Here is a 72089-nt window from a genome sequence, read left to right on the forward strand (position 1 = left end):
AACATCAATATGAAAATAAGAACTTGTTTTTGGGGTATGTGTAGGCAATTGCCCACACTTAACGCACACCTGCATCCAATGCTTGTTGTACGGCCAAATTCTATCATGACAAATAATGGCACAAATAATCTCTTAGTTAGATCTTTAAGGAGGATATTATGGTAATGTCATGTCTTGTCCAGTGATCTAAGGATATTAGTAGCTGATTAAACTAAAAAGCGTGATGCTCCTAGTATTTGTGTTGCTAGAGAGGCAAGGATGGTCAACTCACTATCAATCCTTAGTTTGGAGAACCAGTGCAGTTAAGAAGTTTGGTTACTGGCTTTGAGGTTAATTTTAAAAGCAAAATCAATAGAGAAGAAACCTAAAAGGAAGTAGTGCCAATTGGTGTACCTTGAAGAGGCTGAAAGCTACTTCCTCCTTTTTTCCTCCTACCTCGGGGTCCAAGGTTGCTTTAGGACTTTTTCAGGGGCAGCCCAAACAGTCCATCGTACTTATTCGGGTAGGGCTAAACTAAATCAGAATATAAAAAATACATTACCCAACCAAAGTTTTTCAAATTTTGTAATGTAATGTTTTTTTTTCTAGTAGTTGGGGCGGGCCATGGCCTAGGCGCCCCCCCCCCCCCCACCTCTCCGCCCTTGGGTGCGGAGCATAATATTTGTCAATTAAGTGTCGCACTCCCACCATTTGCAGCTTAAGGGAGTAGCACTTACAAAATAAAACTGACGACCGGCCCTTCACCACTCCCAACCTGACCAACTACACTACGCTCCTCAAGAGCCACCAATGTGTAATAAAGAAATTAATTATGTAAGACCATGTGGCCAACAGCCCACATCATGAGCCCAGCCATGGGTAGGACAATGTGGAGAAGCACTGTTTCAGTGCGCCTGCTGGTTCCCAATTTCCATTTCCCACTTGCGAAAAGGCTACATGGATGACTAAATGAAAAATTTAGAGTTTCTGTAGCTAACAGGTGCAATAAGGATATGTGATCTAAGTTACACGTCCTTTTAGAAAAAATGAGAAAAAAATGTGATAAATTAAATTTTAGTTTAAAACTTTAAAAAACGTGTTTCTTTTTTTAAATTCATGTTTTTTTGTTTTTTTTTCAATTTTTTTAATGCCAAATTTTTTTTTATTGCAAATTTATTATCTTTTGATGTTTGTGTTATTAGTTTCTCACTTATTTTATTTTTTTTTTATTTTTTTTAATTTTAAAATTTTACTTTTTTTTTTAAGCTCACAACCTCACCGTTTAAAACTCCGGAATGTTATTTGTGACTATAGATTTGACCATCACATTCTCATCAATTATTTGTGACTATGGATCTTACTATCACATTTTCATCAATCGTGCAAAACCTAGAAGAGTTTGGGATTCGCTATCGGAAGCAGTTTGGTCATTATCAGTGGAGGAGGCAGCATGTAGGTTGGTGTGTGAGCAATTACCACCTTATTTATAAGAATGCTCTTTACAAATTTAAGATAGTGCCTCTTAATAAAAAAATTCTTGGCATCTCCACTGGTGGCCTCCCTTGGTTGAGAGTGGCATGCTTAGGAGTTTCAGGTCTGCAGTGCAAGCAATTAAAAGCCAGTGCGGCTCCACCATATGTGTTAGCGACTGTGTGCTTTCACATTGGTTTTGGAAACAATGGTCCACCAAGAACATATTGGTTTTGGAAACAATGGTCCATCAAGAACATAGTGGTGCAAGAGAAACTAGGGGACCCAGCCATGGATATGATAATTCGAAAAGGCGTGCTTGGAAGCTGCTTGACGAGTCCTGGGCTGTGACAGAGAAGAGAAAGGAACTTCTGACATCAGAAGATCTTTCAGACTGATATTAATGAAGCTCCAAGCCTCCAACTGATTGCAAATTAACAGCCCATCGTGTGGCAAGAAGAGTTGGGCTGCTAGCATGCAGAAGGATGGTGAAGGGTACGCAACATGACTTCATTCCAGCAGAATTGTGGGCATCTTGTTTGCTGAAACACTGTGCGGAGGCAAGCAAGGGACTGACATACGTGTTTACTTTTTCGTTCTGTTTTTCTCTGTTGGTGCTGTTACTACCTGAGCTCCGCCCACTGCTAGTTCTATCGCATTACGTTCACGGGGTCACTAGGCCCAGCAGACACTGTTTTATGCAGCCTCTTCTGTAGGTGAAGCGACGCATCCTGTTTCTTCCTCTTTCGTGTCCTTTTTTTTTTTTGGCTAATGGAGGGGAGTCTATCTCTCGGTATTCGAAAGAGGAAAACCTTAGCTATGGGGCCTTGTAAATCTCAATTTGAACATCGAAAATTCATGATTTTGTTCCTCCATTATGTTGTGGAAATTCCAAGTCCGTATATGCATTTGCGTTGCATTCCATTTGCATATATTTAGATGGTTTCCTTCCACACATATCTATATATATATATATATACATATATATTACCATGAAAAATGTATCTAAAAAAGAGTACCACAATCCATTTTTAGATTGATTCGGTACGGGTTAAAAAATGAATTTTCTTAGGCTCTTAAGGTCATAAAACTCAACCTACAGTACGTTCAATTTTAGAATTTTTCGAGATCACGTTTGCATTTTTTTTTAAACCCTATCAATTTGGTCAGATTTTTGAAAAGTTAGCCAAAGCCGATTGATAGGCGAGTATGACTTGGGTGTTAATGCCCGTTCATTTTTTAGGGGAAAGGAGCACAACCACTTGATGACATACAACACAGCTTGTCACTTGGTGCCAGGTGGTTGGGGCCTTTTTCATAACAAACAATTTGCTTCAGTGGACGGACGCTAGAGAAAATCAAAACATAAAAGCCAAAATCCAAATAATCTAAAAAACTTACAGAACAGTTTTTGAGTTATTATTTGGTTACAGAAACATGTTAATTTCTTTGTCGACCATCCACACCATCAAATTGGATAAAAACAGAACTCAAATTGTGAAATTTGGACTGCATTACATCTAAAAGAACTGGAGCACAGGGAAAAGCCACATGTAGGCAGCTGCCCACACAGCCCTACAAATTTTATGTATTTTCACATTGGTAAACTTCAACAATTTGTTTATTTATATACTCTGCCCCTTCTTTATTTGCTTAATACCCTTGAATCATTTTATGTGCAAGGGCTTTTTTTTTTTTTTGAAATGAGTGCCACTTGAGCAAAAATCTCGCACAACCCCGACAGAGCCAAATGAGGTAATTTTAAATACATATTCTATGTAAAAATCTTTATGCTCCCTTAAAAGTATATTCATAAAAGGACAAGTGGATGGATGTCAATATATTTGATTTGGATTAATTTCCAATTGAACCATTTCAAAAAAATCAGTCTTGGAAAAAAAATTGATATCCAATTAAGAAACCAAATCAGATTCTGCTTTAAAAAATGACATCTGATTGGATTTGGTTTCAGATATATATTCATATTCAGACGGATTTGGATCGGAATTATTTTTAAACAAATATCCTATATCTAATGCTCTTACATTTTGAAAATCAGCCAAAATTCAGTTAAAAATAGGATTTGGATTCAGTTATGAATATAAAAATCGGGTTTTGGATTGTAAAATCGGATTGTGGATTCGGATTTACATATGACTTTTCTTTGTTCATCATGGAATCTGAATATGTGTTCATTCAAAAAAGCGGACACAGTTCAAGGTATATTCAATTCAAATCCCATCCATTAACATCTCTAGATAAGTGTATATATATATATATATATATATATATATATATATATATATATATATATATATATATATATATATATTGTCAAATAGGCAGCTTGTGAGAGCCGTCTGTCCCGTTTGGATGTTCGTTCACGTTATTGACAAATCCAGATTGTAGAAGTGGACGAACCAAAAACCAGTTGCATCACCTACTACAAAGCCTATGAGTTTCTTGCTATGCCGATGAATTCCCATGTGACCTTCTCAACATTGATGAACAAGATTTTCTACATGTACGTAGACAAGTTCGTAGTAGTCTATCTCAATGACATTGTGGTATTCAACAACAGACGGTGTCTCAAGTGTTGAAGGAAAATGATCTCTATGTGAAGATAGAGAAAAGTGTTTCTTCGGCCAGAGAGATATCAGCTTTTTTAGCCATATTGTTGGACATGGTTAGTTGTGGATGGATAAGGAAAATGTGAAGGCTATCCAGGAGTGGAACCCACCAACTAAAGTTCACTATAAAATAAGGGCCCAAGAGTGTGGTACATCCATAGTGATGGTGAGTGTATGGAGGTGGGTCCTGACGACGATCACAATAATCCCAAATGATCTCATCTCCATCCAATTGCTCGATCAAATGGCTGTATTGTTCTAAGATTGTCAATGCTTCTGAATAGACTAGCTTGGGGTCCCGCGTGCTTGAGAAATCACAATTGTAAAACATATGTGCATCATTCTATGAAGTCGGTATCTCCAATGGTGAAGCGGGTGAGTCCTCGGTAAAGAAAAGCCATGACTGTCATTGCTATTGACATGTGTGGAGTCTCACTATGCCTCCATATCTTGAAAAGTTGGGCAATACGAACATCTAGGAGGTCACTTCCATCAGTGAAAAGGGTCACTACCATTGTGAAGAGCATCATATAATGTGTCATTCTTCCTATTGCTTTTTGAGGTAAAGTGGAAGGCTCAACATAGGCTCCAAATTCTTCATACAAATTTTTCAAGTTGATGTTTTGACTCTCATGGTTTTCTGCTAGAGGCCAAGTTTTTTGTCCAGTAAAATAAGCTATAAGGTCATTTGCATTAACCTTGGTCGGTTCATGAAGAATTGTTTCTCCAATGAATCATTTGGGTCACAAGTTGGGTTGGGGAGGTCTAGTATTGTAGTAAATTCATCTAATAACACTATCATTTATTCCCATGAAAACAAAAAAGAGGAGGTCCTTGGGTTCCATCGCTCGACAATTGCATGTACCAAATTTCCATCCAGTATTTGCATTCGGCCAACTACCACTGTCTCTAGCCCACATTCTTCAAAGTAGGAAGGAAATATCTGAGAGAAGGTAGGATGGTAAGACCGATATCATTCGGGAGCCAAAGGTTCTTCAAAGTAAGAAGGAAATATCTGAGAGAAGGTAGGATGCTAAGACCGATACCATTCGGGAGCCAAAAGTTTAGACTCAAGAGAGATGTAAGTATACCGTTCGGGTCCTTCCCCGAAAAGGATGTGATCATAAGGGAAGGTGACACTATGTTGGAAAAAATACATTTTGACTAATGACTCTGAAGGGTAGAGATTAGATTAGTGAAAAAGATTGACTAGGTTGACAAAGACAATATAAAGTAGAGGTATATAATGAGGTTGTAAAACATCACATAAGGTTTTATGCACATCCATATGTCGTTTGAAATAATTTTGAAGAAAAATGGATATAAGGACCTAATCGAGATAATTTTGTGTCACAATCCAATGTCAAGTTATGCTTAAGGAAAGGGCACCAGAAAATAGTGTTGGATTGAGGATTGCTCTTCATTGACCTCAATCGGACACGAAATCACCCTTCGCTTCCTCTAAATGATGTGTTTCAACCGACAGCTCAAGGTATAAAACCTACAACCATTTGATTGACATTCAAGCATGCAATTGGAGTCTCTCCATCTGCTGTTTGAGGAGCCTGCATACAAAAATACGATCAGCCATACAATCGCACTTCGTCTGCCTCAATCGGACATGCAATCATACATAACATTTTCTTTTGGCATGCAAACGTATGGTTTTGATGTGCAAGGTTGTGCGCGATCGCTTGTCAGTCTACATGAAGCCAAACAATCACGTACAACTTCACATAGCAAAACCTTACACTTGCATGTCTCAGAAAAATGTTTGGTGCAATTGTATGTCCAATGGAGTCTGATGAAGTGCAATCATATGACCGATCATGTTTTTGTGTGCACACTCCTCAAGCCAGCAGATCAAAAGGCTCTAGTTGCACTCTCGAATGTTGATCAAATGGTCGCAGGTCTTATATCTTGAGATGTTGGTCGAAACATGCCGTTTAAAGGAGGTGAAGGGTGATTTCATGTCTGAGATTTATAACCAATTCAGCTGAATGAGTGAATCAAAAAAGGATTCACAAATTGGCAGCTCCATCAAATTTGGTTCTCAATGGCGTTGAACTTTTGGCTGTTTTACACTTGTACATGTTATTACTGCAAGCAAAGCCATGACACCTCTGGGCCACTAGTGGCCCAAGTGGAGGTGCTTGTGTAATAAATTGAAAAAAGAAAACTAAAAAGGTAAATGGGGAAATCAATTAATTTCGGGTTAGCAGTGTATGTCCCACCATCAAGGCCCGAGTTGATTTTCTGTTACGATAGATTGAAGAAACAATAGCTGGTCCAATAGCTGCTTCGGCGGCTGCAATAGCGATAACAAAGATCGAGAAAACGTCTCCCTTTAATTGGCGACTATCAAATAAATCAGAAAATGTTATGAGATTCATATTAACAGCATTCAGTACAAGTTCAAGACACATAAGTGCTCTAACCATGTTTCGACTTGTGATCAATCCATAGATACCAATAGAAAATAAATAGGCACTCAAAACAAGTACATGCTCGAGCATCATTGACCAACTCCTTCAGCTTTGTCCACGAAGAAGGAAGCTATAAGTAATGCAACTATGAATCTCATGGAGAGTTTGATCCTAGCTCAGGATGAACGCTGGCGGCATGCTTAACACATGCAAGTCGGACGGGAACTGGTGTTTCCAGTGGCAGACGGGTGAGTAACGCGTAAGAACCTGCCCTTGGGAGGGGGACAACAGCTGGAAACAGCTGCTAATACCCCGTAGGCTGAGGAGCAAAAGGAGGAATCTGCCCGAGGAGGGGCTCGCGTCTGATTAGCTAGTTGGTGAGGCAATTGCTTACCAAGGCGATGATCAGTAGCTGGTCCGAGAGGATGATCAGCCACCTCTTTCACCATTCTTTTAGGTTTTAGGGTTGTCTTAGATGCTTAGGGATGACCCTGTTATTTTTCTACTTGTAAATCAATGCTCCCTTTTTACAGCATGGAAAATTGAGGGCATGAGAGTCCGAACAAAAAGTGACCACCGCTGCCCCAATCATTGTGCTAACCACCTCAAGGAAATAGGGAAATTAATTAACTGAGATTGATAAAAATGTAGATATATAGTTCAAGTAAATAATAATGGGGTTCAGATTCAATATTGGCTTTGCATTGAACAGAATTTCAAATATAGTTAGAATCTAAAGGATATCATAGCTTAATCAACAGGACCCATATTTGGACTGAAATGTTTGTGCAAGTATATGTCCTAATCTGACCGATCAAGTCCAACTTGGTAAGTTCCAGACCCGGTCTGAGTCCGACCTGTTTGTTTGCAACTTCTCATCTCCGCTCAAATAAATTTGTTGATTTATCCGATCAAAACCAACTGCACTTGGAGAAATGAGTGCTTCAGCCTTATGGACGTGCCTGGTTGCCATTCTTCCCGGCAGAAATGGAGGAGTTCCCCACAGAGAAACCCTTCTCCCCACCACCATCATGAACCCATCTCCATCAGCTGAGGTGGAAGTAAGGCTCAACCATTGTTGCGCTCCAGCGATTGCACATGGGTTCAAGAGAAGGGAAGCAATTGGAGTGGGAACGATGGTGATGATGGGTATTGGTGTTTTTGATGCATTCGGTGGAAGCCAACCAGCCGTGGCTGACGAAGAGCCGCCATGCATTCTATATACGGCGCCTTCTGGTCTCTCCTACTGCGACAAGGTGTTGGGGTATGGTTCACCTGCCAGCAAAGGTCAGCTCATTAAGGTGATCATTTCCTTTTCTCTTTCATCGTCATTGTCTAGCTAGCCGTCTTTGATGGTTTCTCTTAATTTTTGTAATTTCCGCTTGTGTTGTGTTGTTTCATTAAAAAATGGCAACTTTTATCGCCATTTTCTGGATTAATATTGCTGAGCTCCAAAGTTTGTGGTTTTCTTTTCCCTCTCTTCTTTTATGAGGAGAAAAAAAAAGCGCTTAATTTTTAAACCGTATAGGAATCTGACAGTCTGAAAGGTGTATATTTACCATTTTTCATACTAAAATGTATGTGTAAGTATCTTTTTGGAAATGGCATGTTTTCCCATAAATAACAAAGCGTTATTTTCTGCAATTTTCTTCAATTCTAGCTCACCCACTCGATAAGCTTGCATTCCTGTTCTTAACTGTTCGATTTAATTGTAAGTTTATTAAGGTGATGAATAGGTGATATAAATGTCTTTGGTTCTTGTAAATTTAGCAAAAAATATCCTGCTAGACTGCTAGTAAACCCATTTTGCTTATAACGCTTAGGCTCACTATGTTGGGAAGCTGGAGAGTGGCAAGGTGTTCGACAGTAGCTACAGCCGTGGAAGACCTCTTGTATTTCGTGTGGGTGTTGGTGAGGTGAGTAATTATTCCAGTGACCACTTTGGGTAGCTAAACAATATGCTGCTGTACGCAATTAGAATTTCCCATATTTGTTTTTAGATATATAATGACAATCTTTTGTTTCTAGTTTCAGCACGTGATTATTCAAAAAGAAGTAGTCTCTGTGACACTGTAAAGAAGCAATAAGAGAATAAGATTGAAGTGAAATATCTTGATGCTTCCTATGTAGTTATTTGGTTTTTGAGGCAATATATGTACATGGTTTTACATGACATAGGTACAACAGATAACAAAAGGAAAGAAGTTATACATATGCCTTAGGAAATGTTTATATAGATCCATGAATATAGCAATTTCCTGTTACTGAGGATTGGGATAATCATGACTTCTGTTTTGCTCCATGATAGCCACCTGACAGATACAAAAAGGAAAATACCATAAGAAAGCGAAAGTGATGCAGAGAAGTTGACACTGAGAGCATGGTTTCATATTATGAAACTCAACATGCTGAGATGTCTAAATCGCAATTCCGAAAGTGAGATGCTGAACACTACCTTGATGGAAGCTTCAAGATTACCATAGGGAGCAAGACATTCTGAAGATATCTTAAAGAGAAAGTGTTCATAAAAAGAAAAGTAGGAGAAACAAAGAAAGAAATAATTGCTCATAGGGTCCTTTTAGAATGACATCTTCAGTATAGGAGAGTGATATGAAGGTTCATAGAAGTACGTTCAAAGAAAATAGTTGCTTAGCTAGACATGCTTGCAAAGTTGTTGCTGCTATTCAGCAGTATGCTGTAGCCTCCCTGTTGCAATCTCCATGGAAGTTGTAAATCTCGGTGTTAAGGCCACATAAAATACAAATTTAAAGCATGAAATTTCTTAGGCAATTCAAGATATTGGGAACAATCAGGAGCATTCAAAGATAAGTGGATGCATTGCTACCAGTAATCAAGATTAGTAGATTACTTTTATCAGAACAACCAATAAAGCAGTTATCCTATTTAGTTTCTCACACCAGGCATATAGAATCTACTTTTAGACATGAAAGACTCTCTCTTCACAAGCTACCTGTGGCTGCAACCAATATTTTCAGGCTAGGACCCTGAAAGCTTTGCTTATCAACCAAGATGAAGGAACATTTTGAATTTGAATTTCATGACTAAGTACCAGCTGCTTCAAATTTGGAGTTGGTGTACTCCCTCATAGGCAAGGGAGTTCCAAAGGTTTTACCAAATGGGGGCTTGCCAGTCTGTCATCAATGATGAACTCTTTGCCAAATTTATTAAGGATCAAGAAGATTCATTTCTTGATCATTATGAATTCTATTGTATTCATGTTTCTTGTCAACAAAAGCATGATTACTAGTGGCTTGTTCAGTATATATGATGTTTTGATTTTGGCTAGCTCACCATTCGTCAAGGAAAAAGAAAAGTTTCATGTTGCTATCCATAATTAATAATTCATGTTTTAACCTTATACTGTGTCCTTTGCTTATCTTCAAGATATTTCCTTCCAATCTCCATCGGTCATGCTCTAAGTCACACGGATGTTGCAAACTGACTGCCGCACCCGTGTCGACATGACTCGGGTGCTGGTGTGGATGCGGCTCGGATTCCCACCCGACTCGAGTCAACAAGAGTCGGGTGCGGCTGACCGCACCCGATCATTTTCGTCCATTTTGGACATGCACCCGACTCGCATTTGGCTCGAGTTGGGTGCAGTCAAACCACGTCAAGCCTATTTTCATTTTTTTTGATATTTTTTATTTTAAAAATTTTTAACGTTAAAAAGAGGGTTTAGCATTTTTTTTCCATTTCTGTGTTCTGTCCTGGTTTTGTTGTTTTGTTGTTTACTTGTTTAATGTTTGTGCTTTGTAAGCATTTTAATGCTTAATATGTTACATTCATATACACAATATATTATAATCTATAAGTATGTAATATATAATATTCATATAGAATTTATCCATAAAGTGTAGTGTAGAGTGTATAGAGTCTAGTATAGAGTCTATAGACTATAGTGTATACTCTAAATTTCTTAATTCTTATATGTGTGTGTGTGTGTATATATATATATTATAAATTATAATAATAAATTAATAATATTTTCGCGGCACTGCCGCACCTAAGGCTGGGCGTCGGGCCGGGCCCGACAGCAGGCCCGGGTCGGCCCGGCCCGGTAAGTTAAAAAAAAAATATATTTTTAATTTTTTTTGTTTTAATAATAATTTTTTATTCTTAATAAATACATTTTATATTAAAAAAATGTTATTTTATAATTAAAAAATATTTTTTTAATTTAAATGGGCCGGGCCGGGCCAGCCCGGATACCCACCCTTAGCCGCACCTAAATTTTTGGGGATGTACCACTTCGGCACCCACACCCGCACCCCGCACCTATGTGTCATAGGTCATCTTTCATTTGTCAAACCCATGTTTGTCATTGTTTTTTCTAACTTCGCATTCATATATCCCTTGAATCTTAAAGCCAATATTTTTTTTGTTTCTGCTTTTACTCCCATCTCTTACAACGAACAGCATAAGTCTCACATAAGAAAGAGTGATTGAGTTAATGGGGTACCTATATGACACTCAAATGTGATCATTTGCTCCTATACTTTTAAATTCAAGTGTCATTTTGTGCAAAATAAAAAAGTTAATCCTAACCAAGAGAAAGGAAAGAAAGAAGGCTTAACTACTTGATTTTAGATGTTTTAGAAGCATGCTTCTCTAATCTTTTCTTATGTTTCTATTTTCTTTTTCAAAAAAGGTCTTTTCCTTGTACAACTCCCAACAAGAAAAGGGTACACTTTACACTCTCCTTTTTCTTTGTTATCTTTGTCATTGAAGAAAACAGTAAGTATATTCTGTGTGCTATGCTGCTACACAGGCATAAGTTTATCTCTATGCAGGTCATCAGGGGATGGGATGCTGGTATTTTAGGTGGCGATGGGGTACCACCAATGCTTGTAGGTAAAATTCTACTTTAAGTTGTTTATGTGCATTTTTTCATTTTCCAATAAATGTGCTACATTAATAGGCATTTCATAATTCAGGTGGAAAAAGAATGTTGAAAATTCCTCCACAACTTGGATATGGAAGTAGAGGTGCTGGGTGCAGAGGAGGTATGTTACTATCAACTCTTTCTAGATTTAGTTATCATCTTCAGAATGGATAGAACAAATATAGTGAAACCAAATTACTGTTATAAAAAGTCAAGATTTAGAATAAATGCAGTAGTACTTGCTAAGATTGACACTTTCATAAATAGTTGAGTAGGAAAGAGTTTCAAACTTGTCCCATCCTCATTAAACATAACACTCATTGTCTCGTAAAGGCAATGTCAGGTTGGTGCTTCACATAGGCTGCTGCACTGACTCGGGCATGCACCTGGTGCTTTTTTGGTGCTGCTGTTGGTAATTATGGTTTTTATGCTGCAACTCAAATCATATATTTCTTTTATGTTTATACATATAAGGTCCTTTTGCACTGTCACACATACATCTCACTCTCTCTCCCTCTCTCTCTCTCTCTCTCTCTCTCTATATATATATATATATATATATATATATATATATACATATATATATTATAAAGGACCTGTTGACTGGTTTGTGCTTTTTGTTTTTGGGAAAAACTAGTTATGTAGATGTGTCATTCATGCTACAACCATGGAAATCTTACATATAGAATTAGTTTTATAAGCAAGAAAAGTTTTGCATTGCCAATTTTATATGGTTTTTTAATGTTTTTTAGTTATGAAGATCACATATGTACAGTTAATTTTGGAAAAAAAATGAACAAAACTACTTGTCTCTGGTTTGTCCAGTAAAAATTGTTGACTCGTCTTACTCTTACTTTTATATGTTTTACTTATTTTTTTGTAAAGTCAACCGAATGGATGTGATCTAACCAGAACATTATGAATCCATATAAATTTTAAGGCATGCAACTGTAAATATAAAAGTTTAATGGTCAACCCTCCAAATTTTTTTGCTTAAAAAATATGATATTTGTATTGATTTTCATACATGTATAAACTACAGATACACACGCACACACACCATATCTGTACACCAAGTTTGTCTGAGAAATGGTGCACCTATGCTGGAAATCGTGATGTAGCATAGAAACTGTTAGTTGCTTGGACCTTAAAAGATTGAGATTAAACTTGTCCCATGCACAGTAAAAAATTGTACCTCTTAAATTTAGAAAATGAAAAGTGTTTCTTTATAATCTATCTATTCTTCAAACTGATACGATGTATCTGTAAACATCTTCCATTAGCAATGTTTTCTGAAAATGTTTTGTGATTCCACAAGCTGAACTTAGGAAGCGACAATAGTCTGTTTCTTGGACCTTTAGGTGATGCAGCTTTGTAGGATTCAGTCTAGTTTCCATTCAAGTAATAGAGATGGTCTTTAGGAACAATCGGCTTTTAGGTTATACAAGATGAAGATGTACTTAGACTTTCTTAAAGTTTTTTTTATTTTCTTAATTTTTACCCACTTCTTGTTATCCCTTTCTGTCCATTAGATCCTGAAAAATCTTCCCACCTTAATAGCGAAGGATTTTCGTGAGAATATTTGTTAGTTAAGAGGAAAAGGAAAACTAGTAATTGAACTAAAGTTAATTAATTAGCACGTGGAGCCAAGATGAAATGACTTTGCATGTAAAGCTCATGATAGTAAGCACACCCTCTTTGGCATGCTTGCTGCTTGAGTTCTGCATCTTATGTTGGGATTAAAGGTGTCAATGAATAGGTGAACGTGCATATCCTTATCTCTGAAATTCTCATTGGCTTTCATACCGTGCCTGTTGTATGTACTACTTCCACTTTGAATTTTGTCAAAAGAGCTAGGACTTCATTGAGATATTTAGGAAATGGCAAACAAAGAACTCATTCAATGTTGGGGATATCAAGCGGAGCTCGTGTCCACGGTGCAGTTACAACTTACAAGTCCAAGCAAAACATTTAGGCCAACTATTTTTTGCCCAACATTGCATCTCATATCAATGGATGCCTGGAGAGAAAGAGAGATAGGAAGACCATTAGCCAGGAAACAAGCACAAACCTCTTTGCCATCCCAGTTGTCCCATGATGCAGAAAACAACCAAGGACCCAAATAATCATTTTCATGCTCTCACTCATCCTCTACAGAATGAACTTCCTATAGTTAAGTTTCTGTTTTTTATCTCAACTTCTTCAGTATAACTAAATTTTATGACTCCAGTGTATGGGCTGTCAAGAAGCATGTAGTGGTGAGAGTTCAGAAAGCTGATACTTTCTCGCAATATTTTTTTTCCTCAGATCTTAGATTTGGAGTTGATTTTAGATCCTCAATCTTAGATCTGAGGTTCTAAAATTCACACCTTAAAAAGCAACGCAGTTGTTGGCCTTTTTCTTTTACAAGTCTCTCTCTTTCCCAATCCCTTTGTTCTCTCTCAAATTATCCTCGACCAACATGGCTGTCAAGAGTGTTTTGCATCTTTGATGTAAGAGAGACATAGACAAGGCAGGATGTCCACACTTTGTACCTCAACAAATTCTACGGGATATCAGTCCCATGAAGATCAAGCAAGAAAGATGGTAAAAGATGTTTTCCTCTTTGCTCTCTCCACTCTACTTCTCTCTCGCTCTCTTGGGGCTACTGGTAGCCATTCCTCCGTGTGATGACTGCTAGCAGATGTTTCTCTGTCTTCTTCCCTTCTTCGTTTTCCCCTATTTCTTTCTTGTGGGTTCTCATGGAGCTGTCAGTAGACATCACCCTTTACCTCCGTCCTCTCACTGGTTCACCTCTCCTTCATTCCCCCTTATTCTTGGCCCTCTTTGGCTTGCATTGTTGTCTCTGGCTCCCTTGGCCTCGTTGTTGATGCGATTTTCGGTTTTATTTAGCCTCGCAGTTGCTGTTGTTTCCAGCCCCTTTGGTTTTGTTGTTACATTGTGATGTCTTTCCAGTGTTTTCACTGGCCAACCGGTTGTTGTGGTCTCCATCCCTCTTGGCCTTATTGTCTGCTATTTCCAACCCTCTTTGGCCTCACAGTTGCTATTGTTTCTGATTCCCTTCATTGTTGCCATTGTTGCTACCTTGTTGCTGCTATTTTTACAGCCCTCTTTGGCCTTGCAGTTGTTCCTGCCTCCAGCTCCATTTGTTCTTTGGCCTTGCTGTTAATGATGCTTCTGGCCTTTTTTGCCTCATGGTTGCTGACTCTGGCCCCCTTGGCCTCATTATTTCTTGCTACTTTGCTGTAATTGCATTTTCCAACCCTTTTTTGTCTCATTATTGCTACCTCACTGTTGTTGTGGTCTTTCGCCCCCCTTAACCGCATTGTTTTTGTTGTTTCCAACCTTATTTGGCCCCACGGTTGCTACTATATCTAGTCCCTCTTCGTTGTTGTTCTTATCTCTGGCCTCATTGGCCTTGCTGCTATTGCTATCTCTAGCCCCCTTGACCTTGAAGTTATTGTTGTTTCTAGCCGCCTCAGTGTTGTTGTTTCTCTTAAATGTTGTTGTCTGTTGGCCCCCATGCTGCACTCCCCCAGCCACTTTTGTTCTTGTATGGTCTCATGTTCATCCTCAACACTAATGTTGCTGCTAGCCTTGCCGTAGCTGCTAACCTTTCCCCCTTGTCGTGGCCTTTGTGGTCCGGCCTTTATGGCCCTCGGTTCAGCCTTCTTCAGAGGTCCTGTTGCCCTGCAGACTTCATATAACTTCTGCTCCTTTGCTGGTCTTCTTGGTGGATGTTGATCTCCCGCCGCTACTTGGGACCATGCTTCTTTACCATTGTTCGATATCTCCTCGCTTCACGGTAGTCTCCAGCCTCCGCTATACACCATGTGGTGGACCTGCTGCCTCTTTGACCAACATTCTTCCATGCGCCACAATTGCATCAATGGTGTTGTTTCTATCAGAGTGGCATTCCATTTCATGGCCTTGCTATACTCTGCATGCTGTTGACTGACCTTCTCACTGGCCCATATTACTTTACTCTTGGCTAACCTGGCATGCATGTTTTTCTGCTTTTATAGCTGAACTGAACTTATTATTGACTTTTACTGACATTATCATGAACTATATAACATAGTGTTAGGGTTCCAACTATTTGATAGAATTTAGTAATGTTATTTTAAAAGTCTCTCTCACTCACTCTCTTTGCTATTTGTCTCTCACCAAGTCCAACAGCAATGGCAACTCTTTGGTCATTGAAGTATTCCTATATGTGTCTCTGTCTCTCCCTAAAACACTTGATTCCTAGCCTCTTCAAAACCCTCGATGGCCATTGAGGGTTTCCTGGTCTCCATCGAGGGTTCCTGGTCTCTATCTCAAACCCTTGGTGCTCTCTCTCTCACGCCCTCTTTCTGGAAGGGCTTTGAAAACCTCTTCTCTAGTAGAAAAGAGGGCTTCCTAGAAAAGAGGGCATCAAAATCTTATGTTTTCCTGCAACGTAAGACTTCGAGTCCTCAACTCTCTCTCTCTCTCTCTCTCTCTCTCAAAAACATGGTCAAGGGTTCCAATTTTTTTAATTCCAGCAAGGCCTTCCTCTTTGACCAAGTCCTCTCTTGCTCTCTCTGGTTTTGCCATGGCCAAAACCATAGGAGAAGGTGGCAGGATAACTCCTGCTACAACTTCTCGAGCGGATCTCCCCTTCCAACTTGAGATCTAAAGTTTGCAGGTTGGTTGTGCAGCTGAAATCTGTGGATTTTAGAAATTGTCTTTGATAGAACTTTGGATCTCAAATCAGATCTGAGGTCGAATCTGAGATCCAGGGCTATCAAGTGTAGCCTAATGTACTTTGATTGGGTTGGATCTTAATTTGTTGAGGTACTCAGATTAAGAATGCTTTCCATATCTGATTCAGATATGACAGTTCTAATATGAAGAAAACCAAATCTCACTTATATCGAGTGTAGATTCACAATCCTAAATATCTTTGCAATATGTACATTCTTCCGCTAGTCCCTCATATTGGGAGTCCACCTTAATGTGCAATCCTCATGGAGTCATAGGCTCCATTTTTATCACACGCTCCACTTCTGTTGTTATACAATGTAGTGCTGGCCTCTGGAGAATTTTTTGGCATGTTAATTTGTTGTATGTGTCGGGAACTTAAACCATGTGTATTTGGGAGGTTGAAATACCTTATAGTTCCCTTCACCAAATAGATGCAACTCTTTTGCTCAATGTTTGAGCACGTACATGGCTACCTTTAAGCTCTCATGCTTGATTTGGAGCGAGGCAGGATCTCAGAAGAATTTCTTCCATAAATTTGTTGGATAGGGATTCTTGGAGAACTTATAATTGATATTACATGTTGCAAATGCATTACAGAGAACTTATAACTCATGCTTCTTTCTCCACATAAATATGCTTTCTAATGAAGATGCTTGTGCATACTAGTCTTGCATGCACAGAGAAATCAAACCTTGGAAAATTGATGATTATATAAAACGATGATCTTCTTCCTTGAATGTGATGCAGGTATTTGTGCCATACCTCCTGATTCAGTTCTCTTGTTTGACGTGGAGTTTGTTGGAGTAGCTGCCTAGCACGAGCTTAAAGTGAGATCCCTGGTTGTATTTTACTTCAACTGGAGCTTCTATTAAATGAAAAATTATAATTCGTGCCAATTTTTACGTTAACAATGTGTGTGTGTGTGTTGGTGTGGGGGGCGGGTGGGGGAGAAGAGAGAGAGAGAGAGAGAGAGAGAGGGAGAGAGAATGTGCTGATTTACCGGTTTTAAGTTACAATTCCTTGTATTTTTGGTTTTCCCTTGTAAATGTTGCCGAAATAATATTTAAATGAAAAGTTTCTGACTGACAAGTAGTTCTTTTCATTTCATTGACGGGTTCCTTGGAATGAAAAATGTCGTTAAATATGATATTTAAAGTTTGGTAGAAACCAGCCCAATAGGTTGGGGACGAAAACCAGACCCTTTAAATTTGATATTTAAAGTTTTCTTTTTTTCTTCAAATCTAACCATATCGATATGAACTTAAGGATAGACTGATGCAAAATATATATTAAGTTGATCATTTTTTAAGTTTTAATAGTATTTTCATAATAAGCAAAAATGAGTGGCTCTCATAGCGTCAACATTTTGATAATAGAAATCAATATTTTTTATGGAAACAACTTGATTCATTCAAAGCATATTATCAAAATAATTTTTATAACTATATTAGTCTTAAAAAAATTTATGTTCCGTCGAAAGTCCAATCAATAAAGGGAGAAACGATGAGGATAGATTCAGAACACTATGTTTGGATAGAGGTAAAAGGATAGAACGTTAAAAAGAATCTGTGCAATTAATGATGGAGAAAGAAAGAAATTAGAATGAAATCCATCTCCCTTTCAACACACACATTCATATATATATATATATATATATATATATATATATGAGTGACGGCATGATTCACCCATCCATTTAATCTTGGTTGTTCGTCAAAAACAGTCATGGTTGTTCCTCAAAACAATGGATAGTTGGGAGAAAAAAGGAGATGAAAGTTGTAAAATAATATTACATGACAAAAGATGTTGTCACATTTTTCTCTGTTTTTTTTTTAATTGTCTATCATGTTGAATTGGACAGGCTTTTAAATGACTAGCAGACTCTGAAAAGCCAAAAGTCACTATTCTATCTATATATATATATATATATAAACAAAAGTTGTCCATTAGTTTTAATTGCCCTTCAATTGCCCCAATGGAAAATTCAAATTCTGAATTCGCGTATAATATTGTCCATAAGATTGAGAACAAGATTATAAATAACCAAAAATAAAAGTAGAGATATGCATTTTCAAATAAAAATGTGTCTAATGTTCAAAACAAAAATGTTTTTATAAATAAAAGTTGTTTGTTGATGAGGAATTCACATAATCAAAATAGAAAAAAACAAAAACTTTTTAAGACTCGAACACATATGAGAACAAACTACGCCACTTGAACATTAAAAAGGTTCTTGTTGTTGGTTAATTAGGCGGTCTTTTAAACATTTTAAAATTGAATGACTGATGCAATACACATGGTTCAAGCCTGCACTGAATAACGATGTATTCCTTCATGTCACTAAAGATCGACACTTGCAGTGCATGAAAATCGCCGGCTTCAGCAGGGAGCAAGCGAATATTCCGGTCATGCAAACATGTCTTCTGCATTGGGAACATAAATGTCTTCTGCATTGTAGCACACAGAGAATGGGTTGCAAAGTGGAAACCAAACGGGGCCAACAGCGAGGGTTGGACTCAAAACAGCACGTCAAGATGGGCATTCTATTGTGTTGACAGCATCGAAATTGGGGCGAGTTCTTACAAACTTTTGTACGCCCAAAACTTGCGATTCTTACAAATTGAAAGATTCGCAGCGACCCCTGCATGCAACATCGTACATTTAGGCACATATGGATAGGCATGACCAAGAAACGTCTTCATAGATTCGTTCAAGAGCATCCTACGGAAGTCTGGCACGCTGATGACGGCAAATTCCTAATGATAGTACTGACATGCACTAGCTGCAGGTTTAGCTGCACAAACAGGTATTGCAGCGCAGTATCCACTGATCCACTTATCTTGATGGCTTAGTTATGGCTATGGATACCCGATTATGATTGAAAATGCAGGGTTGAAAGAGGGAAAGCCTCCTTGGTTTGACATTGCGCCAGCTGCAGCAGATTGCATGTTGTGACACTTTAATGATGATTAGCTTGCCATGCCATTTTTATTACCTGTTGAAATGTGTTGCAATGTATTGTGCTTTGAGATGTGTTTATTAATCTGCTTCATGCATAATGTTCTTGGTTATTATAATGATGTCTCTGTTGGGGTTAGTATTAATGTGTTCTGTCAGAATCAATATTGATGTGTTTGACAGGATCCGTTAGACGAGTAAGAGATTGGTGAGGGCCTAAAAGCAGATTTGCCATGTGAATGGACTATACCAATTAGATGCGAATTGAGCACACCTAAAAGTGGTTAGATGGGTAGAGGCTAGGAGCATGTGTTTCAGAATAGGTGCTATGGTTGTTTTAACCAACCAACCTTGTTTCTTGTTTCTATCTAGTAAAAGAACTCACAAAATGGATGTATTCTTGTAAGAATAGTTTATCCCTGCGGACGAATACTTAGGAAGACAACAACTATTCAATTTCAATACTTAATGCTGTCACAAACACTCTCAAACTTCAAGAATACCTATATTGAATAATTACGCAATTAACGACCGTCTTTATCATCAATATAACAGCCAAACCAACTACTTTGGTAGCAGGAAGTGCATAAAACTGTTGATACCAAGTTCATGACTGCTATACATAGTGAACATATTGCAGGAATAAAACAAAAAAAAAAAGATGCATACTAAGTATAAGCGGAAAAACCTTCAATAATGGGCAAAAAACCACAGGCAATAAGACTTTATATATATATATATATCAAAGGGAACCAAATACACCAGCAGTAATATCTCTATTATTTTAAGAAAAACAGTGAACACAAGAAAAAAATAGTAATACGAATGGAAGAAAAAACACTAAGAGAAATAAGAAAGAGATCACCTGATAAAGACTGCCTTCATTCTCTCTTCTTTGTCTTTCTCTCTCTTCTTGACCTGCTGATCAACCCACGAAGCAAGACTACGTTTTTCTCTTCCTTCTCTTCTTGCCTTGCTCCTCCCCTTTTCATTTTACTGTTGTGTGAGAGCAAGAGGGAAGAACCCCTCTCGTTTTGAAAAAGAGAGATGACCGAGAGAAAAGGGCACCATCGGGTGCCCTTCCTCTTTTCTCCGCCTGCTCACTCAAGTGAATGAGTGGGTCGCGTCCTCATTTGAGGCTGGACTGGACCCAGCAGTACTTTATACAGATATATTAGACCTGCGCATCGGACTCACTCAAGTGAATGAGTGGGTAGCATCCTCATTTGAGGCTGGACTGGACCCAGCAGTACGTTATACAGAGATATTAGACGTGCGCATCCGACTGCCCCCGCCTGATGTCCAAAACTCGAGCCCAAACCCGGCCTGGTTACAATAAAAAAAATTAATATAAAATAATTTTTTAAAATATAATATATATATATATATATATATATTATTGTAATAAAATAAAAATAATTTTTAAAAGTTATCGGAGCCAAATCAGGCCACTGTCGGGCTAACCCGGGCAGGTCTTGTCAGACCCGTTGGGTACCAGGTCGGATGCCCAGACATGTACTCCTCGCCCATGATCCAGTCCCATTGTAATACGGTGGAATGTGGCACTATGCTGTTACACTAGCCTGTCACTAAGTTCAGTACAATGTTCGACAAGGATTCCTCCATACTACCTTGCTCCCTGGTGGCCGAGTCTTATCTACCATAAGCTACGCTACGGTCTTATGCCCTGAGCATCTCACGGGTATGTGTCATCTCTTTTCACTTAGGAACGTACGTTTGGTGTTCCTGACGGTTGTTGGTGTCATGCATGTGTGTCTATACCGAATACTTGGTTCTGTTGATGAGGTGTTGTGCTGATATGCTGCTGTATTATGTTACTTGGTGAGATGCTCCCTTCCTTGAATGCACATGCATTATATGTGTTACCTATGTTAGGTTGTTAATGATTTGTGACGCATCTAATTTGCTTGTTACGGACAATTTGCATGCCTTTTTAGGTTGTTCTTCTCGACAATTCACCGGACTCCCAGTTTGTCTGATGGGAGGTCCAAGATTCGGCCATACTCAGGGTGTTCATTTGATGTCTTTGATTTAAATGTTTTCTTTTAGGTATTTCCGATAGATGACAGCACTCACAGATTGGATCACCAGTGCGAAGATGGGGATGATTCTGGGATGAATGTGATGATTGAAAAGGAAATGAGAAAGAAGCAAGAAAATAGTTTACGTGGTTCGAAAAGATTCCTACATTCACTGAGCAGATGTGTAGAAAGCAAGAAAAAACCATTGCAAGTATATTATAGGCTTTAAAAACATATGTGACTAGTTGGCAGCAATTGGCAAACCTCTTCAAGATGAATTGAAGATAATGTTTTTTGGCTGGTCTCAGTTCAGGATATGAAGCCTTTACCACCACTATGCTAAAGCCACCCATTCAGTCATACTTAACTGTGGTTTCTCTCCTTCAAGGACACGAAATCATGAAAGATTTTTCATGCATCTAAAAATAATGTAAATCAGTATGCTACTTTTGTTAGTCAACAGGTCCCAACAATCTAACAAGGGAACCAATATAACTACAGGCACAATAATGGAGGTCGATTCAACTCATGAGGAAGGGGCTTTTCTCCTGCTACTCAGGCCCGTGATAATCAGCAGAACAATAGTTCCAATGGAAGCCAATAAAAATAAACTTTCGGTCCAAATTTGTGATCTAACAAACCACACCGCCTTCAAATGATACCATCGTTTTAATCAGATGTATCAACCCAAGGACCTTCCTAAGGCTTTTAACTCTGAAGGTGACTGATCCAACTGATCATGACTGGTATCTAGATAACGACGCTACCACACATGCGACGGATAATCCAGGTAACTTAAAATGTTATTTCCTATGTCATGGATTCGACTAAGTCATGGTGGGAAATGGACAATAATTGGATATTACAGATATTAATGTTAGCAATCAAACTTTATTTCTTAAGAATGTTTTGGTGGTCCCTGAAATAAAAAGAATTTAATTTTTGTAAGTCACTCACAAGCACTATGCCATAATTGAGCTTACCTTGCCCGATGATAAATGTGAAATAAGAATCCTTCCACCTGGAATTAGACACTGCTCTTTGTCTCCTCCCCTTCACAGAAGGCCAGAGATGAATCAATCGATTCATAGGATTCCAGGTCGGCGCAGGACTGACAGGGCTCGAACCCATAGGTTCCGCCTTGATAGGGAGGTGCTCTGACCAATTGAACTATAATCCCAAGAAAACGAGGTGTATAACTTACATTATTTATTGTTTATTTTGATTTTATATTTTGATTTTATTTCGTCGAACCATAACCATATCGATAGATCATATAAAAAAAATAGATTGTAATCGATGCCTGTAACAGATATACTGGTATACATATCTACATAGATAGAAGAGAAGATGGATGGATATATCTTTGAGTTCACATCTGATTCATTTTTCATTAAAGGGCAAGAGGATGCACAAAGTGATTGCTGCAATAACTAGGCAGGGCGACTCGTATGCTCTCAAGGCTTCACCAAAGTCGGTTTTCTTCTCTACTCGGTTCAGGTCAGCATCTGTGCAGGTGTGGCTTGGCAGGCTTGGACATCGAGCTCCTGAGATCCTTAGTTATCTTTCATCTCATGGGTTGATTAATTTGAATAAAGACTGCAACTTTTCTTTTATGTCAAAGCTGCCAAATGGGCAAGGCTTCTGATTTCCTTTTCTACCAGCTTCAAACAAAGAATATGATGCCTTTGAAAAAATTCGCTGTGATTTTATGCTTTGTTTGGACAAGAGGGAAAGGAAGGGGTGGAATGGAAAGGAAAAAAAAAGGAGGGAAAGGGAATGAAAAAGGAAGAAAAGGGAAAGGAAAAAAAATGAAAGAGGTGATTATAAAGCCTATTTGGATAAAAAGAAAGGAATGACTAAAATCATGTTTGTTTGGACCATATGAAGGAAAGAAAAGATATAATTTATATTACTTTATAATAATACCTCTGTACCAGACGATGAAAAGGGGGAAGGGAGGGTCGTCAATGGTAGTAAAAAGATGAACAAAGAAAAGAAGAGACTATGACATTTTTGTCGTGCAGGTCGGGTTGGATCGGGTCCAGACCCAGACCCGAAATCCATCGCTTGAAGAGGAGCCCGACGCCCTCTCTTTGCCTTCATCTCCCAGTCGCTGGTTCATAGTTGTTGCTGATTCATGTGATGCAGTGTAAACTAGAGGCAGAAGAGAGTACAGTGGCAATGGAGGTGTTGTGCCGTGATAGAGGTGAAGGGCAGTGGCAGCGCGTAGGAGAGTTTGTCGATCTCTCCCTATCTCTTCTTTCTTTTCCTTCTTCCTCATCCTCCACCGCAACTCCATCCATTTCCCCTCTCTGTTTGCACTCTCTCCCTCCTGTGCTCTTCTTTCACCCTCTCTTCTCTTTGTCTGCACCCTCTCTCTCTCCACCGTCATCTCATTCTCACTATTTTTCCCTCTCCCTCAACCGAACCACCTCCTTACAGCTACCGTAGGCTCTCTTCTAATAGCATACCCTTTTCTTGACTTCTCTTTCTCTACTTCTCACTATTTTTGTGGTTGTTTGAATGGATTGCAGCTTGGGAACATGTCTTTTTCCTTATAACAGCGAATCAAAGGCATTGGTGGCAACGACATTGTATGATTTTAACCGTTTGGGGATCAATCGAGCATTTGAGGTGGCTGTAGGGAGCACTACAGTAGTTTGGACTCTAAGAGGGGTGAGTGAGGCCTAATCGAGCCTAATTGTTTAATATTTTCTATTAGTGCATGTATAATTATTATTTGATCATGCTGAACTCAAGATTGGATGATTTAGAATGTATGTTAGCGACGTTGTTATTTTAGGGAAGGTCTAACACTATTTTAGAGTGACGATATTCTATGCCTATAATTATCTTTCTAACATGATGGGTTAATATTAAAGCTGTTAGAAAGCATGGTTGTGATTTGATGTGGCTGAGAAGGTATAGGACCGTTTTTGCAAACACGTGGTGTATGCTATTGTTGATGTGCATATTGAATTGTTGGTTGGGAAAAAGTGTGTATGTTGGGAAGACGCCTCAACTAAGAAAGCAAGTGGGAAACATATTAGTGATAGGTTGAATCAAAGTCATTTGGTCACAACCACAAAGAGTTGGGAAGAGACTTATTGGAGGGCTTCATGGGCCGATACTATCCATCGGCACCCTCTTGAGGTGATGACCTATGCCTCAATGATTTTGATTTCATACTTGTATAGATTGTAAAGCAGAATGAGTAGAAATCTTATCGCTTGACTTTGTTTGCAGGTACACCGGGCACATTGAGTAGACCTTGAGTGACAAGATTCGAAGCTCGAGGCATTTTGAGTAATTTTGGCTACACGTGACATGTATGGCGGCATTCTTGGCAAATCCCTACTTATAGCCAACTTTAGAATGTGTGCCCTTTAGGATCATTGAATCCTATGTTTGTGTTATGATTGACTGAATGTATGCATGTGATTGAATTGTTATGAGATTGATTTTGTTTTTAAAAATTACTACGCAATTGCATGTGCATGCTAGCAATTATAACTGCTTATGAGAGATGGGGTGGGGTATCAAGTCGAGTATCTCCTCGACTCTGATTATGCATTAGAAAGTATCATAGAATGATAATTTCATAAGATACAAGCTAATCACGAATCGAGACTATCTTCATAGTTCGGCTAGGTTTTGAAAGATGTGATTGATGTGAATATTGTAATAAGTTTCAAATGCATTGCCGTAGGCATGATGTAATCAAATGAAGTTGAAGGGTAGATGTACCCGTAAAGTTATGATGGCTAGCTAAGAATATTGACTATATGTGTAGCATTGATGTGGAGACGTTTGGAGGTAAGAGTGCACTCATAAAGTGAACCAACCTTATGTGCTAGCCGGTCATTTTGTGAATGTGTTATCATAATGATAAGTAAGAAAGATTAATAAATGTAAAGCTAGTGGGTGATGACAATGTGTTTGGGAGATGTCTACCCTCACCACTGGCATCGCCTGTGAGGAGCGTAGGCGGTGCAAGGCCTCAAGATATCGTTGTGTGATGTGCTTGGAGCATTGGGCTCCCGCCTTCCCAACCTGAGCGTCTTTGGAAAGGCTGAGCAACTCTCCTTAAAATTCACACATCCATGGATGAGTGCTCTATCGTTGCAGCGTAAACAGATTTGTATCGTTTCGGGCCACCATAGGGATTGTCTCCCGACTGTACTTCGCACGTGATGTGCACGTGCTTGTGTTTGCATCCACATGAACTGTCAATTCACTAAAGCTAATGTAAATGAAATGATTGTAAATAAAAAACATGTGAATGTGAAGGATGTGAATATGCATAAAATGAATATGATTATTAAATACGTTAATTGTGGCCATTGAGTGGCATTTGTATGTCGTGGTATATGTAAGGAGCTTCCATGACAAGTCATGTGACTACATGCTCCTATCATGATATGATAGTGTTTTGTTTTTCGTATTTGCTATACCCTAGAATTGAGTCCTTACCATAGTGGGTCAAGAATTTATCTGGTGTATTGTCATACTACAAAGGATAGGATTTCTATTGTTCACTTTTTCAGGTTTTGGCGGACTCAGGGCAGCAGGTTTATCAGATGACTCAACTCACATCCCACTGGAGAGATTTTGGGTCTATTGTCGTGTCGGCACGTCATGTTTTGGTCTTATTAATGTCTTGTTTTTGTTAGACATCAATATTGTGGTTTTGGGGCATTTTTGTCATATGTATTATTGAAAAATATGATGTGATTTTGTATGAACTGAATTTATCATATAATGAAAAACTCTCAATGTCTTTGATTTGCATACCTCATTTCTTTTTGAGTCATTGTGTCGTTGCTCCTCAATGTTTTATGTTTTAACAAAACAAAAAAAAGTTATTTGAGGGTCAAAGTGTTGGGGTGTGACAGAGACGAACCTGAAGAAGTTTCTTCGTTGTGATGGTTTACGTGATCCGTGGTAAAAAGAAACTATGGATCGAAAAAGATGCTGCTATCATGTAAAACCTTGTTCATGCATGCACAAAGAGAAAGAATGGGCATATGTGGTATAAAATGACAAGTCTTTCTTTTTTTTTCCAATCCCACTAATTTTGAAAGGATCGAATTGTTACAATTAGAGCATCCTTTCCATTCTCTCCTTTTCATTTCCTTTCTTTTGCAACCAAACAAGTTTTTGACTTCTCTTTCCTTTTCCTTATGCTTAATTAATCAATCAAACAAAACATTATTTTTTTTTCCTTCCCTTTCCCTCCATCCAAACAGGATGTTAATGACAATGGGGGAAGTTTTGCTTTATTGATTTGTTTTTATGTAAAGACTTTTAGTAGGGTTGGGCATTGGGCCGGGCCTAGGGCTGCACAACGTGTCGAGCCAACTCAGGCTCGACTCGAACTCGCTCGAAAAAACTCAAATCGAGCTCGACTCATTTATAAACGAGCCAAGCTCGAGTTTAAACTTATACTCGAAACATTAAACGAGTTGAGTTCGAGTTGTAAGAACTCAACTCGTTTATGCTCGACTCGGCTCGATTACTGAAAATCTTTTCTCTTAATTATATGAACCGGTTCACCAAGTCACCAAAACCGATTTACCAATTTAGGTTAAACTTTTTTGTTTATTATGTTTTCATTTTTAACATTTTCGTTTCGACTTCTCCCTGTCTCTCTCATTAATACCGTGGCGGGAAGAGAGAAAGACATAGGGGAAGGGTTTTTTCCTCATCACTGCGTTCTCCCTGCAATTGTGCTGCCCGGAGCTGCTGGCCATCTACCGCCTGAATTCCCTCTTCTCTAACGAGGTTCCTTCTCTCCACCTCCCTCTCAATGTTTGTTGCGTCTCGAGAACAGAGGCTGGAGTGCAGCCCCTAGCGCCACCACCTTCACAGCCATTAACCTCCTCCCTCCTCTCTCTATTGCGTCTAGAGAAGACGGACGTCACAGCCCTTAACCTCCTCTTCTCTCTCTATCGCGTATGGAGAAGAGGGGGCGTCGCAGCCCCTGATCATCTCCCCCCCCTCCCTACTGCGCCTGGAGCATGGCCGCACCAACTCATCGCCGCTCTCTCTCCTCTCTACCACCCAGCCAGCGGCACAAAGGAAAAAAAGAAAGGGGCAAAACCCCTCTTTCCTTCTTCTTTGCCCTTCTGCTCTCACTCTCTCTCACTCTCTCTCTCTCTCTCTCTCTCTCACAGACTCCATCTCCACTGTGTGCTGAGTTACCTTCGTGAAACCCTAGCCCGCATTTTTACTTGGTTGTTGTTCAGTCGTTCACTTGTGATTGTTGCCCTAGGACTTCCATTTTCTTTTCATGCTTTTAGGGCTTCCTCGCCGAGGATGGCGTTGGGGTTAGCCTAATAGTTGCACAAGTGGAAGCGGGTGGGTCAGGTTGAAGGTTTCTGCGCGCAGTTGCCGGAGGGAAGATGGCGTCGGCCGTGGAGAAGGATCTGGAGGAACAACTCGTCGAAGCTGGGAATAAACTCCGGAAGCCACCAGCTGAGCTCGACGAGCTTCATTGCCTCTTGAGGTTGGTTCCTTCTATTCTAAACGAGTTAATCGAGTTAAGGGAGTCGAGTTCGAGGTCGACTCTGTACAATCGAGTCGAGCTTGTGTCAGGGACCTCGACTCAAGTTCGAGCTCGAGCTCAGCTCAGCTCGTATGCAGCCCTAGCCGGGCCGGGTCATCCCGGCCCGAAAAAAATGCCCAACTGCAAGCCCGAAGAAGCTATCAGGCCAGCCCGAGACTCGGCCCGTTGCTAACCGGGCCGGATCGGGCTTCCACATTATCGGGCCTCAGGCTTTATTGTTTGCCTGAGGCCCGACCCGACCCAATACCCAAGCTTACTTTTTAGTTACATCTTTTGAAATTTGAATATCTACCTAACATCCTCCTTCACCTTCGTTAGCGGTGGCTACCGTTTCAATGCCACCTTTATCATCGTGATCTTGTTGTGATCTAGCTTTATCTCTTTCCTTATTTAATGGGGCAGAATTAGCGTTGACCATATCTTTGCAAGGATCTGCTTATCAATGATATCATTCTTGTTCCCCAACATTTTTATGTGTGATCCATGTGTATGCAATAGTAATGCATATATAGATATATGTTTTTGAGTTGCCATCTTTTTGACTTTATGAATGGTTCGTTATAATATGCATGACATTACACGTGTCTCTCAACACGCTACCACCATCAAACGTTTGAAAATAATTCCAGGAAAAGCTTTCCATCCCCTTCAAACATAAAAGAAGTAGTCATGCTGAAAAAGATTTCATATCCAAGCTCAACTTAGTAAAATTTTCTCAAACAATCAAACACCCTCTTGGTGTTAAACTAGCCCTCTCATAATGGTTAGAGGCTTGGACGCACACATAATATTCGAATCCGCACACTAGTTGAGGGATGAATACAAGATTGAAGCAAGGTTAGTTATTCAGGGTTGAAAAATGGTCGAGAAACATAATTTAAAGAGAAGACAGTGCAGAGTTTTGCTTAGTAAAATTTTCTCAAACAATCAAACACCCTCTTGGTGTTAAACTAGCCCTCTCATAATGGTTAGAGGCTTGGACGCACACATAATATTCGAATCCGCACACTAGTTGAGGGATGAATACAAGATTGAAGCAAGGTTAGTTATTCAGGGTTGAAAAATGGTCGAAAAACATAATTTAAAGGTTAGTTCCTTCAAACACGTTTTGTATGATCTATGGATATAATGGTGATTTAATAAATTCTGTACTTAGATTAGACAAAATCAGATCCATATATCCATTCATTCATGAAAATTTTGTTTCAAGTTTTCTTTTTTAAACATCTTTATCAATGAGTGTTTACAAGCACTTGGAATGTCACTAAGAAATTACCGGTTTAACGAGAAAAGTACTTGAAATTGGGAAGCATATTTGAATGATGGATAGATCATTAAAAGGCTAGCGTCCAAGAGATGGAGTGCTGGAAATTCTGAAACACAGCAAATAATGAAGATGAATTTCAATGATTTCTAATTTAACAAAATCAGACGAAAATTCGTGTAATATAATTGCACCTTGTTTTTCGATATTTTGTAAAAAGTGATCCTTTATGTAAGCCTGTTATGGAGTTTTTTCACATACTGAATTTTCCAAAACACTTTGAAAGTAGGGATGTCAATATATCCGATTTGAATAAGGAAAAATTTAATTCAAATCCAGACATCCCTGTTTGAAAGCTCCAGCTTCCGTCTAACTTTAATAATGCTTCTACCACAGATTTACAACCTGCGTAACGAAACCTGTTATTTCTGGCCTAAGTTTTCAAGTTTGAGCATGAAGATCGGATCTTCGCTAAAAGTTGCAGGCAGTTACGCAGGCGTGGCACATGAACGCCAGCAACCAACGAAAACTCTATTTGGAAGATATATCACGACCTTAATTGAACATGATCTGTCAAATAGGTGGTACAACTTAAGTCCTAAGCAGACGATTCCAAGAATCAGGAATTGAGTACAAATATTTCAGTTAAACTCTTCAGAACAATAATTATTCAAGAAAAAAACATTTAAAAGGTATAATACGGAAATCAGAGAGAAGGTGACAGTGTTCCTCTCGTGCTTCCGTTGGGAATTCCACAACCCTTAACTGGCAGCCGCTAATTTCAGGAACTGATCATTTCCACCCCACCATGTCCGTAAACTTCTCCCCAATTCCCAAACAATGAGATAGACAATTAGCTATAGATGCCAAGTTCCAGAGACAAAACACATATATGGTTTCCCATCTTAAATCTTCGTTTAAACTTCACATGAACCACATCTCAAATTTTCTCCCTACCCCAGACAAAAATGAGATAGACACATCCACTGGTGTACGCTACAGGCTATAGTGCCGACGAAACAAAAATTAGAGTCCTAGATTTGAAATCCGTCTGCATAATTGACCATCAATTTATAATTGCTAGTTCTTACTAAGTACAATCTTGTCAGGAACTCTAGAAGCTGTTCTGACTCAACGTGGCATTCTAAACATCTCGTGCGTGGTTGATTTATTAGGTTAGATTCTTGAATCGTCCTTTAAAACAAGAAAATGGAGTCAACGAATTAACATGTTTTCATAGCTATTCATTCAGGAAGAAAAAGTCAGACGCCAGGATCTTAGTATGTTAATATCAATTCTCACACAATGAGTCATATAAATCACATCCACTGGATCAAATGTACCAAAAAATCCAAAAAATTAAGTAAAGCAAAACAAAGAAAAGGTCTTTATATAAGACTGCCAACACAAAGTTTGCATTTCTCTGTAAAGAGATCCTCAATGGTATTCAGCAGAAAAGATTTCCCCAAAACTAGATCTCTACATAGACTTCATTCACAATACGTGCTTTTCCTTGAAACACTAACCTGAATCATGAATCCACAATCCAAAATATTGCCATCTTTTTTGTTCAAAAAGAAAAACATACAGCATTCCTCGTCTTGCAGAATCTATTACGAGTTTCAGGCATATGATATAAGTGTAGAATCCTCATCCAATCAGTGTTGAGACAACCCGAGTGCATAATAGCGCAATAAAAACATAAAATAAGACTACATGCTTCACCAATTTTACAATGTTATTATCTAATTCGTGCCATAAAGAATGTTAAACACAAAACATGGAACCGTGAAAGGATAACAAGCAGCCTGTAATATTATCATAACATTAACTAACACACTTTTCCTGCATAAAAATCAATGCTTCCCACCTGCATCCGAGATGTTACTTTGCTGTCATAAACGGCCAGAAACCTGAACCTGGAAATGCATCTCTTGAACATATATCATGGTCAAACAAGGAAACCTAAAGGCAACATATGCTGTTTGAAGTTACCTGAATGCATTTGACTTGCACCTCTTGGATGGTTCAATCATGAAGGCCTTGCGCATGAATCGTTCTTGGAACATCTGCGAGCTTCTAGTATCCAAAATGAACCAGCTCGAGCCCATATTATTGCTTCCTTCCAAAACCCTAGCAACAAAAAGGATGTCAATGATGAGTCGGTTGATATACATACTTCTAGCACAAACCATGTCCATTGAAATGTCATATATTCATAATATAGAATATGACATCCAGAAAATTTTATTATTCTAGAATAAGAAGTAGCCCAAACTGAAAGTATGGGACATAGTTTTTGTGATTGACACTTGTCCGCTGTAATTTTCGCAGATAACTGTTATTTTCAAAAGAAATTCCACATTTGTTATCTTAAATGTATCCTGAGCAGGTCAAATTTACTTCGTGATTTCAACTTTGAACCCTAAAGCTTCATTTATTTTACATTTTTCTATAGCAAATAAACAACAATCATGTTACTTTTTGGCTCATTCAAGAATCACCCACAAAGAAGAGATGGTGATAAGAGACTGCAACAATAAACAAGAACCCCAACAGTAATCGGACAGCAGTTCTATTTCATGCTTTTATATGAATATTCAATAATTAGGGTAGAACATACTCTTGTCTAACATAAAAAATTACAATGGTACGATTGATGAGAGACTAACTAATATAAATGTACTTGTGGTATGCTTGGACATCTTAAGGACAGGTGCTCAAATAAAATTGTGCAACCGCTATTCTCATCCTTTGGGCGAACTGCTCCGAAGACCCAGGTTCCTGGGGTCTTTGTGTCTCTATTAGTGATACAATAACTCAGCCATGTAAAGTATGATGAATTACTGTTCCACCGATCTTCAGGAAGCAGTGCTTCTGCTGTAGCTAATGTTGCATCTGCAAGTGGTATCATAACTCATAAAAGTAACAGGTAGATTATAAATTCTCGTAACTCTTAGACATCTTTGTGGAAATCCACGTAACTTTTCTATAATAGATTCTTCTAATGAACACTATATGTTGTGTTAGATGATGGGAGTCTGCCTCCAATTGCGAGTCAAGGAAATGTTTCCATATCACCATCTCTATGGTTGGCTAATATCTTACATGCTCCATTTCATCAGAGTTGATTGTTCATTAGTCATATTACCGAGGCTAAATTGTCGAGTGATCATTGACTCTATTAAGTGTATTTTTCTGGATTTACTGATGAGAAAGAAGGTTGGTGGAAGGCTATGAAGCTAGTATCCATCTTCTCAAGCAACTAGAGGGAGTGATATTTGACTACTAAGCCATCTTCTAGTCCCTTTCAGTGGCATCTTCATCTTGGCACATCTCTCATTGTCCAAATTTCTTATGTTCATCCCCTCAGATTCCTCAGCAACATCTTTTTGATGTGAAGCAAGTCAATTGAGCAAACATCATAGGAGTTCCATTCTTCCAATAAGAGTCCAACCAGTCATCGAATGTTTGACCTTCTTCATATCAATGTATGGGGAACTTTCTGAGGTTGCAGTGCCATTATTACCTGGTGATTGTTGATTATTTCTCAAGAATGTCCTAAGTGATGTATGGGGTTTCTGAGGTCTCAGTGTATGTGTTTGTACTTACGTATATTCTGACATCTACAAGTAAACTTACAAAATTTGCTGATGATGATCAACAGATCAAGCTGTCAACTATATTGCTAATAATCAATGTTTCATGAGAAGATGAAATGTATTGAGGTAGATTGCCAATACATTTGTGATTTGGTGCAGTTAGGACATTTTTACGTGTCATGTAGCTTGTAAAGAACAAGGCAGATGGTTTAACCAAACCATTCTGAGTTTTGGTTTCTCCAGGTATCGTAATAAGCTGAGTATGGTAGACATCTATGTTCCAGCTTGGATGGAGTTTCAAAAGAAATATTCATATATTTGAGTTCTAGTTCCAGATTGAGAAGCAAAGTCCATAGTTAGACAGAAAGTAAACAGAAAAATAATATATGAAGACACATCCATTTAAGTGTTCAATTCAATGGTGAAAACTGACCAACAGGAACACAGATTCTAAGAAAACAACGATTCTGCCGGCTTTTCTTTTCTTTTTCTTATTTTGGTTTCTTTTTCTTCTTTTGGTAGATTCACACTTCAACTGAATCTCAACTTCAATTTCATTGATTTGCAAATCACCTATATTGGACTGTATGGAACAATTTCCATATACATATACATTATATATATATACATTATATATATATATATATATATATATTTATATTTATATTTATTCATTTATACACACAGATATTTAAATAGATTCGTACCATACTACTGATTGGTACATACAGGTTTGTGGGGCCTAGCCTGTTGAAGTTCAGATAAACATTTTCTGGTTCTACTCCTGCAACTGAGTGCTTCAACTCCAACAGATGAAGAACTCTTTGAAGGAATTTCAGTCATATTTGTGGTTGGAACAATATGCTAGAATTTATGTACAAGAATAAAGGTCAACATTTCTTTTTATGTTTACATGAAAGAAATAACTTTTTCCCATGTCAAAGAGATTGATATAACAGTTTAATCTCAAATTTGTCTGCAAAGCCGAAAATTCTGCACAAATACACATCAACACTGAAACAAATTTCGTTTGCAAAACATATTTATGACAATACTTCTATTTGAAGACATTATTTATATGTTAGTTCCAACGCATTTGTGTTATGATGTAAGAATGCCAATTCTTTCTTACCAGTCCATTGGATCTCTCTCGGGGGCATCATTAGCTGACATCAACTCATATGCTTGAAGTTCATGCATCTCACCATTCAGTGTTCTATATTCTATCCAACAACCTTCAGTAAAGAAAATGCAGTAATTAATAAGAAAACAAAAAAAAAAAAAAAAAGAAATAAAACATAGTCGATTATAAAATTAATCATGAAATTGCAACAGAAAAAATGGTTGAACTCGATATTCTTAAGATGTAAACAAATGATCCTTATAAATTGCCTACATTATACAACTTCTCCAATCTACAATTTTCAGCTGGTCAAGCTCAACCCTGCCCAGAGTGAGCTCATTTCTCGATGGACAAAGTTGGCCATGCTTGGACCCAATCATGAATTGATGATGATCATTCATAGAGTCTAGACTTGTATATCGCTTTTTCAGCAGAGAAAGTTACAAATGGAAAGTGTACCATAGTTAGAAACTGGACTCAAGAAGACTAAATTTTCGGAGCATGATTCTTAAATTATGGGAAATAAAGGAAACACATTGCCTACATATGGGAATTGTGTCTTGATAATATAACAACACACTTATATCACATGAAAAACTGGCTTCCTAAAAGGGAGACACCTGCCTCCCACATCAAGTGTTTTCCCTGGCATCCTATGTTATCATGCATTCTCAGCCAAAAGCTGAACTAGTGCCAGAAACCACTTGCATTTGGCCAGCGCAAGAGCCCTAACAACTCAATAGATAGTGTCCTTCATGATAAAACTCGTGCTTTACAGTATGTAATAACAAAAGATGTCATTTTAAGTGTTGAGAAAGCTGGAGAAAGAGAGGGAACCAAAGAGCACGAGAAAAGAGAGAGAGAGAATAAACTTTCTTATTCATTGCTAACCCTAATCTCTTATTTAAAGAGAGAATAAGGGTCGGCTAGAGTCTTTACACAAGAGAGACAAATAAAGATATAAATGACTGAAGAAGACTCTAACTTTTAAATAATCAGAAAACTGCCACACTTAAGTATAAACTTTCTAATTTCAACACTCCCCCTCAAGCTGGAGCATAGATATCAATCATGCTCAGCTTGTTACAACATCTAGAGAAATCACTAATAGAAAGAGCCTTAGTAAACATATCTGCCGCCTGATCTTCAGAAGCTATATGAACTGTAGACACAACACCTCCTTGTATAAGATCCCGAACATAATGACAATCGACTTCTATGTGCTTGTTCTCTAATGAAATACTGGATTATTTGCAATGTAAGTGGCAGCCTTGTTATCACAGTACATTTTCATAGAAAGAGGAACCTGAATACTCATATTTGTCAGCATAGACTTAACCCAAGTCATCTCAGTAGCCGTTTGAGCCATTGCTCTATATTCAGATTCTGCACTTGATCTCAACACTACACTTTGTTTCTTGCTTCTCCATGATATGAGGTTCCCTCCAACAAAGATACAGAAGCCTGTGGTGGATTTTCTGTTATCAACAGACCCTGCATAGTCAACATCACTGTAAGCAACAATTTCTAGAGATTCACCTTTCTTGAAAAAGAGGCCCCTGCCCGGGGATGACTTTAGATATTTCAAAACCATCAATGCAGCATCCCAATGGACTTTTTTAGGTTTTTTCATAAACGGACTTAATTTTCCAACAACAAAGCTAATGTCTGGTCCAGTCACAGTGACATATAGAAGCTTGCCAATAAGAAACCTGTAAGATCGTGAATCCACTAGTTCTGATTGATCATCATGAAGATGAAGACGTGGATTCATCGGAAGATTAGCCGGCTTGGCTCCTAACATCCCTGTATCCTGCATTAGGTCAAGTACATATTTCCTCTGAGACAACACTACACCTTCTTTGTTATGAGAAACCTCAATCCCAAGAAAATATTGCAAGTGACCAAGATCTTTCGTGCCAAAGTGCTTCTGAAGGAAAGTCTTTGTGACCAAAATTTCTTGATCACAATCACCTGTCAGGATAATGTCATCAACATAAACTACCATAACAACTATACCTTTGGAGGTCTTCTTGATGAATAGAGAATGGTGCAAAGGAGATCTTTCAAATCCACACTGTGAAACGACCTCAGATAATTTGTGAAACCATGCCCTAGGACTTTGTTTAAGTCCATAAATTGCCTTCTTCAGACGACACACTTTTCTACACTCCCCCTGTTGCTCGAACCCGGGGGCTGCTGCATATATATAGTCTCTTCAAGATCACCATAGAGAAGGGCATTCTTTACATCCAGCTGATACATAGGCCAATCAGACTGTACCGCAACAGAGATAATGAGCTGAATAGTACCCAACCTGGCCACAGGAGAGAAAGTCTCAAAGAAGTCAACTCCATATGTTTGGGTATAACCTTTAGTCACCAATCGAGCCTTATATCTCTCTACAGTCCCATCTGAATGGTACTTGACTGTAAAGACCCATTTAGAGCCAACAATATCACAATTTGAAGGAGGATCAACCAATTCCCAGGTACCACGCTGTAAGAGAGCATCCATCTCATCTTGCATGGCTTTTCGCCATTTACAGTCTAGTAATGTCTGTTGATGACTAGCTGGTACAGCTGTAAGTTGTCATCAAGGTGGTGAGTGGAAACAAATTGTGAGATACAATGCATAGTACACTGTCTCTTGCCTTTACGCAAGGCTATAGGCAAGTCCTGAGAAGGAACAATGTCAGGTATACTTACTTCAATGGAGCTCACGTCCTGAGAGGATTCTGATGGTCGACCATGAGAGGGATCCTACCGATGAGTATATACTAATGGAGGGTCTTGGAACCTATTCATAGTCGGAGTAGGAGAGGGAAAAGACTGCAACGGGACTAGAGGGATAGGTAGAGGAATAGGGCATGGCATCTCAAATGACACAGAAGTAGGATTAAAGTAGGATTGAGACTCGAAGAAAGTGACATCCGCACTGATATACTCTTTGTGAGTTACTAGATCAAAGCACTTGTACCCTTTTTGGTTTGGAGGATAGCCAATGAATACACACTTAATGGCTTGAGCAGCAAGTTTATCACGTTTAGGCCCAAGGATGTGAACAACAGGTACAACCAAATACTTTTGGTGCAACGGGAAATAAGCTTTGATTGGGATAAACAAGTTTAATCGGTACTTTGTTGTCAATGGAGGATGACGGCAAACGGTTTGTCAGGTAACAAGCCATGAGTATGGCATCACCCCATAAGTATGCAGGTACATGATTATGAAGCATTAGGGTACGAGCAACAGTTAAAAGTTGCCTATGTTTTCGTTCGGCAACTCCATTCTGTTGTGAGGTATGAGGACAAGTAAATTGGGGAGAGATACAATTTCATAAAAGGTCATTAAGATAGATGATTTGAACTCAAGAGCATTATCAGTGCGAATACACTTGACAAGAGAACCAAACTAAGTTTTTATTTCAATAATCAAGTTTTTGAGAATAGGGATTACTTCAGACCTTTCTTTCAAAAGAAATACCCAACTAACTCGAGAGTAATCATCAACAACAACCAGAAAATACCTAAACTTAGATCGGCTAGCGACCCTGCTAGGACCCCACACATCAACATGAAGATCAAACAACCCTTGACTTGATGGACTAAGACTCGAAGGAAAACTACTACGTGTATGTTTGCCAAGTTGACAGGCCTCACACTGAAATGACTCTAGGACTGAAAGGTGAGGTAGAATGGAACGGAGTTTGGACCCTAAAAGATGACCAAGCCTGAGATGCCACTGAAAGGGTGTAGAATATGATGTAGAAGAGGTAGCAGCAAGACCCATAGGGGTCGACAGGATGTAGACACCCCCTTTTTCATAGCCACCACCAATAGTCTTCCCAGTTTGTAAGTCCTGAAATGAGCATGCACCAGGGTCAAAAATAATGCGACAGTGTAAATCAATAGTCAACTGTTTAACAGAGAGCAAATGGGATGGAAATTCAGGAGCGTATAAGACATGTGGAATGGTCATAGACTGAGAAAGCTTCACATCTCCATAACCCAATATAGATGACATTCTACCATCTGCAATTTTGACATGACGTGGTTGAGAGAATCTACGCAACGTAGTGAACAAACCAGGTCTACTGCAAAAAAGTCTCGATGCTCCTGAGTCAATAATCCAAGAGATACCTGAATCAAGCATGGATGTACCCGTAGAGAGAGCTCGATCAATCAAAGCAGTGGAAGCTGAAGCCTGTGAGGCTTTGTGTGTCAAAAACTGTTCATACTTAGATCTGTCAATGTTAACTATGACTGTAGATCCAACGGAGGAGGGATTTCCAATTCCTTTATAATCATTGTCATCATATGGTTTGCTAATCTCAGCCATAATGAACACAGAAGGGGCACCAAAACAATGTTGCAGCAGTTTAAAAACACAAAAGGACGTCCAACTTATAATTAATCAGTCAGGCAAGGGGCTGATCAACAACACAAAACTCAACAATATCACTTGCAGTCGCAGCACCACTGTTACACGTCAAGGGGCTGATCAGCAAAGTGGAAATCAACAATATATCACACGCAGCACCACTGCCACATGCCACTAATGTCACAGCGATGATTTGAACACAAAACTCAACAATATCACTCGCAGTCGCAGCACCACTGTCACAGGTCAAGGGGCTGATCAGCAAAGTGGAAATCAACAATAATCACACGCAGCACCACTGCCACATGCCACTAATGTCACAGCGATGATTATGCCAACATCTTCGAACTAAGTATATGCATATTTTTCCAAGGGCAGACTTGAGCAATAATATCATAAGTTGTGCACAGACTTAACGGCAGCCAACGAAAACTTATTTTCAGACAACTTTAAGAACTTTCAACATGACCTGATACTTCAGCGATACAAGAAAACAGTGTTGTGCGTCATTCCACGACTAGATTGTATCAAAAATTTAAGCCAGAAAACAGTTTCTAGCTTCCAGACATTGTTAACTTGCAGTCATATCAGACAACAGCCACACCCTCTTCATGACTCTGAACAAAAAGACTTACAGACGAAACGACGAAGACTGTCGCTGCTTTTGCTGATCCCAACCTCAACTTCTCAAACAGCAAGTCCACATCTTGCTGTTCCACAGTCAGCAGCATCAACAGGCTATCTCCACAATCAGCAGCAGCAACCAGCCATCTCTAATAAAAAAAAAAACTACAGGCTTTCTCCACGATCACAGCAGCAACAGGCCATCTCTAATCAGAAACAGCAACAGGCTATACACGTTCCACTAGTGGATCTGATCACACGTTCTACATAGGCGTGCTCAGATTCCACCAACCAGCGAGCGGTAGAGGAGAGGAAGAAGATGAGAAAAGAGAGGAAGAAGAAGAAGAAGAGAAAGGAGAGAAAGAAGTCTGACAGTCACCAAAGAGGATGTCGCCGGAAGTCTACCAGTCGCCGGCAGCCTAAAGGGATCACGCCACTGGCTCTGATACCATGTTGAGAAAGCTGGAGAAAGAGAGGGAACCAAAGAGAATGAGAAAAGAGAGAGAGAATAAACTTTCTTATTCATTGCTAACCCTAATCTCTTATTTAAAGAGAGAATAAGGGTCGGCTAGAGTCTTTACAAATAAAGATATAAATGACTGAAGAAGACTCTAACTTTTAAATAATCAGAAAACTACCACACTTAAGTATAAACTTTCTAATTTCAACATTAAGAAACATTTCTCTCATTCAGCATTATCAGTTCTCATGTTTCTGTTTTCTGCCTCTTTTTCTTCGCATTTATTGTCATTGTAAATTTGTCTCCTCTATTTCCAACAACATTTCTATCAACTTCAAGTTTAACCCATCATAACATATCCTGGATGTTTAAAAAAAAAAAATAGGTGCTTTATTTTTTTGGGACCAGCATTTACGCTTAAGGTCAGTCATGGGCCTGCACAATGAATTGAGTAACCCGAGCTTGACTTGTATAAGCTCCGCTCAAGCTCGACAGATATCTCAAAAAAGTTGAGGTCAAGCCAATAATTTGACTTTAAGCATCTAGCAAACCAAGTTTCAACTTGCACGGACTTACATACCCTGGTATTATATTTGAACAATCAAGATCAATTTAGAAATCAGTAAGTCATTCTCTTCTACTCCATGCAACAACCTGTCCCACTCCCACATGAACACTTCCTAGCATCATTAGTGTTGTGCCCAGAGCTTTGGAGAGAGAGAAGTTCACTTTCTATTAACCCTATTCTCATATTAGAAGAGATTAGGGCAGCAGCACAAAAATTACAAAACTAGTCCAGGTCTAAACAAAAATTATTAAGAGAGGCCTGAACTTAAAGATAGCGAAAATGTCTAAGAACATCATTAAATTTTAGAAAAAGCTAATAACCACCTAGCCAAATAGATTTTCTTTCCAACACTTAGCATGCCATCTTCTAAATCATGCTCTATCTGAATCACAAATCCAAGCCATTTCTTTACCTACCTTTACTCTTCAATCTGTATGCCCTTCTCCTCTTCCCTCCCAACTCTGGGCAGCTTACCCCTTAAATAGGAAATTACAACTCATCATTTCCATTTGCCCTGAGCTGCCACATTAAGCCCCTCCCACTTCAATGAACAAACCAGAGGTTTTTTGTCTTTTTGATCTTCCTATGAAAATTGAATAGCACTCTGACCAGTTAACTTCATTTATAGTTGGTTCTCAATCAGACCCTCTAAATTGTTCACTAGATGGGACCAGTCCTGTTCCTTTAAAGGAACGAGATGCTGCTTTTGAGGTTCACCATTTCCACCGGTCCCAAAGAAACGAGTTCTCACTTCCCATTTCCTTCTCATTATACTGCCCCTTCCTGTGTTTGGGACCCTTCTTTGGAGACAAGGGGTCATGAAGTATGTATTCTCCATTGTGCAAATGGCTTTTCTAGGATATGGCAAGAATAGCACCCCGGAATGCAAAACCATGTTAGAGCAGTAGTCTGAGACTTAGCACTGCATCCAGCCATTTCAATTCTCTCTCTCTCTCTCTCTCTCTCTCTCTCTCTCATGCACATTCAACAGTCTCACTAGCTCTTTTATGAAGCTGAAACCAATCGAAGGAGTGCACCTCAAAACCACTCAATAAGAACTCATGAAAGACCCCAGAACCATCTTAACAATAAGCACAGGCTTGAACTCAGCTCTTTTTAGCTTATGAGCCTAATCCAGTCAAAGTTGAACATTGATGTAATATACCAAGTCAAGCTCAAGCTTGGCTAGTACAGTTCAACTCAAACTTTGTTCAAGTTATGGTGTATATGAGTTGAGACAAGTTCTAGCTGGCTGAGCTCGAGGTTGCCTTAGTCCATTTGCAGCCTTTGTCAATTGGCTTGTGTTTGACACTATTGAAGTATTTATTGACGGGTCTCGGAACCGGGTCTGGACCTGGACCCGGTCCAGGTTGTAGCCCTAATTCGGCTTTACTTAAGTCTTTGTAACCCTCATTTTTGGGCGTGTGAATAAAATTAAAGAGAGAGAAAGAAACGAGCTGCTAGTGAGCGCTGGATCCTCCTCTAATCGTGGTTTTTCCCTCGGTTGAGGTTTTCCACGTTACGACCTGGGAGTTCATTAATCAACACTCAACAGACTATGAAACTAATAAAGATATTCCCTTGTACAAAAACACTGCCAGTTGGAATCTTGTAGAAACACCAAAACTAGTGGAAAGGCAGTCAGATAAAACATAGAAATGAATCAAGATAGTTGATCAAGACATTGTCATTTTAGTGCTGGTCACATGCTTGCTCTGTACATACCTTTTGCACCATTTGGTTCTTCCCATTTGGACAAACGAAGACCATCAAATGCAGAGGTAGCCTGAAATTTAAACATGCTAAATCTAAGGTGCAATCACAAATTATAGGGAAAAAAAAGTTGCATTCATGAAAATTGTGAACTCGCTTACAATCCCAGAAGGGAGTTCTTCACCACTTGCAATGACTGAACCTGATGATATCCTGCTGTGTTTTGCAAGAGGCAGGTGGAGAAATCCTTTGGAGAATACAACAACACCATGAAGGTTTTGAATCATTTCATCAAGAGCATCTAATATAACAGGTAAAGTAAGGGCTGTTCTAACAGGATCATCATTCAGAGAAATGTGAAGCTTGTTATCCAGCTCTAGCCCTGTCTTGAGAGAAAGAGAAGAAAACAGATCTTTTATAGATGCCATTGCCCAGAGCTGATTTTCTGAACCATTAGAGCTTGACTTTAGCATCGCACTCCTTGATCTGAAGGACATACTTTTCAAATTTAGCATCAAATCCTTCAATGTGTACAGATAGTCCACAGTTTCTGCTTTTGAGATCCCAGCATCAATCCACTCAGTCAAGAGACTGCAAAGTATATTATAAATGCGGCTGACATGGTCATCGACACAGTTACGGATCGGACATGAAGTACAGCCCAAGGAAGTATCATAATTCAGTTCCACCTCAGACCTTGCTAAGCGCCACTCCTTGGCCCCACTTCGCCTTTGAGGCAACGATACAGATTCATCTTGAAGATGAATTTCCCTAGAAAGTTCTTTGGCTTCTTTTCGGTCTCTCTCCTCAAGCGCAGCAAGTGCAATAGGGTTAAGACCCCTACGGCATTCTTTAGTTAACCTGGAGAGAACTATGGTAGCATTTGCTTCAGAAGTTATGTGCCGTCTAGATAGAACCTGTGGTAAATGTAGTATCAAAATGATGTCACATGCTAAATGCACTGGAAATAGAAAAATCTAACAAATAACATTCCAAATACCTCATGCCATTTTCTTGTGTAACGTTTTGTGACATCAAAGACTCCATCTTTTGAAAGAGCAATTACATAATCCAATTGTTTTCCCCATCTTAAAAAGAAAGGTCATTATGAAACATAAGATCTCAACACTGAATGATCAGAAAACAAGAGAACTGAACAATTCTAGAATGTGACAGGCAAATTTGACAAAATATCTCTGATTTAGTACGACAGCCTTTGCTGAAGTCCAAAAGGCATCTTTGGTGAAACTTACCCTTTTTCATACAGCAAAGGGTTGTCATATACTCCTTCACAGGGATCAAGATGCATCCACCTACAAAATATCTAGCTGGAATACTTAAATCATCAAAAGTAGAGGCTCAATGATTGCAGATAAATGTGGCCAGGTACAGATCCCAAAAAAGGCAGTATTATAGTAACATGACTGTCAATAAACACAATGAATACCTTCCAAGAGAATTAGAAAAGCACTCTGTCCACACATGATCAGTGAAACTCAAAATCTGGAAGTCAGTGATATATGACTGTGAGCATTACACATACTTGACATAAAATAAGAAAAGCTTGCATGAACTTTCATGTAAAAAGCTAAAAACTGACATCCATGGCCCAGTAGCAATAGCCTAAAAGGAAGTTATTGTCTAATTGATAGAGCAACTTCATGCATTTTTCTATAATACTATGAGGACAACATTTCTTGGATCGCATTATATTAATTTCAGTAATGATGGTATTCTTGGAAAGTGAAAACATTATCTTTTGGGGTCCTGCACCAGCTATGTCAAAAAAAGGGCTTCACTTATTATGTTATATTTGTCAATGATTTTTCTCAATATTGTTGGATTTACTTTTTTAGGCATAAACCTGAAGTATTTGAATGCTTTAAAATTTTCCACAACTCAATCAAGAATCGATCTGAATCTAACATCAAGATATTAAGAACTGATTCTGGAGGGAAATACTTGTTCAACAACTTTAAAAGGAACTTAGAAGCAAATGGAATTACTCAACAAAGATTTTGTCTTATAGCACCTCAAAAAATGGTCTAGCTAAGAGAAAACATAGACACATTATTCAAAAAACTTCATTAATTTCAAGAAAATGTCCTAACTGAAGTTTACTTTGGTTTATCTCATAAACAGAATGCCATCCAAATCTTTATCAAACAAAACTCCCTTTGAAAAACTATCAAATATAAACCAGATTATCAAAGACTAAAAATTTTTGAAGGTAAAGTTTTGTCCTAAATGACAAAGGTGATAAATTATGTTCCAAAAGCAATACCTTGTGTTTTCTTTTCTTGGTTGGTTAGAAAGTCAGAAAGGCTATAAATGCTATGATGTTAAAAATGATAAGACGTATTGTGCTTAAGAAATGTTTAGTGAAAATGAAAATGGGTTTGAGAATACAGTCAATTTATTAATTGTTTATTTTTATTTAAATTGTTATTGGAAGATGAAAATTATGAGGACTTTAACCTGGATTTGGGAGAACCTAGAAATAGTTGAACAACGAACTCAAGATGAAAAATCTCATAATTCTACTTAAAAATACCTCTCTACAAAGATATATATACTATGGCGACCTATTCTAAAAGAAGTTCAAATAACAAACGGAAGCAAAATAAATGAAAATGTTATTCCCAATATTAGAAGATCAGAAAGAATAACAAAACCTCCCAATAAATTTCTTTCATATGATTTATTCACACATAAACACAAAAACTGTCTTGCAGCTATATATTCTTATCCTAAACCATCTAGTTATAATGAAGCCCAAAGGCACGGAAAGTGGGAAGAAGCTGATGAAAAAACAAAAATAGATGCTCTAGAAAAGGTCAAGACCTGGGAAACCTGAAATTTACATCCTAAAAGAGAACTACTGGCTGTAGCAAGTGCCAGAATGACAATTCTGAGGAGCTTAATGCTATTGTTTCAATTTAAAAATGGGATATTTACCAAATGGCTGTCAAATTATGTCTTTAGAAGGTAATTTAAATGAATAAGTAAATCCAGAAATCCTTCCAAGTATATAATTAATCCTAAAACATCCTTAAATTTAAGAAAGAGTTGTATGGATTAAAGAAATCTCCCAAAGCTTGGTTTGATAGATTCAGCAATATAGTCATAGATTTTGATTTCAAATATTGCTTTCTTGATGCTGCACTTTTTGTGAAGAAAAAGAATGCAAGTATTGTACTATGCTTATTGCATTGCAACTATAGTTGATAATAGGAAATGATGATGAAGGGATTAAAGAAATCAAAAATCTTCTGAGAGTTTGAGATGATTTATCTTGGACATGACTAAAGGCTGTAATTTTACTACATATATTTTCAAATATGATAACTTTGGACATGAATAAAATCATGATTCAAAAATTCTATTTAAATACTGTAGGTGATTTAGATGGTAGTATATGCATTATGGGAAAAAGGGACTAACCAAACGAGATTCATAACCAAGACTCCTACAATAAAGAGTAAAGCAGTTTGCCCACTCTCCACATCTCCCTCTCCGTGTCTCTAGAAGCTGCAAAAACAAAATAGTACCTTAGCAAATTAAGTACATGGAAATTAATACGGAATACAGAAAAAATGCAAATACAGCAGCTACCTTTAGTGGATCATTGTAACGAGGGAAACGTGTAACTTTTGAACAGATTTTACACCTGTAAATCAAGCAATATTTCACCACACGCAGTAACAGTATACTTTTCTGGATGAGTATTTACCAGTTATAAAGCCAGGGAAAAAACAGAGGAACTAAAGACAGACATAACCGCAAGGAAAAAAGAAATAAATAAATAAAAACAATGGGTTGCTGTTTCAAAAAATCCGAATTTTCAAGATACAATTTCTAACACTTATGGAGCACGTTACTAAAACTTCAATTTTATTCATTGTTATTCAAAAGAACTCTAGAAACTAACAACAAAGTTGTGGAGTGCATGTGAATCAATGAATTTTCATAACCGTACATACACATAACAAATACCCTTTAATGCCAGAATCAATTTAACAGCCAAATATACACAAAAGAAAAAGTTATTTAAGAGAGGAATACAACTTAGTGTTCAACAATTATTGTCCTTTTAATCTGAAAATGGTCAAACATTGGATGTAGCGTCCTGGCCTAAAATTAGCTTGGACACCTCTGCAACACGGTACTCCTCCTTTGGAGGAGTACCCGTCCGGTACCGGTACGACACCGGTACGGGTACGGGTACGGTATCCGGTATGCCAATTTGAGGCGTTGACCGGGTATTGTTAGGCATCAATGTTGTGGTTTTGAGGCATTTTTGTCATATGTATTATTGAGAAATACAATGTGATTTTGTATGAACTGAATTTATCATATAATGGAAAGTTGTTCCACTGCCATTGATTTGCATAGCTCATTTCCTTTTGAATCGTTCTGTCTCACACCTCAACATTTTATATTTTAACAAAAAAAAAAGTTATTTGAGGGTCAAAGGGTTGGGGTGTGACAGCCAAGGGCTGGCCAATAATCTATATATATATATATATATATATATATATATATATATATAATGAGTACATACACATGTAACATAAAACCTTACAATGTCATGACTGAAAGTTTGTCCAGGGAAAATATTTAAATGTTGGGAAATACAAAGCCTTAATAAAGAAAAGCAACAAATTGAAACTCTGAGGTGCACAAGGTAAACTAACTTTCTTCTTCAAATGTTCTTCAAGATAGTGATATTCCATCTCAATGTGTTCGGTCATCTCATTTATAATGTGATTGCACTTTCCTTTCATTGAAAGTAATTATTTGTTTCTTCCAGGCCAGAAAATTAGTACAGGTTTTTAAGGACATTCTAACTCAAGAAATTCGAGGAAATATCATATATGTAGATGAGTCCATTGAAGGGTTAAAAATGGAAGGACAGAACTTAATCAGCATTCAGTAACGCAAAACAGCATTCAGCTATAAGAGTCTAAAGACGGGTATAAGAACCCACTCATGGACAGCCTTTTTTTTGGTTGTTGTCTCAGTAACAAGCAGAAATTTGGATTCAACCAGAGCAGCTTGATCCAAACGATCATTTTTTGTGCCAATATCTGTTTAAAACTATATGTAATCTGATCGGTCAAAACATTTGAAGCAAAAAAATACTTCTCCATCAACTGCTGATTCAGAAAAGATAGATGCAGAACAGGAAGAATGGGACAGAAATGTATTGAATCCAAAGTAGGACTGAAAATTTCGACCTGAAACACAGACTAGAAATAATGGAGGAAACTATCTGATTGACATAACCAAATAAAATATGGGGACAAGGGCAGATTGATATGAAGATGATTCATGTCCGCTTTCACTTTTTTCATTTTCTGTTTGGCTGACATGAATCTCGCCCTAATCTGATGGCAGGAAATAACTACAGCAGAGTTAGGAAACAGAAAACTGGCAGAAAACAAGAAGAATATCTTTCAGGCGAAGAGAATAAGGAATACCCACAGCAGTTTAGATCATAATATGACAAATATACTAGAAGGGAGGACGTTCAGGAATAGAACAGAAATCAGAAGGCAACAACAGACACCAGAAGAAAAGGATATGAAGAAATAACAGAAGAATATTTTCTGACAAAGAGAATCTAGATCTCCTTAGGCATGCTCTTTGGCAAAACTCCGGAACCTAGCTCTGACACTGAATAAAAGATTGACAAATACCAAAACTGAAGGCCTGAGTCTAAGAGTATGAAAGAAACTAGACAGTAATCAGACCTGATATATGTATTTCATATCTGATGTGGAAGACCAGACAATGATCAGAAACCCAGAAATAACACAACTAACATATATTTCAGATCCAGTGCGGGAAAAAAAATGCCAATCAGCAACTCTCTTGATGTATCAAATGGTGGATGCTATAAGCATGGAGCACTTTGATGTATTAAATACATGGAGAACCTACTGATATATTTCAAAAAGAAAATGTAAAATGGCTGAACGTTAAATAAGCAGAAGAAGATGTTTAACGAATAGTCTGTATATGTTCTTGACATCTTGTTGATGTAGAATTTAAAGAAGATGGTTAATGGATATTTTCCCCGATTTTTCTGATTTTTCTTTATTTTTTCTGTAGCTTTTTTTTTAGTATTCTGAACGTTAAAAATTAAGTGTACAATGTTTTAACTCACATTTGTGTATCTAACTTTCAGCGAACTCATACACATTAAGTTATGTGCATTATAACACCCATTTTAGTATTTTACATTCATAAAAGAATCTGAAAATGAGGTTCCTCTTGCAAAACCATTACAAGACCATTTCATTATTCAGATAGAGATAGATTGACATACATCAAAAAGCTCATCAAGCTGAAAATATTCAGACAAAAAAAATTATGAAATGAATGGACTGCAAAAATGAACCTACAAGAAAACCAATTGAATGGAAATCCATATAAACACTTAATACACATGTAGAACCACCCAACTCCTCCATCAATCTCATAATGAAACAGAAGCAACTACAAAGGAAATATTCAGCAAGTATTGCTTTGCAGGAAAAACAGCAACCAGTTAGACCTGAAAAGGACGAGTCTACCTGCAATGGCAACTACTCAGAACGAGGGAATAGGTCATCCAATAAATGGATTTTTTTGGTCAAAAGTAACAATCCCAAACAAACTGGACATAGAAAAAAAAAACATAATGAAATTTGTAGTTACCGGTACAATTCGACACGAGAACCTCCAAAATTACTCTCAGAAGCAAAGGGAACACCCATGCCAACATTATTTGTTTCGCAACCACAAGTTTCACATGGTGGGGCATTCACCCACCTGCAGAAAATTCATGACAGATTAAGTGGATAAGATGAATAGCTCACAAGATTCAATGCCATTAAAATTTGGCAAGTACCACTCATAAATTTTCTACTTCATGGTCAAGGATGGGTACCTTTCATGTTAATGTTAAACCATGGATATAGATAAAAATGTAGCTCATTGTGTTTTACCAAACCTTACATTCTGATTTTCCAAAATACAACTCTTGTTCTCTTCAGCCTGTGAAGCTGAGGTGATTGTTTTGAGTCTTTTGACAAATATGTAACTGCTGATGTTGGTATTCACAATGATGGCATTAAGATTACAGCAATGACATAAAGAAGAAAAAGGTCATGGTATATGTTTAAAATGTCTTTTATACCTTCGTCACAATACTACTCATGTTTTCAACAAGGTTTTTCTCAGTACTATCAGGAAGTTTTTTCTTTCTCAGGAAATATCAAGAATCCAAGAAAATAAAATATATTACAAAATAAAAAAATGATCAAAGATTGAGCTTCTATTAATTTTCTGATAATTACATTGAAAAAAATTTAAAATAGTACAAACTCAAAAATTTTAGAACACACTGAAGAAAATTCTGTCTAAACAATGAAAAACACAATAAGAATGTGATATTTTCATTTGGGCAATTCATTCAAAATAAAATGGTTTTCATTTTCTTCTAATTTCCCCTTTTTGCATTTCTATTTAAGAAAAAAATCAATATTTGTAAAGTGGTCCAAACCATCAGTCTTTATTTTTCAAGAGGCACATATTTCATGTCTTGATAGTCAATTACTATTTTACTTGCTAACCACTGAAGTTTTTGTAAGAGAAAACGAACATAACCTAAATGATTTCTTGAACCAAAATAGCAGCTGCAACAGGATGGCATGGTCTTGCTCAATTTTTGAAGGTTTAAAGTTTCCCTCCTGGAAAAAGAAGAAATTACTAACACCATTATTTTTTGTTTAGATCCAGACAAGAAATTTAAAAATCCATGCACTCTGCAAAAAAAAAGGCATATAAATGGAATATATACTAACATCCTGCTATCATCACTCAGTGTAGCACAATAATGAACAGGTTGTAGCATGAAAGGTGTTCAGATGAATTAAGCATCTGAAAGCAACTCCCTTAGGTTCTGGAACCACAAGAACATATAACACACTGGACACCTTTCTAGTCTAGGCAATGCTGAATCACTCATAGTATGTAAATTACATTCCAATTTTGCTTAAGGCAGTGGGCCTGCCTCTTTTGTGATTGTTGGGACATGATTTTCAAGTATGCAGGATTAGGCTTGGTTTGCATAACAGGTTCAGTGGGGTTAGGTTTTGTTCAAGTTCAAACTATGGTTTTGGGTTGGATTTGGTTACATAAAAGGACATGTCATAAAAATTGAATATTAATCAGACCCATATTGGTTTAACCAAGTTAGTCTGGTTGGGTCCTTGATCAATTTTTACAGACTAAGAGTAATGATCTAGATTCTAAACTCAAATGAGATCAAGAAAATAATGGACACACGGTCTATGTCACATACACTCTTCAAAAAATGGGCAGCACCTGTATTGACACGATGCATGCGCTGGTGCAGCTCCAACACACACCCTTGGTTGCCATGGCAGCTAGGCACTGCCTAGGCGCCAGGTGTGCCTAGCCGAAAAAGGCATCCAAAAGTCGTTGCAATTTTGCTTAGTTATTTTTAATTCTAAAATGTTAGCTTTGTGTTTTATCATTTATGTGTTAAGTTAGCATGTTAGCAAGTTAGATTAGTCAAAATCAACTTATAAAATAGCAGGAAAACTTTAGTGAAGAATAAACCAGATGATAGACTTCTCAGTGTAGAACTGAAACTGAGCTCTAAACAATATACATGAAACAGAAAATTAACCAAAATAATACCTACTTTGAAATCTGTGCTCTCTAAACTGGACCTATGGTATATGGCAACTGAATATGAACAAATTTGAAAGACTGTGAAAGACGCCTACACGACTCTGACTTAAGTGGTCTAATGCATACATTAGCATAACTCAAATCACACCTACAATCTAACTCAATCAATTCGAGTAAAAGATAGACCTTTGCAAGCAATCTAATTTCTGCACAAATGAGATCAAGAAAATAATGGACACACTGACTATGTTACATACACTCTTCAAAAAATGGGCAGCACCTGCATTGACACGATGTGGGTGCTGGTGCAGCTCAAACACACACCCTTAGTTGTCAAGGCAGCTAGGTGCTGCCTAGGTGCCAAACGTGCCTAGCCTAAAAAGGCATCCAAAAGTCATTGCAGTTTTGCTTAGTTATCTTTAATTCTAAAATGTTTTGTGTTTTATGTGTTAAGTTAGCATGTTAGCAAGTTAGGATTAGTCAAAATCAACTTATAAAATAGCAGGAAAAACTTAGTGAAGAATAAACCAGATGATAGACTTCTCATTGTAGAACTGAAACTGAGCTCTAAACAATATATATGAAACAGAAAATTAACCAAAAGAATACCTTCTTTGAAATCTGTGCTCTCTAAACTGGACCTATGGTAGATGGCAGCTGAATATGAACAAATTTGAAAGACTATGAAAGACACTTACACGACTCTGACTTAAGCTGTCGAATGCATACATTAGCAGAACTCAAATCACACCTACAATCCTAACTCAATCAATTCAGGTAAAAGAAAGACTTTGCAAGCAATATAATTTCTGCACAAATTGTAATTTTCTGAGATACTTATAGCAAAAATTCTCTCTTTTCAACATAAATTTTGCAACTACTGGGTCATGTCAAACTCCCCGCAGTAAAATTAAGCTAAACTCAAGGAGTAACAGGTCTTGAGAAGCAAAACAAATCAAGTATTAGAGGCTAAAGTCACCCAAACACCCAAATGGACTGGGTACCAGCAAGTGTAGTCCAGCCTAGGTGCCAAACCCACACCCCACGCCTAAGTGATGGACTTAGGCAGGAGATGTGGACTGACAACTACCCCACGCCTAGGCGACGCCTTGACAACTAAGCACACACCGCGCCCAACTCTTTTCAGTCTTTTTTCACTTCTATTTTTTTATTCTCTCTCTCCCTTTTTCCTTTCTTTTTCTCTTTTTTTCTATTCCTTCAGTTTTTCCCTCCCTTTTTTTCCTTTTTAGTGGTACAAGCCATGTTTTCTCTCTCTCTCTCTCTTGTACTTTCAAAAGGACCATACCTAGTCGTCCTTTTTAAAGGATGACCTGGTGGTCCTTTCAAAACTAAGACCACTATGTTGTCCTTGAGGACAGAAGGCCTAGTCTACTAATATTTAAAAAAAACTTTACTTTATGGAACATAAAATTATAAAAATAACTATAATGACTTTCTTATAAAATTTGATTTTCATCAAAAAACATATAAATGTATACAATTATTAATTATATATATATATATATATATATATATATATATATACAATTTTCTAAAAAGGGTCAGCAGCCTTTAAAATTTTGGACTAAACTAACTTTCCCATAAACCTTTATTTATGGCAATAAAAGTGTAAAAAAAATTGAAAAATAATATTTGATATGTATATATACATATATATATATATATATATATATATATATATATATATATATATATATATATATATATATATATATATGTTGTTGCACCCCTGCAGTCAAGTTTTCTGGGATGTGCTGCACAGGCACGTGCCCCCTACATCCATATGACATAACACACTGTTGAGCCAACTCCTATCTCATATGACTGCTTCTACCAGCCATTATACCTGCGATGCTCAAGTTGTCATACAGGAATTGGTACTTAGGTACGTCGGCATGTGTCAGCTAAGTTTCAGGCTTGATCTATCCTATTTAGTCCAATTGATCAAAACTTCCCCTTTAAAGCTTCCACAATTATCTACATTTTTTTAGCTATTAAATTAGCTATATACATTCATTCACTTTAGATTTAGATTATAAGTTTATAACTGATCATCTCCACCTCTATGTAGAGCATTTGGTGAAATTCCAAGATACTTCTGTATTTTTGTAGGCACACCCTTGTGCTCCACCTTGTATTGGATTACAGGACCATACTTCCAAACCCACGTCCACATTAACTTGAGATAGCCTGGAGAAATGGTTCTAATAAGAACAAATCTTAGAGCAATTTTATATTCAGCGTTAAATTTCATTGACTAGAAACACGGGTTAGCAGATCCTACACTTTTTCTCACAAGACAAATTAAAAGCTGAAGATGAAAGATCTGTCTATGGCTAAAAAACTGCAGTTATTGTAAATAATTAGAATATGGAGTTCCACAATGACAAAATAATTCATGACATAAAAGAAACACTAACCAGAAGTATAAACATATCTGGGACCATCAAACTAGTCTTTGTATCTCATAAGCTACCTTAGCTAGTGATATTAACGCCTGCTCCTCAAGTTCATCCATGGGCACTGTCTTTCTTGCTGCTTCCTGGCGAGAGTGGTCTTCATACTACATCACATAAGTGCTACCACATGAACAGCAATAACCATAAAGAAGCACAAATGGGGAAAAGAATGAGGAAATAAATGGACCACAAAGAGAGGGGAACAAAATAACAGATATTGTAGCATCAACTTCGATGCTTGCATCAGTTGATATGTTTTGATTGCTCTTAAGTTCTCCAGCTGGGTAAAAGGAGGGCATTTATGATTTCCTTAATACATGACTCTTTTTTGGCATTTAAGGCTAAAAGAAACATGATATTGTATCTCTCTTTTATCACAAGATCCGTAAACTAAGAACAGAGTTCAATACTGCCTATTGCTTATTAACCACAGGTTACATGGTTCTTCCATTATCTCCTAGTATTTAGTAAACCATTGATTCAATTTGGTAGAGTATCTTATGATGCAAACCTGGTGTGAAATAACCCCCCCCCCCCCCCCCACCCCCACCCCTCCTCTATTAATCAAAAGTAATCATGTCACTCTGCATGGTTGGTTGAAGAATTTAGATGGGGCTCTGCGCTAGATGAAGACTATATCAAGTCAATGTGTCAGTATTTGCATTGGATGTAACAAGGAGGACAATTAACTCAAACAATCAAGGACCAATGCAAAACAAATCACAGTAGTTCAAGGTGAGGGTGCTTAGTAGTTAAACCTTTGAAAAGTGATTGTAAAAAGAACCATGCATCTTTAGCTTTTTAACCAACAAAACACTTCTAGCATATTGTAGGAAAAGTGACTCTTTGGGATCTAGTGTCCCAACCTTTTTGTTGGCCCTACAATAAAGGAAGCAAAAAAGGTGAAAGACCTTTTTATTGCATAGGCTGTAGATAAATATATAACCTACAAATAGATGAGCTAAGCCAACCAATCTTGCTTGTACAACAGAAACAGCCGACTTATTTATTCCTTAGTTGACTCGAATAGCCAAGGTCAACATTCATGAGCCCCTGCTAAAGTTCCAAACAGTTCCCGCCAATATGCATGCCAGGAAAATAAGACGTCTAGTAGCCCAAGTGAAAGCATCCTCACCCCAACAAATAAAGTAACGTTTGTTGGTTAATAAAAGTTGTTTTTCCCATATCAGTGAACTCCTCAGTTGCCCTTCTCCCTCATAAAGGAAATAAGGTACTTCTGTGGTATACTATCACCCTATGCATTATTCTATCATTTTCAGGTAGATGATCCATTTGATTCAACTAAAAGAAGATTTCAACTGGATACTATAAACTCAGAATTAACAGACTCTCAATGTGAATCATTTTTTGACAGGATTGAGAATTTAATGACTGTTTTAGCTACTTCAGCAGCTTTCCCACTAACAAAATTAAGGTCACTTTCTTCTCAAGACCTGTTACTTTTTTCTGATCTTGCAGAGATAGTTCTCCGTGACCAGGTCATATAGGGAACACTGAATCAGTACCATTTGAAGAGGCTCACGGACGGAACATCTCAAAATGATACTAACAGCGGGATACCATTTGCAGATGCTCACGTATCAGTCAGTTATTAAGGAAATTTCCCAAGCAAGTCGGGTATAGCCATCCCTTTGTTTTGATTCCTCATTAAACCTGCCACAGGAGAGAGGGCTAGAGCGCCTCCAATTGCGTCCTACTCCTACTGCCCAATAAATATCGTGTTGCCTGGAAACTTCCCAACTTCTATCACCAATTTGAAAGGTGCCACTAATGTTTGTACTTGGCGGAACAAAACTTAGTAACTTTGTGGCAAACAATATTAAAGGATGCAATATCATTTAGTGGATAATTGAAAACCACGTAAACACTCATCCTGTCACAAGAGCTACCACAAGCACCAAGTAGGGTTTTGTTGGACTCGAAAAGCTTTGTGACATCCAAATTGTCTGTTTGATGGGTAAAAATCCAATAGAGGAAAAAGGTGCAAAAGGAAGTCAAAGCTCTACAAAAGAAAAGGAGGCAGAAAAAACTAAAAAGAAACCAAGTCAAGAATAGGACTGGGAACCTGATATACCACGTAACTTATCGAGGTTTTATTTTGTGAAGTTCCAATTTCTACTTTATCTCATTAGAAGAAATCCAAATGACAACGGATACTTGTGGGAGCACATCCATCTGTCAGCTATTACTAAGAATTTGTTTTGAGTAAAGCAACTCTTACGCACCATGAGAACCTGAGAAATGTAAGGACGAACCCTTTGCTCGAACCCCACAGTGCCTTGGTCGTGCTGGTATTGCTGAAAGAAGAGGGCCTCCTCCTCGGCCTGCTCCATAACCATAACACGCAAACTCGTTACCATCAGAAGGGACACATCAAAAAGAAAATGCCATGGTAAAATGCCAAAAACATATCATAAAAAGGGGCAGAAAAATCAACTTTCCTGAAGCATCCTAGCCAACTCCTCATCGGATTTCTCCGTCGACAACGACGACCCAACGCCTTCGCCGCCCGTCACCAGTTGGAGCTCCGTCATCGAGTTGAGATCCGCGTCCTCCCGGATTGCTCGATTGCCCGCACCAACCAACTGCACGGTTCCGATCTCGGAATCACAAAGAGGAAAATTTTGCTCGTCTGCAATGGGGGGAGAGAGAGAGAGACCTTCTGGTCTTCCGGCGGAACCAAAGTCAAAGAGAAGAGCTGGTACTTCAACACCTACCAGAAAAACAACCAAGAAAAATCTGTGTGTGTCAACAAGACCACCAAAAGAAGGATAAATTCCAGGAATTCAATGAGTATGACAGAGGAGGAAGCAGATTGTTGACGATCGTCAGTCATCTTCGTTGATGTCAGTCTATATGCACTTACTTCGAGTCCATCATCGGTCTCATAGTCGACGTCGAATTGGGCACTATTATGCCGCACCAGGAGCTTCCTCGCCACCATTTTCTGTCGCTGTTCCCCCTTCTCCTTCTACCAGGTAAGAACTTGTACCATGATCAGAATCATCGTCAAGTCAACCTTTCCGGTTGTTGGGGAAGTCGATACGCACCAAGTTAAAATCCAATTGAAGCGGTGACGCGAGCAAATAACAAAGAAACTAACAAGGTGGCATTTCATCAAAGCCTCCTCAATTGGCATATGAATTGGGAAATGAAAAGTAGTTAAAAACAGAAGGCATTTCGTAAATGCCTCTGAGTTCGGCCACAAACAAAAAATGGCAAACAAAAAATAGACAAATGTCATTCACTTTTCTCATTATGGAAATGATAAAAAATGGATTCTAAGTGCCGCAAAAAAGTGGATTCTAAACGTGCCCCGAGTTGCTTTCTACACTTGCTACCTTTATTTCAACAGATTCTTGCTTTTCACTGGGGCAACTTGAGTCCGCTACTCAATTAAGAGAGGTCCAAAAGGACTTCGCTTTCATTGAAGCATTTGATGAGATGCTTACTTACCACACTTCCTATGAACAATGCACAAGGTATACAAAGGATATCTAGCAGAAATTTATTCACCTCGCCGATGATGTCAAGCACTTATGTTGTTGGCTACACGTCGTAGGAAAGACATTTGAATAGTGGAAATTAAGGTAAATTTTGTGGGGATATAAGCTAACCAAAGCAGATGTTGATTGGTCATGACTGACTTGTTGTTACAACTCAGATATCGGCACATTTGTAATCTTCTATGTCAAATTAAACTTGAGCTTCATGTAGAAAAAGGATGTAGCTATTTTGGGCTTTTTGTCATCATCATCTATATGTGTAGTGTTGTACAATGTCATTCTAGTTCAGCTAATGTCTACCACACTTTGGAACTGGAGATATGGAAGACCTCTCTATTATCATTTTATCAATGTTTCATGCCTTTGTTTGACTCTGCAACTGTAAGCACAAGCATTATGTATTAATGTTATACCAAATCCTTTGTTGTTGCTGCCATTTCATGTTGGCACTCTCAATATTACATTATTGCATGTAATTAAGCCACTCCAAGCGATAGAAAGTACTTGATATGAAACAACTTTTGCTGTTGACAAACTTGGAGAGTCGACTCCGGAATGTATTGTATGAGTGTTATCACCCCAAATTTTTTCAAAAATACTGTATTCAGATTTAATCCTAGACCCAAAACAAATTTGCAACTATTCAATCTAAAATGAATTTTTAAACCCAAGTTTAGATCCAAATCAAGCGTTTCAAACTCAAAATCCAAAATCGAGTTCAAAACGACAAAATCTGCTGCTATGAGTGTCGCTCACGTGCTCAGACCTTCCTTTTGTTTTATGCTTCGTCTTCCCACCAAAAATAACTTTTTGAAGCTTAACCCACTCACTAGAACACGTTGGTGGCTAATTGAACTGAATCTGAATTCAAAATGAGCCCGGAGTAGCTCAAAATGGAGTCAGCCGCCCACATTTAACAAAAATTTTTCTTTTACACATTTTAAATAAAAAAATGTTTTATGCTTCCTATATAAACAAACATTTTTTTATTTTATTTTATTAGACTTTATTTGATTTTATTTAAATCTTAAAAAAAGGGAAGGAGCACACGCCCGCGCATGCGAGAGCACCAAGCGGTGCGAGCACGCCTTCGCACGGCAGCGCATCGTGTGCAAATAGCGCTTGGCGCGCCAAGCGTGGTCCTGTGCGCGCATGTCCTCCTTCTTTATGAAAAAATGCCCCTTGGAGGTTGGTTTTAGCATTTTTGGGTGGGCAATAGCCCTGCCCACACCCTAAATGAGAGTTTGCAAGGCTAATGACCAATCCTATTTAGTCAAAAGACTCAAAACCTATTTAAAAAAAAAATATTCAAAAATACTTGAAATTCGCATGAAAATCTTGTCAAATTAAAAAAAATCAAATTTTGAGTTTTGGTTCCAAAACTCCAGATAAGTACCCGCACAATCCTCCCTCTTGAGCATGACCTAACGCTTGGGGATTTCTAATGCTTCTTCAGTTGAAGATTTGTCTCTCTTTCCATTTCTCTATTATTCTCTTTTTATTTTTTTCCAACCTTGAGAGCAAGCATCTCCAAGTTAAAACTCCTCAAAGGAGCACAAGAGGACCTCTTGGAGGAATGATTTATCATTCTGGAGCTTCATCCGAGCTGATCCTTGAATCATTCAAAGGAGGAAGCTCATCTATATCCGTGGTATGTAATCTTCCATTTTCATTTCATATTTTCCTCTTGCCACATTCTCATGGTCATGCAAGAAAGCTCAAATGATTTCTTATCCGGAATCGAGAGCTATATCTTGAGTGCACTGAGAGTATGAGCAAGGTGGAATAAATTATATTTCTTCATTTATTTTCAAAATATGCTTGTTATATTGCTTCATTCATCATTCATGCTTGAAATGATGCTCATGAATGATGTTCTAATTTTCCTTAATTGATGAGCAAACGTACGGTGAGAATGAGTGCTTGGGGTGAAGATTTCTTCATTTTTGTGTTGATTTTTGAGGTTGGGACTTGTCCAACTCGAGAAAACCTTCACGAATTTGTACATGTTAAAGTGTACTTTCATGTCATTTTCACGTTTAGTTTATTTCTTAATCACCCGATTAGGAAGCCCAATGAGTGCTTCGTCATTCCTCATTTCATGAGTATTTGATTTTCTTCCATACCCAATGGTGGGAGAAATGTATTTCCTTGAAGCAAATAATATGATTTTATGTTCATATTTGGAAGCATGTTTTCCAAAAGATTTTCAAAAGCAAATACATTCTCTAATATGACCTTGGAGACTTAGCTTAGGTTCTTGCATGAGCCCAAATTCTTCTCCGGCCTACATCAAAATTAGTCAGATATTTTCAAGTCATTTTTTTTATTTTTATACTCATGAAGACATATGCGTATATACATGTTATATACGTATACTATCTTTATTTGTCTTTCTCTCTTTATGATTTAACATACTTTTACAAACTCTTGTATACGTATATACAAATATATATACATGTATTCAATTTTAAAATCTCTCTCTCTCTTTCTAAAATGATATTATCTTCTTTACTTGATTTAAACCTCATTTTCATAAGCTTTCATATATATATATATATATATATATATATATATATATATATATATATTTTAAAATCTTGATTTTGTGATTCTCAACATCTCTTTCTCTCTCTCCATCTCTATATTTCTCTTGTGATCAAGTCTTTCATCATTTCTATTCTTTTGAACATTTTTCTCTCAAGATTTTTTTCATTTGCCGACTTCACCAAAACCAAAATTCAAGTAATGACCCAATATTGGAATAATGATTGATGGTCTACAACCCCATTCTATTTTTCAAAACTTTTCTTTCTTTATAAAAATTATTTTTGACAATGAGAAACTTAGATGTTTGTGATGGTAGGAATGCCTTTAGATGAATGTTGTGGTAGAAATGAATAATATATGATCAATACACTCATACATCAACTTTCACTTAACATCACAAATGAACACAATCACATCTCTAAAAGAACTTAAGTAAGATGAGATAGAACTTTAATTAGGTAGTAACCGAATTAGAGTAAAACCTTAAACCTACTTAAAGTCTTAAGATAACACCAGAATGATTTTCAAAAGTGATATTCAAAGATTTCCAAATGATATTTTTTCATCCAAGATTTTCCAAAATAAAATGTTTTCCACTCTCAAAAGATTCTTCAAAATTTTCTCAAAGATTTAAAGCATCAATTTTTCAATATTTTCTCAAACACTACACCACATTTAGAGTAAAAGATGTTTAAGCCAAAACAAAATGTATCAACAATAAACATAGCCCTTGGATTGATTACCCCCGGTAAAGGCACCGGGAACGGTCGATCCTCGTACCGACGTGCGAGTCCCTTTCTCTATCATTTTCAAAACAAAACCTTATTTTTCTAGAGCACTCTAAAAAAACACAAAAATTTTTGGGGATACGAATAGTGAGTCAGATCAGCAATGCTCTCTCACTAGGCCACGAGTCAGGAACCAAGCGAGTGAGCACCAAAACTCAGTTAACTCGTTGGATCGGTGATTCGAACCAGGATTGACCAAGTTTGGTTCAACTGTTTTTAAAGTGTAAAAATTAATTTTGATCCTTAGGTTTTGAACCATTTTTTGTTTTTTTTTTCTCATCAAAGCCATGAAATGAATACTAGCCCAACAATTTCTAAATATATAAAAAACACCATCAATTTCTTAACATCCAGAGGCCCATGGAGAATCAGGTGGGAGAGAGAGAGAGAGAGAAAGAAGGAGATAAATACAAGCTACTCATTCTTAGATTCATGACCTCCTTTATGGTTAGAGTTGTTGACAAATCATAACCAAGATCATGTTGCTCTATGTTGGGTAGGTAGACAATAGATTACACTACAAGAGTACGGTAAATATATACTATAAAAATTTATGACTAATATGACTGAGTCGCCGATTCAACTTGCCAACCACTAACTCTGTCATCTACCGTTCCAAGTTTGATTCCCACATTTGCCAATTATGGTTATTATAACTTCTATAGGTGTTACTACTATTATCAACACAGTTGATGACACAAATGTCATGGTATATGAAAGGCATCCAAGCGATGCATCTATGGATTGAAAACCGAACCTTCTAACAAAGGAGCTATACACTGGATGCATATGTAGAAGATGAAAGCACTTCGTTACTTGCATATATGCACAAACATGGCAATGGCAAGTGCTCTTAGGCATGGGAAAATGACATTGATATGGATAGAGCAAAGCAAAGTGTTGCAGTGGATCTGTGTATACACAGACAACAAAAAGTTGAGTTTGACACGCACAAAGATATTCCATAATTGCATTCACAAATATGATAGTGGTGACTTTAATGCACACAAACACAATCTTGATGAGCATGGACCTAAGGAGAGTGTTCCAGTGAAAGCACACATGTAGGAACAAAGCAATTGCGAGTTTGTACAAATAGAGTTCATTGGCAACAAAGATGCTTTCATACTTTACAACAACTATCTATTCACCCATGGGTCTAATGTGAAGAATGAAGGTCAAGAAGGAAGGAAGGCCAAGAAAACATTAGAAAAAGGTTATGGTAAGAAAGACATACATAAAGGCCAAAAAATTCATAGGGTAACTTCAAGATGTAGATGCCCAACAAATATGTTAGTTAGCAGTTTAAAAGATAATCTCTACTCATGCAACAATTGGAGAGTTAATGTCTGATGCTGGTATCGCTCCAACACAAACATACAACTACATTAGCAAGTTGGATGGTGGACATAAGAATGTACTTTTTGCACCTTTCAACGTAAATAAGCCCCTTCAATGAATGAGATCAAACGTTATAAAGAGTAGTGAAATACATGATATTGTAGGCTATTTCTAAAAGAAGTTGAGCATGGACCTCGACTTTTATAATGTACTTTAATTGGATAATAATGGATATATAACAAACTTGTTTTGGCCAGACATTAATTCATGAATAGACTACTAATTTTTCAGTGTTGTTCTTGCCTTCAACACTATAGTGAAATTCAATACTCACCAATGACCTTTTACATCATTTGTAAGCCTAAACCATCAAGCACAAAGTTGCATTTTTGGTGATATTTTTTCGTATGACTAGAGGATAGATACTGGCCAAGAAAACATTAGAAAAGGGTTATTGTAGATGCCCTGCAAATATGTTATTATGAGGTCTCAAAAAACAAATTTAATGGTAAGACCTTCATTGCTGATTACAACCACTTCTTGACTCCTCTTCTAATTGCCCCAACATGTTGAGGTCATTTTAAAAGATTACTTGTATTCATGCAACAGTCTGAGAGTTAGCGACTGATGTTGGTATCGCTCCATCACAAACATACAACTACATTAGGAAGTTGGATGGTGGACATAAGAATGTACATTTCACACCTTTCAACATAAATACCCCATTCAATGAATGAGACCAAATGTTATGAAGAGTTGTGAAATACATGATATTGCAGACTATCTCTAAAATAAGTCGAGCATGGACCTCAAATTTTATAGTGTACTTTAATTGGATTGTAAAATTCTACTGAACAGAGCAAAGGAACAGGGCACAAAGAAGATGAGAGCAATACTGGAACACACAAATGAATTGTGTTGAATTAGCACAATACCATTGAGGTTAAGTTGTACAATCAAGAAAATGATTACATAGTCAAGTTGTTACCAAGTTTGGTGACTTAGCACACTCACTTCAAATATTTTAAAAACAATCTACTTTGTTGTGAGATGAGTATGGATTATAGTCTGATACCATCCATACCACCAAGACCTGAAGAGAGGAGTTCTCAACACTCTCTCTCAAATAGAGAATACATGTCTTGCATACCCAGTTTGTGTTTGATAAAATGAAATTCTTCCTTTCCAAGTGCCTTTGTGAAGTTGTCAACAAGCTGATTCTTTGAAGATACATGATTTGTTCACAAAACTCCAGCCTTGATGAAATCTCGAATGAGGTGACAATCCATTTCAATGTGTTTCATGAACTCGTGAAAGACATGATTTGCGGCAATATGTAGTGCTGCTTGATTGTCACAATACACATCCATAGGGGCGACATGATTGAGGCCTAAATCAGTTAGAAGATAATTGAGCCATACCACTTCACATGCAACATTGGCTAGGGATCTATACTCAGCTTCTGCTAATGACTTCAAGACAACTGACTGCCTTTTAGCTTCCTATGCAATCAAGTTTTGTCCCAAGCAGACCTAGTAACCTAATGTTGATCTTCTCATCTCTTTGTGAGATGCCCAATTCAACACCACGAAAAGCTCTCAAATGGAGTTCATTTTCACTCATCATCATAAGCCTTTACCTAGACTTGTTTTGAGGTATCTAACTACTCTCAAGACCATGTCATAGTGTCTCATTCTCAGTTCCTGCATGTATATGCTAAGAACATTGACAACAAATAAAATCTTAGGTCTGGGTATGGTTAGGTAAATAAGGTTACCCTCCAGGCGGCGATATGTGCTAAGATTTTTTAGACTTTCACCATCTTGAGTAGTCACTGAAGCATTTTGCTCCATTGGCATGTTATATTGTTTAGCTTGAAGCAGACCTGTTTCTTCAAGTATATCCAGAATACTTCCTTTTGCATAGATAAAAAACATTTCTACTTTTTGCAAGTTCAATTCCTGAAAAATATTTTAGGCACCCGAGATCCTTCATATGGAATACACTGCCGAGATACTTCTTTACCTTGTCAATTTCTTCCTTGTTTCCCACAACCAACATATCGTCAACATTTACCAAAATTTTTGTGAAGCTTTCACCTTCATTCAAGGTGAAGAGTGAGTGTACACAAGGCCATACTTGATTAATGAAGTGGATAGTTTTTGAAACCAGTTTCTTGGTGCTTGGCATGAACCGTATAGTGACTTTTTCAGCCTACAAACCTTGTTCTCCCCCTTACCATCGTACTCAGGTGGTCCATGTGCACCTGTTCTTGCAAATCTCCACACAAGAAGGCACTGTACACGTCCATCTGCTCAAAATGCCAATTCAATTTGGCTGCCTAAGATAACAAGCATTTGACTCTAACCATTTTAACTACTAGTGCAAATGTCTCACTAAAGTCTATCCCCTCAATTTATGAGTAACCCTTTTCAACCAGACTTGCCTTATGTCTCCCACTTCAACATTTGCTTTAAACTTAGTTTTGTAAACCCACTTGCTTCATAATAATGAATCTGTTTGATGAACCAAATAGGTGCTTAGGTGCTTTTTAGAAAATTTCTCTTTTTTTGGTATATATGTTTTCGTTTTTTGCTCATGAAGCTTGGACTTCAAAGCTTCAAGAGCTATATATGCTCCCTCAACAAGTACATCTATGCATGCCTCTCCTCACCTTAACTCCTCTTATGACATTCACCAGAGTACGGTACTTCGTAGTGAACTGATCAATTAAGTCTATTTGAGTATATTAACCTACAAAGATAGGAATATGCGAGTAAACTACCCCAAACAACTGAAACCAAAATCAATCCTCAATACTTGTGTAGTTAACAACCGTAGTGTATGTGGGAGAGAGAGAGAGAGGGAGAGAGAGAGAGAGATTTTAAATGCTTTCATCCGGAGAAAACAACTAGTTCTAAAAAATGAAGGCTGAAGCTCTTACCCTTTTCCCTGCTGCTCTTAGGAGGTCCAGTGCTGCTTCAAGATCTAGGTGAGCTTATGGTCATAACCTTCAACTGAAGAATAGTGCTGGTACAAGAGATTATAGTAGTAGGAATAGTTCAAAATTCATTGCTACTACGAAAAAAAAGAGAACTCCCATATAATAACAAATCAAGTAATGAATGGGTTGGCTCATTCTTAATAAAAGAAAAAAAATATGTTTCCATTCACCCGTGTGACCCCCTTTTGCTTCACACACACAAAAAGAAAGGGTTCCCTCCTCCATGCTGCGAGAAAAGCGGATGACAGGGTTTCGTCCTCGATACAAGGAAGAAGAGATGGCTGGATGCCTTTGTGACCCACAAACGAGCAGGGAAGGGAGCAGTAGGAGTTCTATTCTTTAGGTTTTCATCCCCGGGGCGTTCTTTTGATTTTGCTCGAAGTTTTGCTGCCTCCCAGCCTGAGCAGCTGACAAAAGAAAGGAACCTTGCTATTTTATCTTCTGACGGACAGCAAGAGATCGACCCTCCACCGGATCTGGTCACCGAACAGAAAACACAACACCAAATTAGCCCTTAGATGACACTATGTTGCTGTGACAGATGGACCACCATGTGTTATATCTCGGTGGGGCCAGGGCCCATAAGGCTTGGGTTGCTACCCCAAGGCAATTGAAAATTTGTTAATTATACATTTAGTGCCTCATAAAAAACAATTTCTGACTTCGCCCTGCTCACTCGCCTCCATGAGCTGCCTCCACAAAGTGTTTTTTTCATCCTTTCTATTACTTAAGTTTACCGTGACCTGAAAGCAAGTCAAAACCTTAGAAACACCTCAGCTTTTTGCTTTTCCAATATTTGTTGTTGGGATCTACCATTTGTTTTTTGTTCATCCTTTCTATTACTTATGATTTACTAAAGTAGCGTAGCTACCATGGGGTTCGTGTGAGCAACTGCCCACCTCAACCTGTGTAAATCTTTATAACATTTTTATTTTATCATGTGTTGGACTCAGGCCTAGTTATATGGGGTATCCACAACAGACCCAGACCAATGCTTTCTAGCTCTACATGCACCCAATCCATTGCAATATTAAGATGGATCAGTGCCACTCAACTAAAACTTTTTGTCTCCACCGCTAATTCACCAGTGGCCTGAAAGCAAGTCAAAACACTAGATAGAAAGATGACATAAATAGTGGAACTCAGCTTTTTGCTCTTTTGGGATCTACCATCACTTTTTGTCTTCATCCTTCTTATTATTTATGATTCACAGTGACCTGACAGCAAGTCAAAACCTTAGACCCATCCTTGCGCTTTATATGGCAAAGGCGGTTTGATCAAGTTGATAAATATTAAACAATTGATTTTTATAAATCTCTTATCTTTGACCATAAAAGGTTCAATTACAACCACATTAATCCAGCAGCCCAATCAAGATTCTTTTATAGGGTGGGTCACCCAACTTAGTTGTAAATTTGCTCATTTCAAAATGCACGCTTCGTTCAGATTTGCATTTGAAACCGCTGTTTCATATTGGGCTAACACGAAGTAATTGTACTTCTTTACGGCTCAATCTGTTTGTGAGCCTTGATTTACTGGAAATTAAAATAATTTCTGGCTAATTCCCCAACATGCTATGCTGGTTCGGTGTGGCTTTGTTTCTTGAGAAAAGTACGTTTAGAAAAGATTCGAAAACCAATTTTTGGAGGTAAAAAAAAAAGGTTTTGCTTCCAAAAGCCATTTAAGTGCCTTTGGATGATATTCTTTGAGTTTTACTGGAACTTATTGTTAACAAAACTAGTTTTTCAGAAAGTAAGTGAATAACCTAACACCCCCAAGTTATTAACCAAAAAATCTACATTGGTCCTATTATCTAAACGCACAAACCAGTTTTTCAAAACTGATTAAAGAACTTACTTAGTTTGATCAGCTCCCTAACAACCTTGTTATGTTAGTTGGAGATGGATTCACAAGGACAGTGATATGTTTTTTTTATATTCAGTTTGAGCAAGCAAAGTCGTTAGAAATCAAGACCTTCCAGTTGATGTGGCACTCAAGAGTTCATTAGTCGGGCACGACTCTTGGAGTAAAGTTTAAAGATTCACCTACTTTGCTGACTAAAAATAACTTAATCAGAACGAAGAAAATTTAAATGTTTAAATTTTTTACATTGCCGCTTTTTGGCTTTAGAAGAGAGTATGTGAGACACTCTCTCTCTCTCCTTAGAGTGTCGGTAGAGAGAAAGGGGGCCTCCTCTACTCAAAGCAAATCTAAAACTATAGCTGCGGAACAGAAGTTGTTTTTTTGTGTGCTTCTTTTCTTTCCATTCTTGTCAATTTTTTTTAGCTTCATATATGAGGCTTGTGCATCTTCGGTTTGGTATTCAAAGGCCTTGTTTGTATTCTTTTGGGATGAACATGCACAATTTGCATTGCAAGAATTATTTAACATCTTTTACAGCCTTTTACTTAGCAAGGTGAAAAAAAATTCCCATAAGGTATGGGGGCTGTACGACCAGCATCAACCTAATAGTGTTTGTAGCTTAGCCATTCATGCTAGATTTAGTGTTTTTGTTTCACCATGATCTGCAGTCCAAAATGAATATAGAAACTATTGAACTCAAGTTGGTTCTCCAATCAAGGAAAGTATTTGAGGTGCTTGCTAATTTCTAAGGCTTTTTTTTTTAATTTTTTTCCAGAGTCATGATCATTCGCTTGAGAATTGAAATATGTAGTGTGCTGTCTCAGGAACTGGATTTAGACATTAAATAAGTGATATATGGCTGTAATATCATGCTTAATTTCTTGGTCTTTTTTCCACTTAAAAGTTTTACTTAATTTTGTTTACATCTCTGATTTTCTTCCTTACCAAAAGAGGTTCTTTAGATTTTCATTGTCATGAACATAGTCAGGTGTGAAGCTTTTGTTTCATTTCTAGAATCATCCAGAAAGTTCTAGTGTCAGCAATATGCCATTTAAGGAGTCTAAGACAGTTCTTTCTACTACTTGTCTAGTGTGGGAAACTGTTGATTTTTTTTTTTAACAATGAAAATTAAATTTGGAAAGACTTTTTCTGTATAATTTTATCCAAAATTATGTGTTTCTACTACACAAACGTGCAGTGATTTGGGATCAAGATTGCAAGTGTTGCAAGTGTTTGATGAAATGCCTAAAAAAAAATATAGCCACATAGAATGCCTTGTCGCATGGATATTTTTTCCATGGAGATTTGATGGCTTTTGCAGCAGTGGTTTTGACACAATTCTTTAATGAAACACAGTCTCATAGAATATAATGCTTAGGTTGGGGCTGTTCGAACTTGCTAGATCTCTCTTTGAAGTGCCCAGATGGGATTTGCTTTAGTGGAGAATGAGCCTCCAGCTACATCCATAGCAGTAAGCATCAAGGGTGGAAGCAGGTGTGGGCTAAGTGGGGGCATTCTTACAGATACCCAAAAAAGTTCTTATTTTCATATTGGTCTTTTAGAGCAATTTTTCTCATTTACATATTTGGTGGCCTTGAAAATTTTAAAATTCATATACCTATTGCCCCTTAACCAGAACCTTTCTGTCTCCATCCTTGGTAAGCATCTTTGGCATTGGATCTCCTTCACAAGATGCAACTTTCTGGTGCCCATCCAGCAAGACCATGGCTAGTGTGCTCTCAAGTTTCTTTGCTTGATCCCTCATTGCTAGCGTATGACATACATGAACAAATGAAATTGATTATTGCAACAAAAATTGATTAGAAAGAGCCAGTGGAGGTGATTCCCAGCAGCATTGGGCTTGCGTGCATGTGCTGGCACAGCGATGCCAGCAGAAATATTAGGCAGACATGAAGACTCCATTTTGCAAATCAGGAAAGAACAACAAGGAAAGCAAAACACCACATTTTGAAGCAAAAAAGCAGCTCACATTCCATTGCAATTTCGTAAATTCAAACAACCAAAGAATTCAAAGGAGTAATACAATTGCCCAACTTTCATTAAACCAACAAGAGGCAATCTAAAAAATCATCAAGGATTCATTTCTTATGTCTGATTCCAAGACTAAGAGTCAGCCGGCAATCTAATCAATTTCAAAAGGAGAATCACTACTAATAGATGCATTGTGCAACATATGCACTTGTTTGATGAGAAATATAGATCTAAAACTCATGATAATTGTGAAAGCAAATAAGCATGTTGAAAATCATAATCCATTCTTACAAGCAAAACAGCCAAAACAATTGAATCTTCAAAAAAAAAAAAAAAAGAACATGAGATGATCAATGGTTTCTTACAAATAGCTGTTGAGCCCACGAATACATCTTTCTTACCTACCAAGGCAATACGACAGATTTCAAATTGATTGTGAATTAGCAAAGGCAAAAACTAATTACTCTCAATAAAGGCAAGGCAATAAGCTCCTTAAAGATCGTAACCAAAATATATCAATAATGACCTTGAAATGTTTATATATGATAACAAGATACAGGGCAACTGTAAGGGAAATAAGAAGAACCGACTTGAACTGTGATTCACATAGGAGGTAGTTGCATGCTGTTAATTTCATGGCAAAAAAATGATGCAGATTGCCTTGTATTTCTCAATGGAGAACACACTTGACAGGGATGCTATCATTCTAATGTTACCACATGAGCTACCACCCCCAGAATCAAGAGTTGATGATCTTTGAAGCTGATAATTGATTAGTGGCTAAGATCCATATGGTAGAGAGCTGTTTGACGCCATAGCATTGACACCATAAAGAAGCCCGAGAGAGAGAGAGAGAGAGTTTTAAAGTGGTTCAATGTTTGTCTACAACCACTATCCTATCTTTTGTTCTAATTTTCAGTATTTTCTTTTTGAGAGAGGTTTCCACTATTTATATGAAAGTGTACAACAAGAATGGTTTCCAACAGTGTTACATTGTGGATATGTCTAGTGTTTACAGGAGTGAAAAATGAACCGTTGTGGGTTCCCAAGGTCTCTGTTTGCAAAAAAGATAGTCATATGGTTTTCTTTTCTCTTGCTCTCATTGCCATTGTCATTTAGGTGCATGACTTGTCCCACATTTTTGTGATTTTCTTGATTTCTTTTCATAATTCTAAGTTTGGTATTTCTCTCTCTCTATTGTGTGTGTGAATATGTGTGTGTGTGTGTGTGTATGTATATATATATATATCAATCCAAAGAATAATTGATTCCGCAGGGGCTTTACATAGTTGAATTTAAAAATCCAAAAGGAATGAGACAAACGATTTTAAAAACATATAAAAGTTTTATCTACACATTAAATAATATCATGTTTTATAAATTAAAAATGTTTTATATAAAAGTCACCTGCATCCGTATGAGATATTTTTTTTGTGAAAAACGAGTATGGCTGCAATAGAACTAATTCCCTGTGGTCCTTTCGTGAGTGCATGTTGCCTATGTATGTGTGTTGTGTGTGTGTGTGTATATATATATATATATATATATATATATCTATATATATATATATATATATAATCTTTCTCTTGCTTCGCTATTTGAGTGGGAAAGTGCAGGTATGTGTGAAGGAAGAAATAACCTAGAGAACTGATAGCAAAGCAGTGCTTTAACTCGGAAGATGTGAATAAAACATACTACATATAAGAATCAAAACAAAGCTTCACCCCACGTCCATCTTGCGTCTGAGTAATAACTTTTATCTACTAAAGAAGGGAAAATGTGATACTACTTTAATTCCTTCCACATTCACCTCATATATGGAATCCAATCTTATATGTGTTTGGTATGCAAATCTAGTGTAATACATCAAATGATATAACAGATATCTTTTCTTTTTCTTTATAAATATAATTCTTGATCTGTCAAAGATATCTGACAAGGATGGCAAGAAACGATTCAATAGAGATGGTTTGGATGGCAGGTAAGGAAGTAAGGGATGTGACTACAGTTATAGACCAGTCTTTCCATCTCTCTCCCTCTCCCTTTCTCTCATCAAAGAAAACTAAGACGTCTACAGTTTTGCTGCAACTTAGATATTGTCTACCTCTTTGCCTCTCTGCAAGATCATTTTGCTCGAGTGCATCAAGCCGCCATGTCCAACAATAGCGTCATCATCAAGCGTGTCTGGAAAGACAATTTCGACGCCGAGATGAGAATCATCAGGGAAAGGACCATGATTGATCATCCCTTCATTTCCCTCACCACCCGTCTTGTGCTTTGCAGTGGGAGGATCCCTATGGGAAATGAGTGGGGCAACTCGGACGATAACTATGCACGTCTACTGGAGATTGAGGACATGTTCACGAACATAGTGCAAGTGGGGGTTGCCTTGTGCGACAAACTAGGGAGGCTGCCACGCTGCAACGAGACCGGGAGGCCCTGCATATGGGAGTTCAACCTCATGCCGCTGGATGAATCAGCCAATAATCCTAAAATAATGGAGATCTTCTTGGACAGGTTCTGCAGTGGGGTCAAAGTTGAGCAGTTGAGGAGCCAGGGAATCCATCCGGAACGCATGGCCGCCGAGCTCTGGCACTGTAGCTCGCTCATGAAGGAGGAGATCAGTTGGGTGGTTTTCAAAGGCGGACTGGACTTTGCCGTTCTGCTGAGGTGGACGAAGCAAGGGGCTCAGGGCTTGCCGGTTGAGCAGAAGGAATTCTTTAAGCTGCTGGCTCATTACTTCCCGGTGTTCTACGACATGGCTGCGGTTATTGGCTTCGACCCGACGGCCGACGATGGAACAATCGACATCTCAGCCAAGTCAATTAATGTGGGGAGGGAGGACGTACCTCCTTACGGAGCAGCGTCCGACAGCTTGCTGGCGTTGCAGATGTTCATGCGGATAAAGATGTCAAAAAAAGGCTGTGCGCTACTTGAGAAGAAGGCATCGGTGCTCTATGGCATCACATCTGAACAGGAAGCTAACGCTGTGCCTACATTTAACAACACAGGTCTTTGATCATTAGGCCTGCTAGTTAGAAGGTTTCATGAATCAGTTTCAATTTTTGAGCAGTTTGATTGACCTAGTGTCTTTCCCTTTGGTTGCTTCTGCCAGTGTTTTCTTTGAGAGGCATCATAAATGGTGGTGCATGCTGTCCTCTTTGGCATAGTTTTCTATGCATATAGAACTCTACAAATTTTGTACCTTCTGCTTTTTATCTCTTTTTCGATATCCAGTGCTTAAATGCATAGAAACCTAATCCTTGAATGCCTTTCATCTCCTTTTTATAAGAAGCAGTTTCAATTTCTTTTTAATTTGTAATTCCCTTTGGACTCTTTTTTTTTTTCCAGTATACAATTCTATCGGTTACTTTTCCTAATTAACTAGTCTATGTTAAAGAAAAATAACTTGTTTTTGTTGGGGCAACTCATCAGTGTTGCTATCTTGGAGAAGAGAATGAGATATAGAGCAAGTGTGAGAATTAATCCATCCATTGAACATGACAATCTTTTGTTTGTTCATCCCAGCTATTTGGCCGGCTTCATTTAACTCCTCGGTTTTCCTTTGTTTTACCGTTTGCATTATTGCAAATTCCTACATGATAAGTCGCTGTCATAATTTTGACATTCTTTGGTACAAATTTAAAATAACCATCATCTTCTTTAACTATTTCTTTGCTAATTAACTGCATCTAAAAATTTATCTCAAGAGAAAAAATTCCAAGGTTAGCATCTCTGTCGCTCACTCTCCCTCTCTCTCTCTCTCTCTCTCTCTCTCTCTCTCTCTCTCTCTCTCTCTATATATATATATATATATATATATATATATATATATATATATATATATATATATATATATATATATATATATATATATATATATAAAGAGAGAGGAGAGAGAGGTACCACACCATTACATGCGAGATTTATGAAAAATCAAGCTATTGATTTTTCAAAGATGGATGATTGAGATAAAATCAAAGAGAAAAAGTTGTTAATAAATGCTAAATGACTAAAATATCCTATCTTCATTTCCTCATTGGGAGAAAATCAAGGAGAGAAAATTGTTAATTAATGCAAAATGACTAAAATATTTTATCTCAATTTTGTCCTTGGTTTTATGTAAGGCTGGGCGTCGAGCCGGGCCGGCCCGACAAGTTAAAAAAAATATATATATTTTTTTATTTTTTTGTTTAATAATATTTTTTTATTCTTAATAAATATATTTTATATTAAAAATGTTATTTTATAATTAAAAAATATTTTTTTAATTTAAATGGGCCGGGCCCGAAACGAGACCCGGGCCGGGCCGGGCCCGAAACGAGACCCGGGCCGGGCCGGGCTAGCCGGCCCCGCCCTATACCCACCCTTAGTTTTATGTTAGCCATC

The 72089-nt window shown here is 37.8% G+C and overlaps 3 protein-coding genes across 7 annotated transcripts; 2 read left to right on the forward strand and 1 right to left on the reverse strand.

Moving 5' to 3' along the window:
• Positions 1 to 7414: 7414 nt before the first annotated feature.
• Positions 7415 to 17035, forward strand: LOC116263752 (peptidyl-prolyl cis-trans isomerase FKBP13, chloroplastic-like). The gene is made up of 5 exons (XM_031643526.2): positions 7415 to 7806; positions 8329 to 8421; positions 11320 to 11380; positions 11464 to 11532; positions 16887 to 17035. Exons 1-5 carry the CDS (start codon positions 7441 to 7443, stop codon positions 16952 to 16954), a joined length of 657 nt encoding a protein of 218 aa, XP_031499386.1. The 5' UTR covers positions 7415 to 7440; the 3' UTR covers positions 16955 to 17035.
• A 13616-nt stretch (positions 17036 to 30651) lies between these two features.
• On the reverse strand, positions 30652 to 55873 carry LOC116264124 (peptide-N(4)-(N-acetyl-beta-glucosaminyl)asparagine amidase). 5 transcript variants are annotated; one of them, XM_050080509.1, is made up of 17 exons: positions 55523 to 55871; positions 55316 to 55369; positions 55097 to 55241; positions 54882 to 54979; positions 52653 to 52739; positions 49103 to 49185; positions 48152 to 48265; positions 45062 to 45116; positions 44891 to 44977; positions 42894 to 42949; positions 42700 to 42759; positions 42447 to 42534; positions 41608 to 42363; positions 41459 to 41519; positions 33709 to 33811; positions 30970 to 31107; positions 30652 to 30844 (listed from the first exon to the last, which is right to left on the reverse strand). In XM_050080509.1, the coding sequence occupies exons 1-17, from the start codon at positions 55598 to 55600 to the stop codon at positions 30802 to 30804; spliced, it is 2106 nt and encodes a 701-aa protein (XP_049936466.1). In that variant the 5' UTR covers positions 55601 to 55871; the 3' UTR covers positions 30652 to 30801. The 5 variants fall into 5 exon arrangements, 4 of the variants coding, with proteins under 4 accessions (XP_049936466.1, XP_049936465.1, XP_049936468.1 ...); XM_050080508.1 differs by having other exon boundaries at positions 30652 to 30893; positions 55523 to 55870; XR_007574641.1 differs by lacking the exon at positions 30652 to 30844 and adding an exon at positions 39079 to 39167 and having other exon boundaries at positions 30971 to 31107; positions 55523 to 55873.
• Positions 55874 to 69852: 13979 nt separating this feature from the next.
• On the forward strand, positions 69853 to 70719 carry LOC116264299 (probable CCR4-associated factor 1 homolog 7). Its single transcript, XM_031644437.1, has one exon. The coding sequence runs from the start codon at positions 69853 to 69855 to the stop codon at positions 70717 to 70719; it is 867 nt and encodes a 288-aa protein (XP_031500297.1).
• Positions 70720 to 72089: the final 1370 nt, after the last annotated feature.

Source organism: Nymphaea colorata, chromosome 11 (assembly GCF_008831285.2).
Source record: "Nymphaea colorata isolate Beijing-Zhang1983 chromosome 11, ASM883128v2, whole genome shotgun sequence".
In the NCBI taxonomy this organism is placed as follows: domain Eukaryota; kingdom Viridiplantae; phylum Streptophyta; class Magnoliopsida; order Nymphaeales; family Nymphaeaceae; genus Nymphaea; species Nymphaea colorata.

Excerpts from the sequence above, each read along its gene's own strand:
- LOC116263752 (XM_031643526.2), top strand. The coding sequence starts at position 7,441 with ATGAGTGCTTCAGCCTTATGGACGTGCCTGGTTGCCATTCTTCCCGGC. Across the intron at positions 8,422-11,319 it reads TTCGTGTGGGTGTTGGTGAG|GTCATCAGGGGATGGGATGC; the intron begins GTGAGTAATTAT and ends ATCTCTATGCAG. Across the intron at positions 11,381-11,463 it reads GGTACCACCAATGCTTGTAG|GTGGAAAAAGAATGTTGAAA; the intron begins GTAAAATTCTAC and ends TTCATAATTCAG.
- LOC116264124 (XM_050080508.1), bottom strand. The coding sequence starts at position 55,600 with ATGGTGGCGAGGAAGCTCCTGGTGCGGCATAATAGTGCCCAATTCGAC. Across the intron at positions 55,370-55,522 it reads AGACCGATGATGGACTCGAA|GTGTTGAAGTACCAGCTCTT; the intron begins GTAAGTGCATAT and ends TTTTTCTGGTAG. Across the intron at positions 42,760-42,893 it reads TTTTCTAATTCTCTTGGAAG|GTGGATGCATCTTGATCCCT; the intron begins GTATTCATTGTG and ends GATATTTTGTAG.
- LOC116264299 (XM_031644437.1), top strand. The coding sequence starts at position 69,853 with ATGTCCAACAATAGCGTCATCATCAAGCGTGTCTGGAAAGACAATTTC.